The sequence below is a fragment of the Amia ocellicauda genome, chromosome 11 (assembly GCF_036373705.1).
Source record: "Amia ocellicauda isolate fAmiCal2 chromosome 11, fAmiCal2.hap1, whole genome shotgun sequence".
In the NCBI taxonomy this organism is placed as follows: Eukaryota; Metazoa; Chordata; class Actinopteri; order Amiiformes; family Amiidae; genus Amia; species Amia ocellicauda.
The window spans coordinates 35,749,812-35,821,900 of NC_089860.1; the positions used below are offsets into that span (position 1 = coordinate 35,749,812).

The 72,089-nt window shown below is 46.7% G+C and overlaps 2 protein-coding genes across 14 annotated transcripts; both read right to left on the minus strand.

Annotated features, from left to right (window-relative positions):
• Positions 1 to 1,416: 1,416 nt before the first annotated feature.
• Positions 1,417 to 6,512, minus strand: rcc1 (regulator of chromosome condensation 1). 4 transcript variants are annotated; one of them, XM_066717686.1, is made up of 10 exons: positions 6,431 to 6,512; positions 5,022 to 5,106; positions 4,367 to 4,554; positions 3,925 to 4,104; positions 3,717 to 3,813; positions 3,393 to 3,515; positions 2,962 to 3,108; positions 2,733 to 2,852; positions 2,233 to 2,385; positions 1,417 to 2,137 (listed from the first exon to the last, which is right to left on the minus strand). In XM_066717686.1, the coding sequence occupies exons 2-10, from the start codon at positions 5,089 to 5,091 to the stop codon at positions 1,962 to 1,964; spliced, it is 1,254 nt and encodes a 417-aa protein (XP_066573783.1). In that variant the 5' UTR covers positions 5,092 to 5,106; positions 6,431 to 6,512; the 3' UTR covers positions 1,417 to 1,961. The 4 variants fall into 4 exon arrangements, with proteins under 4 accessions (XP_066573783.1, XP_066573785.1, XP_066573784.1 ...); XM_066717688.1 differs by having other exon boundaries at positions 5,022 to 5,103; positions 6,431 to 6,489; XM_066717687.1 differs by lacking the exon at positions 6,431 to 6,512 and adding an exon at positions 5,470 to 6,371 and having other exon boundaries at positions 5,022 to 5,103.
• A 3,755-nt stretch (positions 6,513 to 10,267) lies between these two features.
• On the minus strand, positions 10,268 to 51,009 carry phactr4b (phosphatase and actin regulator 4b). Of its 10 annotated transcripts, none has more exons than XM_066717695.1 (17): positions 50,873 to 51,009; positions 38,720 to 38,831; positions 35,438 to 35,482; positions 27,818 to 27,898; positions 23,028 to 23,198; positions 22,546 to 22,626; positions 21,934 to 22,377; positions 19,686 to 20,039; positions 17,416 to 17,547; positions 15,919 to 16,429; positions 15,553 to 15,824; positions 15,079 to 15,235; positions 14,287 to 14,342; positions 13,555 to 13,616; positions 13,037 to 13,174; positions 12,037 to 12,113; positions 10,268 to 11,670 (listed from the first exon to the last, which is right to left on the minus strand). In XM_066717695.1, the coding sequence occupies exons 3-17, from the start codon at positions 35,448 to 35,450 to the stop codon at positions 11,655 to 11,657; spliced, it is 2,565 nt and encodes an 854-aa protein (XP_066573792.1). In that variant the 5' UTR covers positions 35,451 to 35,482; positions 38,720 to 38,831; positions 50,873 to 51,009; the 3' UTR covers positions 10,268 to 11,654. The 10 variants fall into 10 exon arrangements, with proteins under 10 accessions (XP_066573792.1, XP_066573786.1, XP_066573789.1 ...); XM_066717689.1 differs by having other exon boundaries at positions 27,818 to 27,907; XM_066717692.1 differs by having other exon boundaries at positions 27,818 to 27,907; positions 38,720 to 38,828; positions 50,873 to 50,981.
• Positions 51,010 to 72,089: the final 21,080 nt, after the last annotated feature.

The following is a 72,089-nucleotide window of genomic DNA, read 5'->3' on the forward strand; positions in this document are numbered from 1 at the left end:
GGACTGGATCTCTTCCACAGCTGTGATCCACCGGCCACAGCAGACTATTTGATAAAATGTGTCTCCAGCCATTTAGATTTTGCTGAATGACGGCAGCAGGAGGCACCTGTGACGCTCAAAACCAGAGCAGTAATGAAACGGCAGCCTTAACCGCTGGGAGTCTGGAAAAGAAAGTGAATGAACAATATAAACTGTACATACAAACACAAATGATTCCCTTCCACTGTGAGGCGAAATGAACTGCACACTTAATCTTCCAACCCCATGATTTGCTAAAACACTCCAGTGCAGCGGTAGGATGATTGTGAGGCACTCCATACCTTCGATCGTGAGGATCTCACTGTGCAGGGGGTGGGGGGGGAAAAGTCTCAAACAACACAACAGCCCCTCTAACAGATCAGAATGACTCCTTCAGGAAAAGACACACTTTCAAACCCAGAGCTTGATCACACAAACCCCAAGCCCCTCCATCTCCTCCCCTGGCTCGGCCACCAGAGGCGAACAGGGAACAGGCCGGGACTGAGAAACCAAGCGCGTCCGCCGTTCTGAGTGGAGCGGAGCTGGTCTTCACCCGAGGGGCAGCCAAGCCTGCGCCTTCCTCTCGAGCGGTCACATCCTTAAGAGAAGGAACATGTGAACTCGGGAGGGGGCGACTGGAAGCAAGGGTTGGACTGGAGTGACCAATTCTGTAACCTCCACTCACCCATTATCATCACTCACTATTATCCGCTGAGGTTTTTAAACATGCCTTCAACAGGACAGCGCCGATTTCGTGGAGCAGGAGAACGACAGCAATCTCGTCCCACAGGAGGACGACGGGGACGCGTCCCAGCGAGGCGACGCTGTAGCCGTTAGGCGTCGTGCTGAGGGCTTCCATAAGGTGACACTTATCAGACACTAAACACTGGTGAAGTGCGACACCGATAGTGACTTGGATGTTGAATTTATTATCAGATACAGCGTCCTTCAGCTCAGACCGAGTTACACAGTGCAGTCAGCCTGGGGGGGGGGGGGGGGTTAAACATCTCCCCAAGGTAAACAATTCAAAAAAACACACAGACAACCGAATCCCAGCAGTGAGCAGTGCCGGAGCGGCAGCGATAACCTGAACACGAACACGGTTTCAGATCTACTACTAGTCGAACCCACAGGGGGAAACCCTATGGCTGCAGGTTCCTAGTCAACACACACAGTGAAACTGAGGCATCCTGCCAACCAGAGGACTCCTGATGAAGTGACTGGGTATTGGCATCAGCGAGACCACCCCTGAGACGGGCAGTAGGCTTCACACAGGACACCGGGGGGAAATGGACAGACTCACACAAACGCAGCATCTGTCAGAAAGCAGGCCGGTCCAGGAGAACAGAGGACAGGCACGGCTCGACTGACGAGAACGGAGGGGACCCTCTCAAGCCATACTGTAAAACTGGAGCACTTTATTATTTTACAAATCACAGACCAGGGATCAGGGAAAAGCAAATCAATTCGGAACCGGTTCAAACGATCGGCCAATGGGAGACCCTCGGGCACACAGGGGGCCTTGCGACCGACATACACGGGGTTCCACAGCGTCCACGAACAGTCAGATAGGTCTCGTACAGAGAGGAGACAGACACAGGCCTCTGCATCACGCAGGCTTGGCCTCGGACAACAAAGTGGGCCACCGGGACCAGGCTTCCCTCGCCAGGCTTGGTTTTTATTGCTGCTTCTCAAAGTGTCGTTTAAAATGTTTAGAACAGGGTTTTAAAAGGTTTGTCGTTTTCTTTACAAGGATGTGGGGCTGCGTTCCTGAAGAGCTAGAGAATTTAAAAGTTAAAAGAAAAGAAATAAGCTAAAATGTATCTGGGATCACGATCGAGCCGATCCGGCGCCGGTCCATTCCGGCTCCAGTAAGACCCGGTGGGGGGGGACGGTGAGGGCGGCTCTGTGCGGATCAGTCTCTGCGTTCCGGGGGGGACCGATCAGCTCTCCTGCTTCTCTGTCACCAGCAGGACGGTGTGCTGCCCCCCGCTGGACACCGACAGCACGGCACACTTCTCCAGCTGCTTGCCCTTCATCTCCACGGGGCTCCACTCGTCCTCCTCCTCTCCAGTGCCCAGCTGCAGGTTGGTGCCCATCCCCCAGGCAAACACGGCCCCTACCAATGACACACAGGCGTCACATCTTAAGCACAACACACCCTGACCGATCGAGAGGAACTCCCCCGGCCCACGCGGCAGGCAGCAACCTCACCTTGCTTGGTGACTGCGAAGCTGACCGACGCCCCACAGGCCACCACCTGGACGTCCACCAAGCCCGGCACCAGCGTGGGCTCGCTCTTCTCCTCGGCGCCCTGGCCCAGGCCCAGCCGCCCATACTCCGCCCGGCCCAGACCGAACACCTTCCCTGGGGAGAGAAGCAGTCGTTACACACCAGGGCAGAGAGAGGGAGAAGCCCAGAACCCCAGTTGATGATGCAGGCTCCCCAGCGCGTTCACAGCCTGTCTTTAATCCACCGCGGCTTTGAGTCAATCTAGTGATTAAGATTCAAATGCAATACTAAGCCGACTCAGATTGAGCACTTTATCATCGTTTAAGAAACTAAAGGCTGCAAGAGCTCAGTCTGATTAAAAAAAATTCCTGGACAACGTTCACAACACCACCGCCTCGGCTCTGGCTACACATTAGAAGTGCATTGCTGTAGAGGCCATCGTTACAGGAGCCTCGTCTGTGCAAGACCGGCGGCCCCCTTACCCTCCGAGTCCAGGCAGATGGTGTGGTGCTGGCCCCCCGAGAAGCCCACCCAGGACGTGGTGGAGTTCTTGAAGGCGGTCAGCTTGACTGGAGCGAAACAGGAGTTGGTGCCAGATGTCCCTACAACACAAACGCACACAATTAGAAAGACGTACGGATCCTGTGCGACAGGACAGTCACCCCCGTGGGGCCACAGATTGAAGGCAGCAATGCGTCGGCAGGCACTCACCCAGCTGGTGGTAATTGGAGAGGCCAAAGCCGTAGACGTGCCCATCTTTGGACACGGCGAAGGTGAAGTATGCCCCACAGAAAACATCCTTGAAGTGGACACGGCCTCTGGACCGAACCTGGACAATCTGGGGCTCGAGGAGTCGCTCTGACAAGAGACGAGACGGGGGGGGGGGGGGGGGGACAAATCGTCGTTAGAAAGGCTCGTCAAGAGGGGAATGCATAAAAATACGGCTTTTCCACCAACACAGTGAGAGGCACGTTACTCAGATCAATCAATGCAGTGAAGACCGGGGTTCTGAAATTAAACCGCAGCGTTTCATATCCAGCTGCTCTCCGCACCGGCGAGGGACGTTTCCGTTTCTGCAGAGAGAAGGCTGGCGAGGGGATAGCATAGGGAACAATGCCGGATGACAAGAACTGCGCACTCACTTAACCCCTTCCTGCCGCCTCTGTTGGTGAAGCGCTCGGGCACCCGGCCCAGCTGGCCCTGCTCCCCGCAGCCAGAGCTGAACAGGTCTCCATTCAGGGTCAGCATCACCAGGTGGTCGTTACCTGGGGGGTAAAGATAGCATTAGCACGGTCCTTTACACCGATCACAACGGCCTGGACAGACACTGCCTTCCGACCTTCCCCGTTGTTTTCACAGGGCGACATAATAGGCTTTCAATCTCACAAAGACATAGATATTAAACACGCGTTTGCGTGTTTACACACCATTATACCTTAAACATGCTGCTAGTGAAGATAACTCACCCGAAGCGATTTTTATCACCGTCTCCTCCACAGGCACCTGGACGGGCAGCGTGCATTTCTTCATCGGCTCCAGCAGCCCAATCACCCCGTTATTGTCCTGTTTCAGGGGAGAAGACGCAGAACCAATGAACGGCGCCGTACGAGAAACCCGTCCCCTGCTTAGCTGCAGCGGACGTCCCCCTCCCGCCGGCCGGTCTGGTCTCCTCACCCTGAACGAGCCCCAGATGTAGACTCGTCCGTCCTCGGTCAGTGCGGCCGTGTGACTGTCCCCCGCCGACACCTGCACCACCTTCTCTGGCAGCTCCACCTTGGCCGGGGTGGTCTCCGAGCCCTCCTCCGCCGTGTCGCGACCCAAAGCGCCCTCGTCGTTGCAGCCGAATGTGTAGATCTGTGGGTTAAGGGGACAACAAGCGAGCTCCAAATTAGCCGAATCCAGGGTGGGACGGTCTCCTTGCTTGTGGTGCTTGTCGTGACTCATCACCGAGGTGGTCGGAAGTTTATTTGGGAAAATAAATCACACTGTGAACGTTTTGTCAACAATCTTCAACAAAAACAAAAAAGCTGAAGGGGAAACTACCCACTGAAGTCGAGCAACGCTACACAAGACTACAGACAAGAGAAAGAACATTCAAACATCGAGAGGAACTCACGGTGCCGGAGGCGCTGAGGCAGACCGTGTGCATCCCCCCTGCCTCGGCCTGCACGATGGGCTCGGGCAGGGGCACCAACGCGGGTTTCTTCCTCTCCATGACGTCCTCCCCCAGGCCCAGCTGCCCGACGTCCCCCTGGCCCAGCACCAGGACCTGCCCCGCCTGCTTCCTGTGGGAGCTGTGAGACACTGCAGGGACAGAGACACAGCCATCCACTGAGACATGTCGTGCTGCCGACAAACACCTAATATCAGATGGGCTTCCATTGTCAGAAACCAACAGACTTGTGTTGCGGATACAAGAACAAAGACTAATACTGGATACTGATTAACAGGTGGTGCATTAGATAAACAATTGAAAAGAGTAAGATTTTATAAATCCACAATGTAAGAGTACACCTTGCAATGTCATTTATTTTCTTGTGTAAAACTGGAAATGCACACTAACAAGAGAGACCAAGGCCCAGACCACATCATTAACCCACCTCCTGAATCCCAGACCAGGAACCCATTGGGCTTCAATTTAAGGCACAAGAAATTTGAAAGTTTGACAGTAAATGCAGCCAGGATGGGGTCCAGGTTTATACTTCCCAGGCAGAACACATTCATGATCTGGTCTAACTAAGCACAGAAGAGAAACGTGTCCAGTGACTTACCTCTCACTTTCTTGGAGGACTTGATTTCCTCCGGTGGGCTGGGCCTCTTGGCAGCCTTTTTCCCAGGCATGGTTGCTGTCTACTGCTGCACAAATGAAAACACGGTCAGTTCAACGGACGTGCGTTAAAGGCAATGGCTGTTCGGGCAGTGAAGGCAGGGTGGGCTGCAGCCCCAGGGAGGCCCTTTGCCCGTCGCTCAGCTTGTTATTGGACATGACATTGTAGTCCAAAAAAAGTTGGAAAGACTCCAAGTGTTGCGGTGGCCCTGAAACACCGCCACCCGCACAGATCAGGCTCTGGCACTAATCAAGGCAAACAAACTGCATTTCTGCACAGTAAACCGCTCCAGCGCCGACTTAAACCAAAGGGCACCGCAGCCAGATCCAAACCGCAACCGAAAGCAAAGTTAACAGCGTCAGACCCAGGAGGGGACGACTCCCAAACTCACCAACCAGAAGTGCTGAGAAACTCGTTGAAGTCCCGGGTGCAACGATCCCGTCAATGTGCGTCTGTGACTCCTCTTTATATTTAGTCTAATGACAGTCTTGTCTCGATGGAAAGAGCAGCAACATCGAGCATATTAATCCCAGCAGCTCTACAAGCGACGCGCACAGCTGCTACCGAGAGCGGCTTTATTGCCACATGCAGCCAAGGCGTCGCCCGAAGATGACGTCACTCGCGACAGCTGGCGTCCCAGAGCGAATCCCCAGAAAGACCCAAACAAAGGCGCTTTCACTCGCCCCGCCGCTGTCCCGGACAGACGGAGCAGACCGTGAGTGACGGGAGCCGATGCGACAGTTACAACGACACCAACACGCAGACAAAGCGCGTCTGTGCGCCGGCCCGGCTCTCTCTCCGGGCTGCATTTTGAAGCATCGCAGTCGTCGCTGACGTCGCCTTCCGCTTCCGGGTTCAGGGGTCTCCGTTCCCCGCGTAATTTGTATTTAAAGGCCACGCTGGATCCACTCCTGCCAATAGCGTCCACTGAGCCACATATAGATTTAAAATCAACTGGTTACGGATCACAATAGCGATCAAACAGGCAACCGCCGCCCACGCAAAGCGCACACGTGTGGGACTCACTTCCCAGATGGACTCTGGCCCCTCGGCAAACAGGGCGAAATCAAAAGCACGGCGAGAGAAACGCAACACGGGTCTGGGCCTGAAGCCGTGCACTCCCACACAGCTGTGCTGAAATGCTGTCCGTAAACACCACGACTCAGACTCTCACACCCGACCATCACAATGAACCCCACGGGCTCAGGTCACCCGAGTTAACGTGCCCCGCAGAGCTGCCCTCTTTGGGAAAGAACCGGTCAAACTTCCCCACCTCCCCGCTAATAATGCAGACCTCCGACACCTTGAGTGCAGATGACTGCGAGGATAATGGAGTGATTTATCGACCCTACCTCTGCTCTGCGGTCGGGCTGCTGCTGCTGATCAGTCCGGCTCTCTCTCCCCGTGTGGCGCAATGGCTGCCTTCTTAAAGAGACAGTACCGCACAGTCCCTGCACACACAGCGCGTCCGGCTGATGATGCGTCACATACTCACACACACACATACACATATACACATACTCACACACATACTCACACACATACACATATACACATACTCACACACACACACATACACATATACACATACTCACACACATACACATATACACATACTCACACACACACATACACATATACACATACTCACACACATACACATATACACATACTCACACACACACACATACACACACATACACATATACACATACTCACACACATACTCACACACACACACACATACACATACTCACACACATACACATATACACATACTCACACACACACACACACATACACACATATACACACATACACATATACACATACTCTCTCACACACACATATACACATACTCACACACACATATACACATATACACATACTCTCTCACACACACACATATACACATACTCACACACACACATACACACACACACACACACATACTCACACACACACATATACTCACACACACATACTCACACACATACACATATACACACACACACATACACATATACACATACTCACACACATACACATATACACATACTCACACACACATATACACATACTCTCTCACACACACACATATACACATACTCACACACACATACTCACACACACACACATACTCACACACACACATATACTCACACACACATACTCACACACACACATATACTCACACACATACTCACACACACATACACATATACTCACACACACATACTCACACACACACACATACTCACACACACACATATACACACACACACATACACATATACTCACACACACACACATACTCACACACACACATATACTCACACACACACATACTCACACACACACATATACACACATACATACTCACACACACACTCTCACATACACTCACACTCACACACACAACCCAAATCAGAGAGCTTTAAAAAGTCCTGGAGAGATAACTGATTAAAAAAAAAAACATATGAATCCAAATTAACATGTATTTATACTGAAGCAATACAAAAATGACATGTTTTTTTTTTTTTACTTTATTTGAATGAAAAGACACAAATTCGCCCGTTTTCTCATTGGAAATAATTACATTTCAAAATATCACTGTCCTGGTCACAAAAGCAAAGTTTGTGGGGAATAATAGCCACTTTCTATACTTTTGAGGCATAAGCAATTAGGAAATAACACTTACTACCCAGGAACAAAAATTGTGTTACATAGTGTTATTTCCACCTCTTTGTATTGTTTTTTTCTTATACTAATCTTTAGATGGCCTTGCATAGAGACACCAGCCAAATCGTTTTCATTACATTAAGCATAAAAAGGTGAGTATCTGCCAAGATGCTACAAACAGACCTCGATATTATTGATGAACGGCAGCATGCCCCCTCAATACTTCACAACAGCTTTCATGTTCAATGGATTCTGAATAATCCAGGTTTAACAGCATATCACAGCTCTTATTTACATATTTACCGTTTCAGACTCTGGTTATTCCAGTAGCCTTCCTTCCATCATTACAAAAGATGATATTCCAAAAACTTAGCTGGACAGTCAGTATAATCAGGAACACAAACAGCAGAATCTCTTTTTACCACCTTGTGCAGAGAATTTTATATTAACATTGAAATCTCCTTCATGACCCCATACATCTACTAGATGTGGGTCAATGACATGTTTGATGACTTTTTACACCTTTAGTTGCTGCTTTCAGCTGCTTTTATTTTCAGCAAACTTAAAGTGTAAATATTTGTAAGAACATAAAAAGATTCAACAACTAAAACATGAACTGAACAAGTTTAACAGACACGTGACTGACAGAAATGGAATAATGTGTCCCTGAACAAAGGGGGGTCAAAATCAAGTCACAGTCAGTATCTGTGTGGCCCCCAGCTGCGTTAAGTCCTGCAGTGCATCTCCTCCTCATGGACTGACCCAGATTTGCCAGTTCTTCTGTGAGATGTTATCCCACTCTTCCACTGGCACTTGCAAGTTCCTGGACATTTCTGGGGGGAACGGCCCTAGCCCTCCCCCTCCGATCCAACAGGTCCCAGACGTGCTCAATGGGGTTGAGATCCGGCTCTTCGCTGGCCATGGCAGACACTGACATTCCTGTCCTGCAGGAAATCACGTCCAGCGCAGGTATGTTTATGCCCATAGGCGACGCTGTTGCTGGTGATGTCTGTAAGGACCTGCCGTACAACAGGCCTACAAGCCCTCAGTCCAGCCTCTCTCAGCCGATTGCGGACAGTCTGAGCACTGATGGAGGGACTGTGCGTTCCTGGTGTGACTCAGGCAGTTGTTGTTGCCGTCCTGTACCTGTCCCGCAGGTGTGATATTCAGATGTACCGATCCTGTGCAGGTGTTGTGACACATGGTCTGCCACTGCGAGGACGATCAGCTGTCCTTCCTTTCTCCCTGTAGCGCTGTCTTAGGCGTCTCACAGTACGGACATTGCGATTTATTGCCCTGGCCACATCTGCAGTCCTCATGCCTCCTTGCAGCATGTCTAAGGCACGTTCACGCAGATGAGCAGGGACCCTGGGCATCTTTCTTTTTCTTTCAGTAGAAAGGTCTCTTTAGTGTCCTAAGTTTTTATAACTGTGACCTTAATTGCCTGTCATCTGTAAGCTGTTAGTGTCTTAACGACTGTTCCACAGGTGCATGTTCATTAATTGTTTATGGTTCATTATGGTTGAACAAGCATGGAAAACATTGTTTAAACCCTTTACAATAAAGATCTGTAAAGCTATTTGGATTTTTACAAAATTATCTTTATAATACAGTGTCCTGAAAAAGGGGATTATTTTTCTGCTGAGTATATTGATTCCCCCCACAGCAATGAAACAAGATTATCGATGCACGGTTTGCCACCAGGTGTCAGCAAAGGCACGTGAATGAGACGCAGCAACCCCAACACTTCAGTGCGTCGCTCTCGGCTCAGACCAGTGAACTATTTTAACAGCAGATCGATACCCAGTACCCGGTGCTGTGAAAAGAGCAACGATGCATTTTGAGATTCGCAAACAATTCAAATTAAGATGTAAATAACTCTTAAATAATCCACACAATCCTTCATTCTTCATTTATTTAGCTTCCATGACTTGCACAAGTGTTTTTACTCCAGAGATTTGAAGGCACCGTATCGCAGTTCTTACATCTAGAAAACCTCAAAGCCATCAAAACCTTTTATTCTGAAATTAGAAACAAATATGTAGTCCTGTATTTGTAAGGGGGTGTATTTTAAAAGATTCTGCGACTCTTGTTGTCCAGCCAGAATAAACTCCCACAAGAACATCTCTAGATACACACACACTTACAAACAATAAGCAAATTGAATTACTTCAGCTACTTCCTTTGGCCCAGGAGCCGCTGTCCTGTCAGTCTGAAGAACTCGAATCTGCTTTAATAGATTCGGTGACGGGAACCGAAGGCGTCGGGTTACAAATCTTCCGATCACGGCCTCCTTCACGGACGGCCCACGTTCCCAATGCAGGAATGGTACCAAGCAGGAACGTCAGCATACACATCGAGGCGGGGAGATGTAAAGTACACACCCCGAGGTCAGAGACACTGCCCCACACTTTCACACAGCAGTGCGTAGAGAGATCAGACCCACACAAAACAAACAAGTGATTCAAAACCCACACACAGTAACAGAGCACCCGGGAGAACGCGAGTGTTTTGTAAGCTTTTAATTCGGTTCTGTAGTCGCTGTTAAATCGCTAAATAGAGATGTTGCCGTCAGTCGCTAAAATTCCATAATATCTTCTTAAAAAAACAAAATTACACATCCGTCGGGTAAAACCGAACCAGCAAACGTCTCCACCAGCTGTAGTGTCGCGGAATCATCACATCATGTGCTCAAAAAACAAAACAACCTATAATACTTTTATTATATTTCATTATTTCTTCTGTGTAGGAAGGAAGACAAGATATACAACGCATTCAGTTTAATCTACAGAATAAATCTATACAGCAGAGGAGGAATTCACTTCCTACTGCCCCCCCAAACAAAATACAATAAAACATTTTAAGTAAAAATAAAGACATTTTCCTGCTGAAATGTTATTCCCTGTCAACCAAAGAGATGGATATTTCTCCTGTGAGACTGAGATGTCACCCTGAATGTTATTTATTTATTCATTCCATATTTACGTTAAGATTAAGGTGCCGTGTTTCTCCACTGATGAGACGAGTTCGTCAATCCGCACATTTCAACATTTGAAGGGGTAAAGATTAAAAAGTACAACGAGAAGAAATAAACGGTTAAAAAAGCACTTATTGGACGATTTGTCATTTCTTGCGTTCATCCCCGTCCCAGTCGTACCCCCAGCCCCCCCCACTGGGGTGCACGGGCTACGCTCTACATTAAGACTGGAAGTTTATGTCAGTAAAACAAAACTAGAACAAAAACATCCTGAAACGAACGGGCATTAACCTCCCCCCCGCGTGAGATGAGGGAACCCCACTACACCTCCACAATAAAACAAAATCAGTAGTGATTTAAAAACAAAGAAAACTTGTGCATTAGGATCTGAATTATTACGACTCTGCTGCGTCCGACGCCGTGGAACATTACAATCTATACAGGCGTCCAAGCGAGTCCCGGCGCGGCCGTCCTGGCGTCCACGTCGTCCTCCCGTCTTCACCCCTTTTTAAATTATTTTTTATTATTTTCTCGCCTGATCCGAGAATAAAAGACAATCGACAGTTATGTACAAAATAAAAAGGCAACCTAGACCTCGAGCGGACAGGGCTGTGGAGAGCTCGGCGCCCGCCCCCCCGGCCCGCCCGTCCCCCGGTCTCGTCGTCTTGGCACTCGGTCCCCCCGGCGTCTGGCCGAAATACTGCATTCTCTCGTCTCGTGCTGCGGTTATAAATCGTGATTATCTATAGTAGTCGTCGTTCCCGGGATCGCCGCACTCATCGGTCCAGGATTCCCGACGGGTGGCGGTGGTTCTGTACATTCATGAAGGCAAGTCCGTGAAGGGAGGCAGCAGGACCCGGGCACCCCTCGCAGGACACGCGTCATAAGTGCTCCGTGCTGCTGCGGCGGCGGAGGGGCTAAGGCCGGTGAAATCTGCGGCAAACGTAGGGAGAGAGAGTTAGTGACCTCACACAACAATCTCACGCTCTCACTCTACGGGTTCCCGGTGTGAACTGCCCTCTAGATCTCAGGACGACACCCCCACCATCGTCACCTCTCTGGGAGCGCTGGGCGGACTAGCAAACCTACAGCAGGCCGGTCTGACATGCCAGAACTGGGTCAGAGCTATTTCTGTCACTGAAAAGCTAAAAGTGCTCAGAGTACGTCTGGGGAGATTAAACGCCACGCGCTCATTTGCATGCAGTTTAAAGAAACGGCGGATTAGGGTTTTTCAGGAAAAGACAAAGACAGACCCACATGGAGGGAGTTGTGACAAAGCGAAGTGACAGATGCACATACCTCGTGTAGATCCTACTGTCCTCGTGAACCTCCATCTCTGAGCTCTTGAACTCGTTGAGTTCCTTTCGGATCGCAGCCTGACAGGGGAGAGGATGGACAGCATTAGAGACCGTGTGCCTTGAAACACGATCAGAGACTCGGCCTCACAGTTGTGTATTTGGGGAACAGTGAGTAAGTCAACATAAGAAAATGTCCAGTATAAGGACACTGTGGGAGGTACAGAACTAGATGAAGTAACGCATGAGAAAGACCTAGGAGTCTATGTGGACTCCTCACTTTCTCCAACCAAACAACGTGGGGAAGCAATAAAAAAGACAAACACAATGTTAGGGTATATTGTCAAAAGTGTAGAGTTGAGAACAAGGGCAGTGATGTTCAGACTGTACAATGCACTAGTTAGAGCTCATCTGGATACTGTGGACAGTTCTGGGCTCCACACTTCAAGAAAGATATCGCTGCTCTAGAGGCAGTTCAGAGGAGAGCAACCAGACTTATTCCAGGTCTGAAGGGAAAGTCCTACTGAGAGACTGAGGAACTGAACCTTTTCACCCTGGAACAGAGGAGACTACGTGGGGACTTGATCCAAGTCTTCAAAATCATGAAAGGCATCGACCACATCAAACCAGAGGAGCTTTTCCAGATCAGCAGGGACACACGCACCCGGGGACACAAATGGAAATTGGGCTTCAAGGCATTCAAGACAGAAAACAGGAGACACTTCTTCACACAGAGAGGCGTCACAATCTGAACAAACTCCCCAGCGATGCGGCTGAAGAGACAATTTGGGAACATTCAAAAACAGACTGGATAGGATCCTTGATCACTTAGTTATTAAATGGATACCAAACGAGCACCATGGGGCGGATGGGCTCCTCTTGACTGGACACTCATGTTCTAACATTGTCTTTTGTCAGAACAATAAGTAGAACGGATATTTCCATGCTCCTCAGGCGCAGGGTGAAGAGACAGGAGCCCTCGTCCTCAGTTCGGGGGAACTCACCTTATCCGCTGGCGTGAGCTTGGTCCAGGGTTTGTCGGCCCGGCGGTCGTAGTCGTGTGCGTTGGTCACCTCCACGTACTCGTGGAAGCGCAGGATCTTCCTCTCCTGCAGCTCCGCCACGGTGGGTCTCTGGCTCAGCTGCACGAGACGGGGAGAGATGTCAACGCCTGTCCTCCACACCTCTGCACTTATCTGTGCATCTACATCCGAGCACCTGTGCGTATCTGGGCTGCTAAAACTAAGACTAAGGCTGGATTCTCCAGCCCCTGCTGTTTTATGATTAACCCTCGTATGAATGTCGATCTCTGCTTGATCTATCACACATCTCTTGGCATTCATCCCAAAGCACAGGAGCCAGTTTCACGTTTAAAAAACCTGTAATTCTAGAGCCAGATGACACGTCTTCCCAGTCACATGACACAAGTCACCACGTGGCAAAACTGCAACCGTTAGATCGAGCCCACCCTGTTATAGAGTCACAGCACCCCCGTCACCCTGGACCAAGCACGGCTTCCTACCTTCCTGGTGAGCCGCCGCTTGATCTCGCGCTTCTCTGCCTGCCGATCTGCCTCGTTCTTCGCTAAAGACAGAGGGGGGGGCGAGAGACAGTCGTAAAGAGGGAGCAGAAAAGCTCGGCTGTGCCGGGACTGAAACACATGGACAACCCTGAGGCTCCCGTCGACAGTCAACCGGTTTCTCCTGCCGGTTGGGTCCATCAGTAAATAAACCCCATCAATCCCCGCAGGCCGGAGATGGGTCAGTCAGGAGCAGAAACCAGGAAAGTGCTGGATTCTGAGAGGGGCATTACTGTACAGCAATGGAGGCAGGTGTGGGCGCTTACAGGGGACAATAGTGACCACTGGCGCGTTGCTAGTGGATAGGCAGGCGTGGCAGGGGCAGATAGGGTGAGGAGGGGTGGGTGTGTGCCCCTTAATGACCTGCAATCAGCACCACACACATCTAGTCCAACACTGAAGCCACTTAGACACAGACAAGAGAGCCCAAGAGTCTGAGCTGCCTTCCAGTTGGGGCGCCTTCAGAGTCGCAGGCACTGATCAGTTTATTGGCATCAGTGGGACCAGTAATGGTGCGGGGGGGGGGGCGTTGGCTGTAAAATGTGATCACAATGAGAAGAGCATGGTATAGGATCAGATGCACAGAGATAATATCCTGAAAGCACAACTGGTGAGCCATTTCTGTGGTGGGGGGTTAATATAAGTAGATCAGGGATTTGAGGTCTTGTGACTCACGCTGGAGAATGTTCCTCTGCTCCAGCTCCTCGAGGGTGGGCCTCTGGCTCAGCCGCCTGCGGGGAGACGGGGGGGACAGGAGCGTCACTAACCACACACACACACACCTGACCAGTGGCGTCTGAGCTTTCCGTCACAGGTTTATCTCAGTGAAACAACACGCAAATGTAGGCAAACAACACACCAAAGCATCTCATTGTGCAGCCTGTGAGATCAGTGAGTAAGAAATAATGAGAATAGGTTGTTTAATATTATTTCTTAGCAGACGCCCTTGTCCAGGGCAACACGAGTCTGCGGGAGAGAACCGATAACTCCTGCTGGCATAACTGTGAACCGTTTCATTCGAGTCTCATGTCCCGAGACACAGAATACACCCCGACCGCAGCTGCCCCAGTTCTCTGTAGTCTTCTTCCTGGCCAGCGACGAAGAGGAGGACAGGAGAGTCTGAACACTGTTTCGCTCCTCCTCCTCTCACCTTCACGGACCCCCTGCGCCTCCCTCCGCCAGGCAGAAAGAACCCGGGCAGAATGTCAGCTATTTTAAAGGCGTGACGAGGCGCGACTGTAACCAGATCACTCCGCCCACGCAGGGCAGCGAGCCCACGGGCCGGGAATGCAGCTCTCTCTCTTCACTCTCTCCCACTCCCTCTCTCCCACTCTCTTGCTGTAGCTCAGAACGGTCACAGGCCAACGTTAAGAGTATCGCAAGTGAATAAATCAATACAAACGACTAGCAGTCATCGCCGTCCGAATCAACACATTTCAGTCGCGTAAAAAAGACACCGCGCCGTACCGTATGAGCGCGGTGCCGATCTGGGCGCGGACGGCCTCCCACTGCTCCCGGCTCTGCCACGGCACGGCGCTCTGGTCCTCGTTCTCCGGCGCCGAGGGCCGGCTGTTGAGCTTCATGGCCAGCGTGTCCTTGCGCTTCACCCGGCTGGCCAGGGCGCCTGCGGGACACAAAGCATGGGGGACGTGAGGACACATCCCGGGGCAGGAGGACGCCACGCAGCTTGGCATCTTGTGTGTGTTTGACTAGATTGTGAGAGTGAGTGAGAGTGTGAGAGAGAGAGAGAGAGAGAGAGAGAGAGAGTGTGTGACTGGATTGTGAGAGTGAGTGAGAGTGTGAGAGAGAGAGAGAGAGAGAGAGAGTGTGTGACTGGATTGTAAGAGTGAGAGTGTCATCAGTGTATCTCTGTACATGTTGTTGTTGTCCAACTGAAACACACGGTGATGAGAAGACATTGAGGAGCTGAAAGCCACTTACTGGTTGGGACGTCATCTTCGTCATCCTCCTCCTCCTCCTCCTCGTCTTTGTAGAGCACAGGCCCATCCGAGTCCGTCTCCTCCTCCTCCTCCTCCTCCTCCTCCTCTTCTTCCTCCTCCTCCTCCTCCTCACTGCTCCCGGGCGCTTCTGGGATGATGCTGACGGTCAGCCTGTCGCCCACGAACCCCCGGCGACTGCGCGGCTCCAGCTCTCGCTCCGGGGGGGGCTCCGGTAGCTCCTCCTCCTCCTCCTCCTCCTCCTCATCCTCGGGACTGACAGGAAACAGAGGAGAGAGAAATGATCCACCCAGCTCTGTGGACAGCGTGGTCGTCGTGACAGGGACAGAGACGGCCCGACAGGACTCACAGCTTGAGCGGCTCGATGGTGACGGGCAGGGACCGGGCGCGGCCTCCCGGGTCCGACTGGTAGTCGGGGGGCGTCTCGAAGAGCAGGGAGTGGGCTCGCTGGGAGCCGTCGGGGTTGGGCACAGCCGGGCCGGGGCTGGCAAGTGCCCGCTGGATCATGATGTGCAGGGGGACGGCAGGCTGGCGCTGGGGCTCCGGGGTGGCGCTTGGGGGGTCGGAAGGGGGCTGGGGGGCTGCAGAGGGGGGCTGGGCGTGGGGGTGCGGGTGCGGGTGGGGGAGGGGGAGGGGGAGGGTGCGAGTGCGGGGCGGGGAGGGTGGGATGTGCGAGGGCAGTTGGGGCGAGCCCGGAGCCGGGGGCAGCTGATCGTCAGGCTCCTCGGGGGGCGCGGCCGGGGCAGGGGACGGCTCCTCCACGGTGCGCTTGGTGACGGGAGTGGTCCTCTTCGGCGGCAGGGGAGGAGAGGGCTTGACTGGCATCAGATTCACGCCGCCCGTCGCCTGGGAGAGCTCAGCTGTGCAGCAGGAACAGAGAGGACAACACACACGTTATCAGCCACGGCTCCCCAGCAGAGCCACACACAGCGGCACGCGCGGGCCACGAGACACAGGCGCGACAGGGAGTTCACGTGCCAGCCTGCGCGACGAGTCGAGGGAGAGGGAACGAACACATGCTCCTCTCGAAGGGCAACATAGACAGAAGCAACTTAACCTCTTGAACGGTTGTGTGCAACTACAACGGATATCTTGAAACACTTCCAAGAGGTTGCGGTGCGATTGCTGTCAAACTAGAAGCAGACATTCTGGCGGTAATGATGGTGTTTTAAGAGTATGGTCTCACATGCTTCACCAAGTGCCGGGACAAAGTCAACCACGTGGGCATCTCATAGGAACTCACTCCAAAGTAGATCTATGACATAAATAAGTTACAGTTTAGGACAAATCTATATATTACTGTCCTATTCCCAGCATGAAAGGGACATTTAATCTTATGCCTTTTTCTATTCTGATTTGAATAAACATCTCCTTTTAAACAAAAGAGTAAAACAATCCAAACACGGACTTTGCCGGCTCCTGATGGTCTATTTAAAGACGGACAGCGTGTCAATTTAAATGCCTTGTCCAAATCACTAATGAAGGAGTTGGCCTCCTGTGAAGCCACTGGGAAGAGAGGCTATTCCTGCTGTGGTCCGAACACTTGGGAAGGATGTGTGCAGCTGCGGTTGGTTTGACGTTAATAGCATGCCATGAGGTTACAGCTGTGGGGTGGACATGCCTTATCCTGGGACAGTCTCTGCATGCCGTGTGACACGTTCCTCATGGTGGGGGGGCGCCCATGCAAGCTCCTAACTGGACAGCGTTCATGGCGTCCTCTCTGGTTCAAGTCATTAGTACGAGTCCATTCGGCGAATGAGACATGCTACGGCGCACGGGTGAGTCCCTGATGGGTTAGCGGGGGGGTAGAGGATACTGCTGGACGGCTCACACGCCTGCCCTTTACCTGAGCGGGGGGCTCCGGCCCGCCGGCAGAGATACACAGGCAGCGACAGGTACACGTCGTACTCACTCTCCCGCTTCCAGCATGACCAGTACAGGGGGAAGGGGACGCGCTCGCCCCCGTGCAGCGTGGAGGCTGGGGAGAACGAGGCAGAGTCCGCAGCGTTAGGGTGGGCTGGGAGAAACTAGTACCGTTTCTGGAATGTTCCTTTAAGAAAATGACCCATGCCGATTTTTAGGAGAGTCAGCCAAGAGTAAATCCCTCCAAACAAGCTATGCCTGGGGGACACTAAGGTCTCCTGGGAGGCGCTGCTCTGAGTTTTTCTTGAGTAACTAAAGGTGGCTCTGCATTTTACTGCTGGTACCTTCCTGGGGAGTTTCACAGGAGCATGGGGGGGTGGTCAGAACAATAGGAGACCGGCCACTCAGGTGAGGACAACCTCGCCACCCCAACAAACAGGTTCATTATATTAGTAAAGGGTTGAATATCTTAAGTGGCTGAATTAAAGCTACAGGCCAAGTTCTAGGAGAGGGAAATTATTCCTCAAAAACCCTGTTTGTGTGTCTTCAGAGGAACACGTAGTCAACAGCTTTGACTGGAAATGAAAGTCAAGGTCTGCTATTCGATCGCAGCTCGCCAAAGAGTAACCAAAACAACCCTGACATCCTGTCTGTGACCGTGAAGGGGCCGAGCGCCTCGTGAGGGCATGGCTCAACGAGAGGAGCAGGTCGTTGTATACGGCCAACCTGAGGCGGCCAACTCCGAGACCTTGACAAAACGCTACACCTCAAAAGGACAGACTGCTGCTTTTCCGATATTTTCTCAATATTGTAGCCCAATTTGTAAAAATGAAAACGTGTGTGTGAGTGTGTGTGTGTAGATATGAAAACCTTTAAACAGTGTTCGATTTTAAAATGTAGGTGAAAGATAAAATAAACAAAAGCATGTATCAGGTGTCAATAAGGAGAGCGTCGGCCTGGCGTGTTCTGCAGCAGACAACAGCATCTGGCCAACCCCATCCCCCGAGAGCGCATGTGATGGAAAACGAAGTCCTCTCGTGATTAAGTACCCTAGTTAACAGCTGCTGTAGCGGCAGGCGGATCCAAGCAGGGCGGCACCCCGGGCTCACATGGGACCGCGTCTAATTCTGGCTGCGCGAGTGTGTGGGTGTGTGGGAACTCGTTTTCCTGAGCGAGCGAGAACCAGACTGATCAGCAGCTTTCGAGCACAACCCGTTGCCCACAGTCTAGGACGGGCCAAAGCAAAACATGGGACACACCGGACAATGTGTGTCTATTGCATTGATGGGTTACTCAATCTCTGAGTTTATTCATACACATAATTGTAAGACTACCTCTTTAAGTTTGGAGTATTCCCCTTTAACAGGCAGTTAACATTTGATCGTGTCAGCTGTAAGTGGTGTTTAGAGAAATCATTCTGGTGTTTCGGTGGTTGTTTAAAACTATTTTTAGAAAATTATCACTGTTGAGACCCGTGTCCTGTCTGTAAGGCACTATTAGGGCCGCCGTGTTTAAAACCCACACGCTAACCTCTGTGTTCAACAGGTGCACGTTTATGCAGATCGAAAGTCAACCGCTCCGCACTGCAGGTAGTTGACATTTTAAACAAGGAACCTAGATCATCAGAAACCACAGATATCATTAAACAAAAACAAACCATGAGCCCGGCACGAACACTGAGTTCAAACGAGGGTCTACAAAAGCAGGCGTTGCTTTAAAGATCAGAGGGAGCGAGGAACACACAATGACACGCAACTCCGCAAATTTAAGTCATTTTCTCCTGCACTGGCCTTCCCTCCCCCTCTGTCCCCAGTCTTGTCACGGTTCCTCTTCTCTTCCTCCAAATCTGCTCATCTCTTTGTTCTCCTTCTCTGGCCAAACGAAAGCATTTCCTTTTTTTTTTTTTTTTTTTTGGTTTTCAAACCAAAACAAACTGAAAATATGCTCACCAGATCCGGTGTGTTCTGCTGCATGGTGGGGGTGAAGACTATTCTGACACCAGGATAGTTCTCAAATTCTAACTATAAATATTTATGAGGGCAGAGTAGGGGAGACGCTGTCAATCGTTAGTAAAGCAGAGGAAGTCCATCCTAATTATTTCCCCATTTCTCAGGGTGACGGGGAATGTGAGGATCTGAAGAGGAGCCCCTGGCATCGGGAAGCTTTGATGAAGAGTCACCATCCTGAGGCACCTGTGGGAGGAAGAGGCGTGTAGGCAGGCAGCGCTGCGGGGGTTAAAAGTATCACACTCACCTAGTAAAGCAGGGTTGCTATTCCGGTTAACAGGCTTTGGCGGCGGGACGGGGGGCTGCTTGGCGGGAAGGGAGCCGGGGGCGGGGGGCGCTTGCGTGCCGGTGGGGGTGGGGGGGTTAGTGCTAGCAGAGGAGACAGTCCTGCCGGGTTTGGCGGCCGAGCTAGCGGAGGAGGACGAGGGGGCAGTGTTCTTGGCCGCCGGGTGGTCTTTCCCCGCCGCGTCACCCCCAGCCTCCTGGTAGGGGGGACACACCAGCCACTTGGGGGGCAGCATGGGCTGCTTGGGGGGCAGCGGCTCCCGCAGGGTGTCCCGAGGGGCCTCGCTCTCGGAGGGTGGGCGGCTCCCATTCGACTCTGTGGGCGGGCGGGCGGGCAGCAGCGAGACAAGGAGACACACGGACAAGGTGGTTAGACCGAGCAGAGACACACGGACACGGACACACACACACACACACACAAGGCGGTTAGACCGAGCAGAGACGCACGGACACACAAACAGCTCTCAAAAAGGTGGCCCCCAATCCCAACCTCTCATCTGCACAAAGTGGAATGAGTTTGTTTCTCAGGTTTTGTTGTTGTGCACAAAGAAACCGAAACCACCAGAACCTTTTCATTGTACTTGTTTTTTTAATGCCAGGGCTTATTGATCCTCATTGAAAGTAATTTGCCTATAGTTTAGATTGTGTTTACACCCACTGCACAATAGAATGGCCTCTGTAATAGAGAAGAGATGCACAAAAGAAACGCTTTTACTTCGAGGGCACCTGTCAGACCTGCTGGCAGAAACAAATTGTGTTACTGCACATCACAATACACCCGGCAGTCTGCAGAGTAGGCAGCCTGCCCCCCCACACCCTGTCGGACACGTTTTGTTCCTCTTCCCCGCTCTGTCCTTCCTACATTTCTCTTGACTCTTCTTTCCGTTTACGTATATTGTTTAACTTTAATACAGAGAGCAGAGAATGCAAGAGCTTTATCCTCTTGACGGGACCCATATACAGAATTAGGTCAATGCGGGGGGGGAGGTTGGGGGGAAGTTGCTGGTGGACGCAAAGAATTGAGGCGTCTGCCATCATCTGTTTGCGAGCAGATTCATTTCACAATCCAGTGCGGACGTGGGGTCGAGTACAGTGATGTTATTTCAATTGCAATATAAAAATTTGTTAAAATTCAATTACAGTTTAAGATTTCAAAATAGGACAAACACTTTCCCAGATATTTTCTGCTTTATAATATGTACATTAAACCAGTTTATACTGCTTTGGACATCACTGTTGGCGTCCGTGTAATTCCACAGCAGTGTAATTGAACAAACGATCACACAAACGAGTAATTGTAATTTGAATTAGACATCGTTGGTCAGTGGTCAAGCGCAGAGCTTTGCTTTTTATTCATAAAACCAACCAGTCTCTTAATTTCGAATACTAATGACACCCTGAACTGAGTGGATCTGAATACTTAGTACATTTCCCTAAATCCACAATGACTCCGAGACACAAAGCAACACAAGAGGCAGGTCAATAAGCCAAGCGGTTAGAGAGTCGCAGGACGTCAGCAGAGATATCGAATGCCAGGCACAGGCTTTGCCATTAGTGCTGGCCACACACCCAGCGCCATCTTTGTCCAGGAACATCAATGCCGGTGTGACAGAACCGATGTGCGCCACGGAGACATGCCGGTTATTAACCTCCGAGGCAGTTAATAATAAAAAGATTTGTGAGAAGTATAGATTTAATCTTGAGGGAGCTCTCTTCCACAGACCTGGATGCCGAGTACAAACTCATTTCAAGTTGTCATATTAAAATCATAGCTATCGATGTTACAGAACACATCCACTAAGCCAGACCGATTATTTCCCAGCAGCGAAGATTCAACACCCGCTCCGGGGTACTTTTTAGTCACCCACCACCAATACATAGTAAAGGAAAACCTTTGATGACAAAACCAAAGCTAATCTGCACAGGTAGACAAAACCTGAAAGCAGATTATTAGACATTGAAGTTGATTGGCTCCTATAAAATTGAGCAAATAAACCGAAGATACTTTTATGAGCAGAAAAATGTGGAGAATAATATTTACAGTATATATAGAGCTTATGCATGCAAATAAAATGTCTAAGCCGAGTTAATCCACAAATTAAGTAAGGCTGAGGCCGTTTCTCCAGTTTCATAATAAGCCGCTGTGCAAGGCTCAGCTCAGAGCAGATCTCCAGGGAATTCCTCACATATTCGACACTGTGGATTCTTACCTCGCCGGGTCCTGCCTTCCTCTGCGGACACGTGTCTCGGGAGGGAGCCCCTCTTGTCGCCCTCGGAGGGCAGCCGGTGGGCCCTCCTGCCTTCCTCCGAGGGCACCTTGGTCAGAGTGGACCTCTTGTCGGCCTCCGAGTTGGGCCGCGAGCGCCTGCCCTCGTCCGACTTCTGCAGGCTGGGCATCTTGTCCAGGTCGGCGTGTGGCCGGCCGCGTCTGCCCTCCTCTGTTCCTACGGGCTTGGCGTGGGACAACCGCTTCTCCGCGTCCGACGGGATGCGGCTCCTCCTGGCCTCGTCCCCCTGGGGCAGCCAGCTGGGGTTGCCCTTAAACTCTAACTCCGAAGCGGGGCGGCCCGGCTCGGGGTGGCGGCCCCCTCCCACAGGCACCGTGTGGCCATTCTTCACGGCGGGCTGCTTGGAACTGTTCTGGTTGTCTGCCTCTGTAGACGAAAGGGACAAAAACACTGAGCGGCCCGATCTGACCAAAGCAGACACACCGGACTTAATCGGTTCTGTCACAGGACAACACACAGAGCGGACTTGTCTGGAGTGATCAATGAGTTTCAGGTCACACAATAATAGATACCAGGTTTGATATAACGTCTCACCGTTCTCTGGGATCTCCTTCAGCACCCCCTTCTCGATCAGCTCCTGTCTGGGTCGTCTCATCGAAATCTTTCTTTCCATAACTGCACGGAGCAAAACACGGCATTGGTTACCGTTACGGTTAAAACAAATACAATGGTTTTGCGCAGCTGACATGGGAAATTGTTTAAATGAATCAAAAGCTACAAGTGAAGACTGTGATTGCTGTTCTGGGTCAGATTTCTGTTCTTGCTCTCAGGGCTTGATTTTAAACGCTTTTAAAGGCAGCATGAATTGGTTTCTGCTCGCAGACTCTTAAAAATCAACCCTCTAGTGCAGATTGAACAACAGAGCCGCACGGTGCACTTCACTTCTCTTAGCAACGCAGGATGTTACACAGAAGTCTACAAATAACCGGAGCGGTGAAGGAACAGAAGCAGCCACCACATTCAAACATATAGATCTGAACTCTAGATTGAAAAAAGGAGGGAGGAGGAAGCGTCACCTTCTTGCGTTTCCTTAAACTTTTCACTGCTCTTCTTTTTCCTCCACTTCCAGGGTCTGAAGATCTTGCCGAAGCCGGAGAACTTGCCCTTGCGCCTGGTGGGGGGGGTGCTCTCCCCGGAGTTGCCCCCCTCGCTGCCCGTTGTATTGTGCTGGTGGTCGACCTCATCATCTGCGAGAGGGAAACAGAGAGGTGTCAGACAAGGAGACGCTCCCCACCTCCACCGGCACTGCAGCCCTCCGCCCACACAACTCCTGTGCGCTGCTCGGCGGGGGAAACCGACCGGCACCGACGCGCCACACGTTATTTTTAGACGTACGGTGTTAAATTGTGTGTTCACTTCACATGAGAGCCGATGACACACTCCAGTCTATATTTATAAAGACGGATCAATCCGAAGACGCTGGCTTGCAATGCAGCATTTCTAGTGCCTGTGCAAAAGGAATCGCACAGAAGATTCGAGTCTGAAACTTTAAAAAATATTAACGATGACTGAGAACAAGTCTTGGAAGACACTTAGCGTCAGGTTTAAAATTTATTTCCCTATTACAGTACTACACATTTCAAGCAGGCTAGACTTTAAAAAGGCTCATGTTTTATTTTGATCACAAATTATCCAAAGGTCATGTTTTATCCTCATAGTCTGGATAATTAGTGGAATACCGCCATATTGTTATACATCACTGACTTCACAACTGCATCTCAAGACACATTAAGACATTAATTTATATCCTATGTGTCTGTGTCACGAAGGAGGGACGAGTCTTCAGCAGCCATGGGGTAAGAGTCAGATTAACGAATCGCAGCATCAGGGGGTAAGTTTCTGCTTTTAGTCACACTGTGAGATACATTAACTGTAAATTGTCAACTGTTACAATAACACTATGTCTTCTGGACTTTAAAGCTTGAAACTAAATTCCAGTCATTGAGTCGTGGTACATCAGTCATTTACAGCCTTCCAGGAACTGCCTGTGGTTCATGTCATGCGATTCAGTGTACAGTACAGAAAACAAAACCACCAGGCGACTCTCACACCTCTTTAATAGCAAAGTTCTTTAAAGGTTCTTATTTTCACTGACCGATTAACCAACACAAATACAACTGTGTCAAGATGCGGTCTTAATCTCTAAGCAATCGCAAGTAACACTCCTTCCTAAGTCAACCCACGAGCATACAGGCCGATAACCCGTAGATGTTTGAACAGCAAGAACGTTTGTTGTTTCTTAGGGAAGCCGCTTTGTTAGGGCAGTCAAAATATTTACCAGTTCCAACCTAGCCAAAACACCGACCCACCCTCGCTACAGGATGTCCTGGAGACACGAAGTCCAATAAACTCCCACAAAAACAGAAATATGAACATGTACATCGTGGTACAAAAGAAACCCAAAGCAACCCTTTCTTCACTGCATTCCCCTCTATATAAATTAGTTCCACAGGATTGATGCAAATTGGATTGTCTTGGAAAAACTGGCTTCACTGAAGGTAAATTAGTGCAAATTAAATAAAATCACATCTGTATAGGCATTTACATTAAATAGATGTGTCTTATATGCTACAAAGACTGAGTTCTGGCACTGGCAGTGTAAAACCACATTCCTTTCTCGTGAACTTCCCTGTGTACCTGTCCTTCTCTCAGCCAATATCAAATGAAGAAAAACAAACAAGGAATGAAAAAAAAAAGTCCTGTACACTGAAACCAGGAGGCAGGATCTCATCCACAAACCAAACCACCCAAAACAGGCTGCACTGTGCGAAAGCAACCACCACCCTGGGCTGGGTAAACAAATCCTGGAATTTCACAATGTAGGTCGCTACCTGGATTACGAGAGCAGCTCTGAAGCCGAAGGCACCACGCCATGCGAGGGTGTTCCCAGCATGCACTGCCACACCGCAGACACAGAATGTGCTCCTGCTGGGTGGCAGCAGAGACTCGGGTGGGGGGGGGGGGGGGCACTGGACCGGCACTGGACCACGAGTACTGGGAATGAGGAAGCACCCCGCCTATGAGCCAGCCATGGGGATAGGGATGTCACACTCTACAGGAGACACTGGACTTACACAGCGCACGCTCTTATGGGATTGTGTATTTGGTCGGTTTTTGTGTACAGTATATGCTCTTCCCACTGCACAGAAAGGAGCACAACCTTTCTGAGTGACCTTTCCGACTCGTGCCTGCAGAAGCCGTTCCCGGGAACAGGTCACGAAATATTCTTTAAATCCAAACCGTCTTTTGTGGACAAAACTAGAACAAAAAGTCTGACGGACAACACCCCCCTCCCCCCCACACACACAAATCAACCTCTCTGTCATCACCACAGGAAGTGAATTGGCTGGGAGTACCGCTGAACAATATAAATCAGACCACAGCATCCATCACTGAAAACCGCTTACTCTGGAGAAAACATCTCTCAGACTCACACTGGTATCAAATCCTTCACCGGGATTAGCAGTAAAATTGAAGTAAAATTGAATCTACAGTGTTTATCGCAGGGTTTCTTGAGGAACAGATTCCCTGTTTTAGCATCAACTGTTTCATAAGTGTTCGCACCCCCCAGGGGAAACACCACTAAGAACGTGCACAGAAATACACTGTCAAAACTTCCACACAGCAGCTATTTGCTTGCCAACAGCTTTGCATTGGATAGTTGCAATAAAAGGCAGAGTTTCAAACCTGAGGCTGGCAGATTTGGCAGATAGTTTTGGTTTACTAGGCCATGGTCTAGTAACCAGAGGATTAAAGTTCCTGCACTATTTTCTGTACACATCAATCTCAGACAGTAATAATGAAGACAAAGATATGAAGACTTTTAAATATGGTTTTCCAGAATAAAAAACTCACTTCCAAGTCAAGACCCAACACAACATGCTTAAAGAGACCATGGTTAAACGATGGAATGCGCTGGTGTAGTTTCTCTCAGATACAAGTGTCTGGAGTGGCAGGTATGAAGATAAACAATCCTGATAGACAAGATGAGGCACGTCAGGTGAAATATGACTCACAGGCATGTGAAGGTGGAAGTTGTTGCCGAAGTGCACAGATAAATCACGCTGCCACACATGTGGGTGAATGATGACCTAGGTTGAGAATAATCACAGGGGCTGTGACAAAAAACAAAACAAAAACAATGAAATACAGAAATACTATCACGCAAACCACAACACAAGGATTCATTCAGACACTGCGGTCAGAGAGATACCCATGACAAACACAGAAGCCAGGGTCTAGAGTCACTTTGTAAGCCATCGATAACCTGCGATCATTCGGTTGACAAGACAGCTGCTAGATTAGTATCCAGGAAGCAGGAGGCGGCAGAGCGAGAGCACGGTGCCCCGGGGGATCCTTCGCTCCCCATCCCAGCACCCACACCGTCAGGGAGGCCGATGCCGAGAGAGCATTGCATTGATTGAAGGGCTTCAATGCAGCGCTTTATCACCAGATGAATAAAAGAAAAGCATGACTGGGAAGTATACAGACTGCTGTGAAACACCAATTTCACCAATCAACTAAGCACACACAATCGGGTTTACTCATGTGACCCTCATTCGGTACTTCCAATAAACACACACACACCAGTCGCGCAGGTCCCCTCTTAGTGCTCATTGGTCATGAAGAAAAAAGGCGTCTTTTGACAGACACTTCAGGCCCAGCTTTAGGATGTGAGATAGGACCAGCTTCATGCCCGCTCAGTCAAGTCATTTCGGGGTTAAATCGCTCTTAATGTCCATTTAATTTGTTTGTAGATCACTCCAGACTACTGCACAGGTAGGACAGGTAAGGACAGCAGAGTCAGGTACAAGGCTGTATCCAGGAACCACTATTTTAAGAGTTGTTTAAGGTGTGGTGTATAGCTCCAGTACCCGACCTCACCACAGTTTACAAACATTTCAGTAATACACAAACGCTGGGTTTTGAGAACGCTTGGCTGAGCACCAGGTTAATGAAACTGTGCCACACACTGAAGGCCTCTGGATCGGCCTATGAAGATGTGACACACACCTCTGGATCAGACTAAAGTCAGGACAAAAGAGTGCAGCCACTGAAAAGCACATCGACATGAAAATGGCCAAGGGGCGCAACGTGCTTCCTGGACACAATACACAAACACTGAAACCAGCAATGAAACAGGGTTGGGCAGCACTAGAAGACACACAGGTAGGACGCAGCCACCGCAGCACACCTCCAACCCCCCGGCGTGCGATGTGACGCAGAGCCACAGGTAATTAAATACTGAAACCGAACACCAGGCAGCAACCACCTCAAGCAACCCCTCCATTATTGCCAGAAGGTAGTTTTACAGCCTGCGACGAGCACCCAGAACGCAAGGTCAGCAGGCAGAGCAGGGGACTGTACCTACAAAACGCTTACAGAGGCAAGTCTCTGGCGGCGCAGCCTGTCATTCTGAGTGACGCCCATTCGGCAGCGGGCAACAGTAAGCAATCACAACTCGCACCCTCGCCGGGGGAAATCTCAAAACCAGTGACTGAAAACCAATTGAACGGCAAATCCTATTTCCAGCACTAATCCCCACAAAAATGCAATTACATATCTCAGCGTTAGTGTGAAAAGACAGAGGCAATTTCCACGGACTCCGAGAGGAAGATGTCTCAGAGACTCCCTCAGGAATGCCTTGCTGTCCGCGCCCCTACGCACACACAGGCGTCTGTGTCCCAGCGCACCAGGAGACCAGCGGGGAGGATTTCACAACCTGCACATTCCAGCCGCCGCACAGTGCCCACACCTGCGCCGCCTCCTCCGCGGCCCGCTGCCCCCCGAACTACAACCGACTCACCAGAGTGCGGGGCTGGATCTTCGGCTACTGTCTCCGCATCGATCGCTTGTCCCATGCTCTGTCTCCCTTCCCCACTGCCTTCTTTTGAATCTCTCAGAAGGGAGGGAGGGAGAGAGGGAATAGGGGAGGAGAGAGAAAAAAAAAAAAAAAAAAAACACTGCTTTCAGTTCGGCACTCCTGTAACTTAAGACGGCCTCTCTCTCGCTCTCTCCCTCCCTTCCCTGCTCGTGTGTTTTTCCCTGTCCTACCCTCCCTCCCTCTCTACCTCCCTCCCTTCCTGGATCTGTGACTTCATAAATAAGGTAGCATGCCAGCAATGTTAACAGATGGATGCCTATCATTCCCGTGTGCAGATTGTCCGAGGGCAAAGGTCTCCAGAGGGGAGGGGGCGAACACAGGAAGCTGTGACTGAGCCAGCGAGCCGCTGATGAGCCGCAGAGGCAGGCCAGTCACTCCGGCGTCTCCGATGGTTGCTGCTGCGCTCCAGTGCTGTCAGCGCGGACAGCTGAGGTGTAACAACAACAACCAGCAGCACGGCCGGCTTCTCTGAGGGAGTGGCCGCCGGGAATGAAAACGTGAGCTGGGCCGAGGGGGAGTCCAGCTCTCAGAAAGAGGAAGTGACATCACAGAGGTGTCTAACACACTGCTGCCCTGTGCCTGCGTTAGGCAATGGTGTTGTGGCTTATTATTAGTGAACTCTTATTTAAAGTTTGAGTTTAACTGGAGAAACAGATATATACAAGTGTGTACTTGTGAAGAAGCACATAAAAGCAAAACACGTCTATCTCCTTCAGATCGGCCTTCGAAGTATCATTTCTATTTATTTATTTTTAAGTTTCCTTGTTGAGAGAACAACGTATCTCTTAGAGTTAATCTAACCGCGGTGTATCAGAGCCACTACTGGGGAGATGCGTGATTTAGTATCCGAACGCTGGCAAATGGATAAGCTTCAGAAAATAAAACGAACAATGTTACTATAAGGTGCATTTCATTTTCTGTACCAGAACAAAGAACTGGTTGCAGCCAAATAAAATAAAGAGAGAGAAAAGAGAGAAACAGAGCTGGGGAGGCACAAAGTGTGCGCTTCCATCTGGTCTTACTAAGGACATGGGGAAGTGGAGCAAGCCGGTACCTACTGGTATATAAGTGCATAACAAACCCTTCATATGACGGGGGGGCTCATACACTGACGGTGTCTGATAACAGTGTAACCAGGAATACATTGTGACAAAGCTGGGGTGGAGATGTGTGTGCAGCAGATACCCTTATATAAACAGTTAAGAGGAAATATTCAAGGCTCTTCTCCTGTCAGTAAAGCAGCTCTCTTTGTGACTGACAGTTAAAGGAGCAGAGACGGGCCAAGGTGAAACATCACACAAACACCTTCAGCAGAATGGCTTTTAAATGATAAGCCTGGAGTTTTTAAACATGCAAATCTTGCCAGGTGGCCATCAGTCGAAGTGCAGTACAAGTAGGAATTGTAAATCACTTCCACTACGGCTGTATTCCATTTTGATTGAAAGACTCTTTTAAAGCAATGTTTTATTGAGGGATTGTGGAAGTGGCTGCTAAAATCAAGGAGATTTGACAACAGCCTGCCAAGATTTGAATATATATATTTTTTATTATTATTATTATTATTATTTTTATTTTTTTTAAGTACAGCACTTGCAGGGAGAACTGTGCAGAGAACTAGTAAAACTCCACATCACACACAACTCCACATTACGAGTGAAAAAAACAACCCGGGGGAAGAACAGAACAGAAGAGAAAGCCTAATAGTTTTGATTTACCTTTTAACCCACAAAGCCACCAACGTAAAACCCAGAATGAATCAAACAAGGTCACAAGATGCACAGGGAGCTGCGCAGAAACCATGCAATGAAATATCCTCTTATTGATTTGATTAAAGGCCAACTTTAAAACACCTGGACTTGGTGTTCTGCAAACACTGGCACCATAAATTCCTTGGTAAGGAATGCAGCCATTATCTTGATGGATAACCCTGTCTGCTCAGCTAGCTGCGCTGCTGCTCCCGAGCTCCTGAACCAGCGATCAGCACCGCTCCCGTCGGATCACAACACTGGTGTCATTTGAGGTTTCAGAGCTTCACAATCAGAGGCCAAGGAGTACAAGTCCTGCTGGTCGCTGAAGCCCCCTACAGCAGGGGCACAAGGGAAGCACCGGCCTCTCTGAACACAACACTGCTGTGTGTGTGACCTATGGCCCACCCTCGGACTCCTCTTATCTCCACAACAAAAACAAGATAGCATTCACTAACCGAGGCCTCGGCTCTGGTGCTTTCGCGGTACGTCAGCGCATGAATGAGAATCAATTTGTCATTTTGGTCAACAGTCCAGAAAGGCCTTAAAAGAGATTGTAAAAGTCATACACACAGACTACAACTGCCAAAGATTTTAAAAGATCCCCTTGATACTATGAAATGAGAATGTACTTTGTTTTTTGCTTCCAGCGTTTTTTCTTTTCCATAGAAAGAAAGCAAATGTTCAGGAGGACGAGTGGATGAAAGCTTTTAAACTTGACTAGTTAATATCTGTGTGGGTTTATATACAACAGAAACCTAGACTCCTGTACCAAGAAAGCTGATACATTCCCAAGAACAAGCTCATAACACACACAGTGTACAGACAGGAAGCACGACAAAGCACGAGACTGCAGGGCATGGCAACACTACGCCCTCTAGGGGCCTAGCCTGTTAGGGCATCTCTACCCCTTTGCTGATCTGGAATGCGTGTTATGTAGGGTCTGACACCGCATGTCAAACACACACTTCTAAGCACGGCCATAGGGCAACATCAGGGCCAGGCCTGTGACACTCACTGTGGCACCTGCGATAACTGCCGATTGCAAACTCAATGACTGAACTAAGAACACAACAGATTCCCACAGGAACGGACCTGCCTTAAAGAACGCAGCGTCTCCAGTCTGCAGCCGACTCTAATGCAGTACAGCAAGGAATTCATATTTCAGCACAACAAGCACATGGGCTCAACGCTGACCAAAATCCTCAGGAGCCCCTTATCTGCCAAATGTGGTAGCCAATTAAAATTTTAACCATTTACTAGTAAGAACACAATTTGTCGACAAAAGGTTAAAAGAAAACCGCACTGCTTTACAACACTATTTAAAATACTGGATTTACACAATCAATGTTAAATTACAAACATAATAAAACTACTACTAATTATAACAAGGATTTTTTCAAGCAGCACATTCAGTGTCACTTAGTGTAAAGAAGGAAAATGTCTTGTGCATCAAGTTGTGTGATTGAAGCATCGTCAGCTGGTGAACCTGCCTTCTAATGTTCCTTCTTTCGCCAGAAGGAACATTACTTTCAGCATTTACACAACTGTCAAGTATCTTCTAGACGTCTGCACAGCCTGGGTCTTTCAGTCCTAGTGGTTTTCTGCTTGGGCGATGCGTAGATATTTTTTAACGGTTGAAACCAGCTTGGCTGCTCTCAGAAAATGATTTGCTCATATTACTGGCAAGGTACACCGTCAGACAGCTTTACCAGTTGTACAATTTGTCTTTGGGTAGATATTCCCTTTTCAGTTGATCTTGCATTTCTTACACATTTTTAATATCATAATCTGATCAAATGGAAAGCTAGCAGAATCTTTTTTTAGATTCATATTAAGATTTAACTGATGTAATAAGTGAATAATAAGGCACTGCTAATTAACGCTTGTTGACTAAAGGGAAGCTGTGGTCAGGATAGGAGAAGAGCTGCTGAACACAACGGACATTTATTGAAAGTTGACAAAAAACCTGCTGCCAGTAAAAACCAAACCAAAATTAATAAAACCACATTTTAAAAACGCAGAAGAAAAACTACACACGACTACACGCTTTCTGATACTGTCAGGTCAAGCCTGTTGGGCACAGGCCTACATGAGACATCCAATTTGCTTGTGTTACAGCTTGCAGACGGATACATTTGTTTGAAGCTTGCAAAATCACGCACAGCAAGACCTTTACCAGTACAGATTTGCAACTTGCATTCAAAACAATCTTTAGTGTGCAGTTCTTTCTGAATTCAGGGGACTTGTTGACTTAATTTCACAACCTCCATGACGTTACATTGTCCACAATATTTACATCTCACGCCTGAAAGATGATATTTACTCATGGGAGTTGCGGCTACCATAGCGAGAAATTAATATATGCTCGCAGAAACTTAATTCGGTTGGCCCTGGCGATCCACAGCTCTCAAAGCTAAGCCCTGCCCCAGGTTTCCTCAATAGGTTGACTACGTCCCCTTGTAGGTCATTACTACAACTGGCTTTTGAATAATTGATGCCGCGTAATTAACAATTAATTTAGGATCTGCTTGTCAAGAGGAAATCTTCTGCAGCAAAAAGCACTACAGCGCCGAGTCCGAGCCTTTTCTGCCTCAGAGGTGTCCCTTCACACCCAGCTTAAGGTTAAATGCTAAATCGGTCATCCGGCTCCGGCTTAGCCCGAAAGGCACCGTGCGATTCGACCGTGAGGACTGGCACAGGCCCAGCTGGGGGCAGGTGAGCTTCCAGAGAGAGAGAGCTCTCCTGAGGACGGGGGAAAACATGGCTCTTGTTTGTGATTTTTACCAGCTCGCTTTCCCTCAGGAGGAGGAAACTAATCCCAGATCATGGAGCTTCAGATTGAGAAGGGGAAGTAAAAGCACAGACTGCATTAGCTGATGTGGAGCCCTAATGGAAAGATGCCCCAAGGACATCCCTATTGGACAGCACACACTAATGCAGAATAACACGAGTCCAACTGGCTGCGCACTGGAAAGCAACGTAGGAAAGAGCTTTTAAGGAACTTTCTTTCAATCCTCTCTCATCAGCTGCAGAGAACATTAAAAAAAAAAACGTGGCATCGACACTAAGTGATCAGGCAGTCGCCGCGTCGCACGTCTCTGGTTTCCTCTCCTGGGACATCGCTCGCTTCGGCGCAGGCAGCTGCTCAATCGGTCTCTGAAGTTTCTGCGGCTCTCTGCCACCCTGAGAGTGAACGATGGAGCGCTCGGCCACAATGAACGATGCGGCGCTCAACCCATGCTCCCGTCACATCCAAGCAATTGCCCTTCCTCTCCTACATCTCCATAGTGGCACTGCATTTTAAAAAGGGGAATATAGCTGCACTTTCAGATATAGTGCAATACAACCCTCCTGGTATGACTGTACCGTATATATCATGTGTTTTTGGACCTAAGATGGGCACAATCTCTGCATTTTGAGTTTGAGGTCTCATGCTGCTATAATAACCCCCCACCCTTACCACACAGACCTGGAGAGCATGAGGCCTGGAGATCAGGAAGATTTTTGTGAGACAGGGGTCCATTACATTTCTCAGTAACCCAAGTTGATCCCCTGGTTTGATTAATGAGACATACTTGCTGGGCTTGCTAGCATTGGGTGTGTTAAAATAAATAAAAAATAAATAAAGCTCTTCAGTGTGAATGCACAAACTAGATTAAAAAAAAATCTACAGAATAAAAAAGGGAAAATGCTGGGACACGGCCTATTTCATCACAGAGGAAACGAGCGAGAGGAACTGAAACAATGGCATTTTTAAATAGAGGAAGCACACACGTTTTGAAGGAATTGTTTTTCATTGTAAAGAGGACTTCATACTCCAAATGTAACTCCAAAAACAGCACAATTTAGATCGAGCTTATTTAGATGTCAGCAGGTTTTCAACTGAAATGGAGCAGTCTATTCATTTAGAAACGTCGGTGTCCTTTTACCCCTAATTGCTGGTAAATCCAACATGCGGTTTATATTGGCAGAAAAAATTTAAAACAAAATCCACGTATAATAGTCGGAAACGTATGTCTTCGGTATCGGGACTGTGTTCGGCGAGACGGGGAGCACAATACAACAATCAAATGGCCTAACGAAGCTGTGACCGCGTTCCCAGTGCCAGCGCTGTATCAAGGAATAGAGGGAGGAGAAAAAAAAAAGAAACCGAGTCAAGGTTATTTTTACTGAGCTACAGCAGAGACGAATGCAGAGATCTAGTTATGTAATGTGGGTTAGCCTTGTTCCTTGCGATTTATCAGCAAGGAAAGGCAGAGTCCCCTGATAACCCGGCCCCAGCAGCGGCAGTAGCAGGCCGGACTCTCAGCGTTGAGTGGCAGCACCATCCGTAATTAAGCGAAATCAAATCATCTCACTTCAGGAGACACTGCAGAACAGCACAGGGGGGCTCAGCGATCGCCGCCCTCAAACTGTAGCTTTCAAAATGGGGCATAACACCACACTACACGTTACAGATTTGCCCTTTAAAATGTGGCGCTCTAATAAGACCATTCAAAGCTCTGCCACCCATCTAAAACATTTTCAAATGGCGCGTCCCAGGCCCCAGCGACCCTCCACTGCACCTGGAGGGACGTCTGCGCTGGCGGGGGTGAGAAGGTAGTACGTTCTCTGGAGCAGAACAATCCTTTGTCTCTAATCTGCGCTTGATCAAAGGATGCGGAGCAATCACAGATGGCATTGTTGTCTCTGGTGATGCAGACCGAAGTCCAGGGCGAATCTAAACCGTTTGAACCAGTTTTCCAGTGCGAGAGACTCTGACAATGATAAATCACTGGCCTGGCACAAAGCAGACCACAAATTAACAAAGGTAGTGTGCAGTAATTCAATTATTGTCCTGCCTACCCAGTAAACACATCTAAAACAGCATTTATTACAGATTGGTTACTCCACAAGTGTAGTCTACAGTTTACAGATTGACTGTCAGATCATGCAGTTTTACTCAGAGTATAGTTGGGCACAAACTGTAGATCCTGCAATCACTGCTTGACTGCTGTTAAAAGGCTTGATACACGGAGCTAATTTTAGTCTTGTGAAAGCTACACTGTGTTCACACACCCACACAGAAGACAGGTTGTCAGTAAAAAGGCATTTCGATACAGTTTCACGCAGATACAAGAAGACTGAGCCAACTTCCTGTTGTCTGCCAGGTCGACTGTGCAGTTTCACGAAGTTTAGCACAAGCATGCAAACAGAGGAAACTGAGGCCTGGCCTTTCTATATCTCTTAGAAGCATCTAGAACGGTAATTACCTTATAACAGTCACATAATTGTGTCATTAGCACAGAGTTCAATACTAATCAGAACCCAGAGCAACTACAAATCTTATCAGCATCCATCTGAAATAAAGGGAGGTTTTAGCTTGGCTATCCACGTTGACAGTCTCCTCTGAAGACCCTTGTTTCACACAGAGAGGCGTCACAATCTGATCAAACTCCCCAGCGATGTGGCTGAAGAGACAATTTGGGAACATTCAAAAACAGACTGGATAGGATCCTTGATCACTTAGTTATTAATGGACACCAAACGAGCGCGATGGGGCGAATGGGCTCCTCTCGATTGGACACTGTCTTATGTTGTCAATATCTTTGCCTCGAACAGCTTCCCCCTTACTGCTCTTGAAACACCGCTGAGAAGGGTCTGCAAGAGACAACCCCAAGCAAAAGCACACACGATCTGAAGAACTTGGGTTCTCACGTTGGATTCGGAAATGGGATTGTTCTCAATTATAGAAAAAAAGGAGCTGAAGACATTGAAGAGCAGACACTTGAGTTGAGACTGAAGATTCACTCACCACGGTTTTCCATTACAGTGACAGGAACTTAGCAGTAGGCGATTCCTGGGTGGGGGGGAAGAGAGAAGAAAAACAAATAAACAAGAGCTTTACTTCAGCACAGATCCTAAGCCAAGTGCATCAACAGGAAAGTATATTAAGTGACAAATCTGGGATTTATAAGAATTCACTTGGCAATATGTTGAGCTGTACGGGTATGATAGAGTGACCTCTGCTCTTCCACTCCAACCACACAGCCTTCACTTCACACTAATCCCATGGAATAAGCATTTTAATAAACATACTACATTTATTTTTACCTGTCAGGATGTGCCTCGTATCCGACAGATTCAAGATCTCTTCCCTCGATCGAGGATGGCCTGTTTTCCCTTCATTTCAAACACCGGTCCCTTTAAAGCCCCATCACCACAGCAAACTTGCACTAATCTCTATCTGAACATATTAATCTTAATTTTTGGTTGGTCGGGTGGCTCCGGCCCACGATGTCAGAGAGGGCTGGCCATGATTGGATTAGCCGAGCGGGTGGTAGGTTTAATCCTGCGCCTTGGCCGCGGGCCAGCTCTGAGCTTTCTCTCCCGCAGCTGGGGGACCTTGCTCTCAGACACGTAAGCGACCGAGCAGGAGATAGCGCTGCCTGCACCGATATCTGAACCAGAGGAGAGATATGAGGGGGAAGCGCGCTGTGCTGCTCTGCTGAAATCATCCCATTTAGAAAAGCACCGTCACAGCAGAAACGGACAGGGACAGCAGATAAACAGGGGCCTGCGTTTCCTTTTTTCACAGCTACACACTGTACCGGTGACGAACACAGTGCATGGGAATAAAACCCATATCGTCTTTAAATGGGCACCGATGCTAAATACCTTGATATGCCAGTGGAATCTTAATCTACTGATCAATTATTATGTATTATTATTATTAGGCTTAGTAGACATTTTATTCCCCAGGTAATGCAGACACAAACAGAATGCAAAACTGCTTATTTATCTGATGCTGTAGGGCTGCCATACATTGGCAAACAACGAGAAACAAGTTTTTATTGCCCAGTCAGGAGGTGCTCATGTAGAAGAGGATGCTCTCACGGGTGGTTTAATAATTCCCATCGTAATGGATCAGTCAAGGGTTTCATCTGCTATGACTTATACTTCAAGTATTTACAACACAAATAATCGGTGAAAGCATTAGATTAACCTGCCGCTTGTTTCCACTTCTACACTGAGCACAACAGAGCAGTCACAGTGGAAAAGACAACACCACACACACAGTATTATGATCACAAATAACAGCAACTAAGTAATAATTTTTCATACAAAAACGAAAACACAAAAGGCCTGTGTCAAAATAATCCAGTAAAACAACTTCAAATGTAACGTCATGCAAGCAGTATAAACAAAAAGCTGGACTGAAGTTCATTTCAGAAGAGCTTTGTCCCAGAGAGAAACTAAAACAGTTATGAAAAGTGGCTGAAACCGAGCCCAGAGCAAGAACCAAAACATGTGGATTTGTGGTAGAAGTATAGCCTGGCTACTACGGGGTTAATCTCACTCCCACGAGCGCTTTGTTTCCGCCAGCCTTGTCTGTGCTTGTTCCAATTTGGCAAATCAGAGGCCATGTGACTCACAGGGAGGGTGCAGCGGTTTCGGTGTGGCCTTATCTAGCCGGTCTGTCAACACTGCGACTCGCCGCGCCGCTCCTGTCCTGTGTCTGTGCGTGGCGGAGGCCTGCGGTGGGGTTTCCAGGAGGTCATGCAGGGAAAAGCCCTGCGGCGGTTTGAGACGGGACAGGTTTCTATGGCTTGGCCTCTGCGCTCATTCAAGGAGCTCAGACGATTGCAGATGCATGAATGCAGAGGGCAACATGCCTGGCACCGCGATCAGCCATCCACTTTTTCTGCCAAGGATCAGACCGAGTTGCCAGCTGATATTTCTGATTTGACCGCAATCTAGTCTCTTTAAAAAAAAATCACTTAAAAGTTTGTGGCTACAGATAATACATTTCTTATTACCATTTCCATTCCTTTTTTCAATGTACATACAGGACTAGTGACTCACAGAACTGATATGCAAATCAGCAGAGCCATAGGAGAGGAAGCTTGTGTGCACATAGCGTCTCACAGCAGGATCAGGGCTGCAGACGGCAGGTCCACACGGCCGCATTTTATTTTTTCACAGCTACACACAGTACCAGTGATTAACAGACACATTCAAGGGTGCGACTGTGAATAAAACACACACCGTCTTCAGATGTGCACTGATTGCCAAGTACCTTGATGTTCCAGTGGCATCGTGATCTATTGAAACAACGCTGACGAAAACTTGGCTTGAAACCTTGAAGGAAAAAGCTAGAGCCGAGCACACACTGTGAAGCAGGACACTGACGGACTCGTCGGGCAATCGGGCACAGGATGACCGGGGCCTCTTTACGGTAGTGTGGCAGCCAGCCAGCCGGCCAAGCGGACACTACTGGAAGCGACAGGCTAGTGAAGGAGAGATCAAACGTGCTCAGAAAGAAAGTCTGCAGAAGTAGATAAGAAAATGAAAGGATGATATGGGAACAAGACTCTTCAGAGTGTAGGATTTCTGACACCTTTTCCCAGCTGGTCTGGCAGCGCATAACGTCCGTGCCTTGACCGCTGACACTTTACTGCAGGTTTCACTTCCATGCGACTGGCTCCTAGACCCCAGTTTGCTCTCCGACAGATACGCGGTTGACCACAAGGCATCTGTTTGGGTCCTGGAGAGTCTGCATATTGAAATCCTCACCGCCCCGTGAAGGGACAGATGGACCCATCTGCGGTCAATGCGCCACTCTTTTCTCCTCCTCTGCATTTCGCACCCAAACTATACACCTAATGTCTCCCCAGCAGCAGCCTGTATGTGAAGAGTAAACGAGACCGAGCTTCCAGGATTTACATGTGCGAGTTATGCAATAAGGGCGCTGTGCGTGGGAAACGGTTCTCTTACAAAACTTAACCTGTTCCACAATGCTTCTGAAATCCTTGACAGCAAAAGATCATACTGACTACCTACAGCCACGCACAACACTACAGATTACTTAGCAGAACTGCAGAAACGATGAGGGCGATTTCATTTTATGTGGGGGTTTATGTTTGTAGAAACCAGGTGGACCCGTTTCATTCTATCAATAGGTCAAAGGTTAACATTCAAATATTCAAATCCAAAGACAAACACAGGAAACGCAACATTTGTTTTACCGAAGGTCATTTTAGAGACTTCCCAACAAAAATTAATAAATTAAATTCACCAATTGAATTCAACCTACATTCACTGGAGACGGGCATTTGTCTGGCGTGGTCGAGCGGCCCGCGATGACAGTCAGCGTTGAAGGCCCAGCTCCTCTGAGCACCGATTCACAGCAAGTTGGGAGATTCCTTCTAGAAGAGCAAAGCGAGAATTAAAACAATATTTGGAGCTAATCTATAATTTGAAAAAAAAAAAAAAAAAAAAATTATATATATATATATATATATATATATATATATAAAAATATATAAAATGTCTGGCTTGTTAAGCTCAAGATCAATGTCATCACACACTGAAGGAGAATGAATCTGAACCAAAACCGACACACCTGGAGGGAAGCCCGGACAATACGTTAGTGACGAAGCCATCACGTGAGAGGAAACCAAATTAAGCCTTTGCCCCATTCAACTTTAAAGATCGCTCTCAACAGAGACTCATACAACAAAGCCTGTCCCGTACTCCACACTTACGCAACACTTAGGTTCGGCACAGCAGCTCCTATAATTGCACCGCAGCCAGCGAATGCGATATCAAATCTCCACGGTCACCTGACACCAGGCGCTGCTTGTTCGAGCCCGTCGAGGGATTGCGATCGCCGCATTATTTTTAGTGCGTTAATTTGACAAGATCGCAGACTACAGTGCAGCGTCCTTTGCTCAGACTATGAAAGACAGACGGAAGACTCATACCTCGTTCGGAGGCATCTTGGAGAACAACATTTCGGCGAGCTGCGAGGTTGACACTGCCCTTCCACTTTCTACAGTACACGACAGCGGTGTGTTCGGGGGGGTGGGGATTGAGACTGGCTTTGACAAACAGGTTGGACGACTAGATGACAGACAGGCCTAAACAGCTTACGAGCAAGAGCACAGCAGAACAAAAGCCCATCTACAGCACGGCACTGAACTCCTACAGCTGTTCAGGACACATCCGAAGTCTGCGTCCCAGATGCCTTCACAGCTGCCAAGACATCAGCTTTTCAACCACAACAGCAGCAACCTACACTTGATCATTACAACATCATTACAAGAAGCACAAATACACTACATGTGCCAAGGGGCAGTTTTATCAAGGTCTCTGTAGCTCCATATCTTTCCACATGACGCACTAAAGGTAAAATCAGATCTCAAAAACCAAACAAACACCTCCGACATCCTTTCAGAGAACGGCTACTCTTTCAAGTTCAGTTGAAGTGAAAATAACCTTTGGAAACAGTGTGAAAGTAAAGTACTGCACAGAGGAGAAGTAAGTAAGTATTTTTCTCATCTCTGTGGATCATAAAGCAGCCCTAGTTTAGCCCAGGGCAGCGTTTCCCAACCCTTTAAAGCTCCAGGCACACCTGCTTCACTTTACATGCGTCACGTGATACACCAACCCCCTCCCACACACTCTCCAGTTATAAACTCAAAAATAAAAGGTAACTTCCAGAGAGCAAACCTGCGCTTGTCTTCAGGCACAAACTATGGATTCTGGTAGAAACACGTTTCTATTGGAGACGCGAGGAATGTTCATTTCTGTGTTTGAGTTCGGCCGAGGTGCGACTCTACCGTGTGGCCACAGCCTCCACTGCACGCTGGTGGAAAAACACCGGCCTCGTGCCAACGCCGCGATCCTGGCGCCCTACCCTCGGGCAACCAGCCGTCACTGAACAACAGGCTTCAACAGCGCAGCATCACGACAGACCTGGGCTGCAGGGCCACCTGAGCAACAGGACACCAAGAGCATCGTCCGGGGAATAGACGAAACACTCAGTCATTAACACGGTAACAGTTACTGGGCTGACTGGAAAACCGGCTTAAAAAGAACAGCCACAACAACAGTGATGTCATTTAATCAGCTGGAATGTGTGGATTGTTTTTAAACTTAGTGATTCCGTTACCCTCGTATTGCTGTGCGAATGTAGAACATTGTGCGTTCGTGTTGCCTTGGAGAAACTACACTATTACTGACCTACAAACTTCACTAACTGTCACTAACACTGGCCTGAATACTACTGTAAGGACATTACATATAATATCACATCAATAACGTGGCAAAAAGTTCTGTCACACGCAGACAAAGTGTGTCAATTCTCGTTTTTATTAATATACTACTTCAGTGTCAATAAAGTTGCTTGTCCCATTTAAAAACAAAACGCTGACAGGTAGGAGTATAAAAAGATGTGGATTGATCTCTCCATCAATACCGCAGCCCCATCGATGGGCAGAGCAATGGACTGGACAGACCAGAGGAGATCACAACACCTCCCCCCCCACCTAGGTCTAAAGAAGGGTATTCAAACACGCAGCATTCGGGAAAACCGTGGATCAGGGCACCTGGCCCCAGAGAGTCTTGCAGTTTTTGCTTTAACCCAGTGGTTAATTTCAGCGTGTGCCTCACTTAGACAAATTGTGTCCAAGGTATCCAGTGAGGGGTGATTTAGAGACTCCTATATAACCTAACGGACGGTGGCCCTGCAGGGACAGGGTGGCCATAGATAATCCAAGAAAAGAAAACCACAATTCACTATGAAACAGAACTCCACGATAATAACGTTCAACACCTCAGAAACCATGGCTCTTTTCACGTGGCACAAACACACTGCTCAACACTGATCTGCAGGTCAGGAGAACTGCACAACAAATACACACAAACAAACGACAACCATTATCGTCAGTTCAAACTGAAGGGACTGCTAAATTTCACACCACAAATCAAAAAGTAAGATGCCTGCTTTCTGGCCCTGCCTCCTCATATAACTGTCAGCCCCTTCAGACACACTGCAGTGAGAGAGAGAGAGACACTCCTGGGGAACCTTTGCAAACTTGTGAAATTAGAAAGGAAGAAAATAAATAAATAACTGAAAAGCAGTGAACTGGCAGAATAAAAATAGCTCGGTGAAATCGAGAGAGCAGGCGGTCTACTTCGGCAGTATCGAACCTGCAGAACACACCTGACCTGTTCTTTACGGCCATTTTGTCTCATGATACGAGAGGCAGGTCAATACGCAACTACCTATTGATTATTATTTGAATCAATAAGTGCACCTGATCGCTTTAATGGCACAGAAGTCAAGGGCTTATACAGATTCCTGGTGGAAATATATACCGTGACCTGCTTATAGGAATCGCCTCTTTAAATATGCCTTGACACGTTTGTAAAGGGCATCATGGAACTCGGGTTATAATCACAAGGGAATAGGACTATCAAAAATCAAATAAAAGTCTCTGGTTGCACCGCCTTCGTCTCGTTACACTACGGGCTCGACCAAATAAAAACTCTGACCTACACCAGCTTCGCAAACTAGCAGTCTGTACCCTGTCACGGTTTAATTTATTGTTAGACGCGGTTTTCTACTGTTTATAAATCAAAATGCGATAGGTTTGTCATCTGCGATTCGCGGCTGGGTCAAGGTGTGGCTGTGGTTTAGCCCATGTCTTCATTATCTACAAAATATGCTCCAGAAAGCCATGTTATGAAACTCTGAAGAATACTAAAACAAGCAGTGAATCCAAACACTTTGAGATTTGTTCAGTCTCCACCAGAGGCCTGTATCAGCCCTTTGACTGTAGATTTCACTCAGTCACGACTACATAACCGGGAAGGTCTGGGTATTACTGTAAAGCATGTGACTTCTCGCTACACCTTAGAGATAAAGAATGAGGAGGACCGGACCGCGCCGGGTGTTGGATCGCTCAGAACCTCGTACTTCAGACACGGCGCATCCCGATTCCCCACAACTTCACAAAAATCCAACACGCCCGTTTCTGGCTTTCACAGCAGACGAGCGACTTCGTGGACGTGAGATTTCACCCTGCGCTATATTCGTCGGTGTCGTAGTGAAAGCAGGATCGAAGTGCACGGCTTCCTGCTCGGAACGATTAACCCCTTCACTCCTGCTATGCTGGCTGACTCAAGTTATTTCCTTAGCCACCTTTAACAGCTGAAATGCACACAATTGCATACAGCACAGGCACAATTGTACAACAAGGGTGTAATATTTGTAGCAACACAAAAAAGCAACATCAAAATAAGGTGTTAGATACAAGCAAACTTTCAACTGACATTTTGGATGATGCATCAAATTTAGTTCCAAGACTAAACACACCATTAAGGAAGGTTACTTTGCCAGTGGAGTGAAAATCGGTCTCACACAACAGCGCTTTTTTTCAGTAGAAGTTTACTGTGTGATTTATTCCTTCATACCCAGCGATACTATTGGACGGTTAAAGGGCTTCAGCACTCAGCTCATTAAGCCCAGCTCAGGTACAGAACAAGGAATCATAGGCACAATTTCGCAAATATTGTTCCGCACATTTGTTCTCCAGCCTGAGGCTCATCCTCAGGTAAACGCTGCCTTCCCCAGTGAAAACCAGAGAACTGCCCACGTGGTGCAGTCAAGACTGTTACAGCACATTAGCAGACAACCAATACATAACACGGCGATCAAATCATCCCATATGTGTGCTGTGTGAAAGTAGCGGGGATCTGTTCTAATATAATGGCAGCAAAACAAGCCAATTTAATTTTCTCCTTGCAGCATTAGAGGGAAGAAATACAGGCTGCCATCTGTTACACTAAGTATTGGAAAGAAGTATCTTCCAATCCAGCCCTGACGGCATCACTCCGGCTGCAGATGTGCGACAGGTTTGAAGCAATAAAACATTTCCCATTGGGATAAAAAGAACTACAGTTTTAAAACCCTGATCTCGCACACCTTCACACCCAACAGATGAACAAATATTCTACCTGCTACACAATATACACACTACATTTTTCCTACATCTAACAACAACAAAAAAGAGAGCCAGTCCGAATCAAGCGCACCTGACTCAGCCATCCCGGATAGTTCACTCCTCTGACATTGTCGACTCAGTGCCAAACGTCTCCATATTTCAGCTCAGGGGGACTCAAAGTCCTCGTTGCACAACAGAGTTAAAGCACCACATTTGCCTGGCTATGTACACAGCTCTCCCTCTAGCTCTTTCAGACCGCAGCGCTGCCAAGAATCGAGCTACGCGGCCAGCTTGTGCGTACTCACTCTAGCAGATGGAAGGACCCTGGGTAGGTACCACAAAGCATGGCCGTACTGCAGAGCTCCCATCACCCCCTTTCCCAAACATAGGTCCCACTGTCTGTCCTCGAGCCACGTCATCCAGCCTGCCCTAGAAAACGCGCCTCACCGTGGGGACGGGCGGCCCAGTTCCTCCAGAATCTGGCTTCTTTACATGTGACTCGAGTTTTAATTTAGCTCGGTCCTTCATCTTCATCACAGACTTGCAGAGAACAAAGACGTGGCATCGAGGCCTCGTGACATTTTAACCCCGACCTGAGAGACGCCGTTATCACTGTATAGTATTGCGGTTGCCTCTGGGTCGGCCCAGATATAAACATCTCCAGGGTGTCTGTGAACGGACTCCCCTCATCAGAAGCGTATGGTCAACAGAGCATCGGCTAACATGAAGCGTGTGACCCAGTGAGACCCTAGTTAGGGGGTCTAGACCAACAACAGTCTCATGGTAGTCCGTTAAGGAAGACCATTTTTTAAAAGAGGTTGTTGAGCACCAAACGCAATTATAAAATCTCCTGGCTCTACACTACATGACCCAAAAGCCATAAAGGACATTCAAAGTCATGAAAATGGCAACGATGTTGAGTTTTCAGTTTGTGTGTCATTTTACTTTGCACAGCTTTGCTCAGCTTTGCTCAGCAGAGTAGGCAGCCACATGACCAAAAAAGAAAAAAACCCTCTCAATGGAAAGAGCACAAATTACTTCAGCTGTAATGCACTCATTTAAAAGCCCTGCAAATCATGCGTTTGGCAGTGCCGAACTAAACAATTGTCTGTCACTTTAGGCCACATTAGCGGGACGCTGCTAATGGGGACGCCACCCCCACCCCCGGCTCTCACCTGCACGGCATACATGGAGCTGGTGCCGAGACTGCGGCCCCCTTTCTAACACTGATACAGAAATCCCATGTTTAAAGCAGCTGGGTCACATACCCCCTCTTCTGTCGCATTCACATCGAGCTCCACTACTTCACACGCACATTGCAGTGAAAAAGAGCTGCATTATTCACTATATTTACAGAGAGCGCAGCTTCATTCGCGTGAGATTACACTCAAAGTGGTTTAACATGCGCCATAAACTTTCATATGATCAGACGCCTTCAGGGAAAGAAAGTAAAAACAAACTCTGCAATTCACATTAGCAAACTGTGCCACCTAATTCACTCACAATTCACTGCTGAATCTTTGTTCCCAAAATAGTTAAACATCTGTCTGGTCTCAGGTTCTGCTTTTCAAGTATTCATCTATGATTCAAGTGAAGAAAGTCAGGGGATAGGAGAAAAAACTTGTATAAGATTCTGGCAAACATTTTCACTTATTTTAACTGCTTCACGTCACAGAAAACGCATAAATACCTTTCAAAGGTGTCTTTAGCCAGTTAAACGCTTGTCAGTCTAAATTAAACAAGATCATATTTGCAATCTCGTGCCAATTAAAACACAGTAAATAAAACTGGGTTCCTACACTCTCAAAATCAAATTCCATAGAATTCCCAGACTTGATCTCGTTTTGTCCAGACTTGTGCGTTTTATATTGTGGTGCAAGTTTTTCGATCACTATCTCCACAGGCAGCAGCCGTGCGCAGACGTTGCACCTGGTTTATAGTCTGTATGTAGAAAACAGAAGTAAAAGTATTGTTACACTTAAAGACTTGTTTTTGTGTTTTAGTTTAGCTTTATTGTGAGGGAGAAAGGCGGTCATTAAGACTATATTACTTAAAATAAAAATTAAAACAATAGACTGTCTGAAGCCACTGTTGCTTATACATATACATACATACATACATACATACATACATACATTATATATATATATATATATATATATATATATATATAGGGGATTTTACTACAGCATCTCTTTTTTTAATAAATAACTAGCCTAAATGTACTAGCAGCATTTTACCCTCCCACCTGTTTCATGGTATTAATATCATGGCCAAACCACAATTTAATTTGGTTTCATTTGCACAGCTGGAAGCCATAAATGGTTGTGACAAGATAAAATCATCTCCGATCTTAAGAGACCAACACAGTAGTCAGGTCAGATGATGTCCCAAAAGTCTAGCATCAACAACATCAACCCCCCATGGATTCAGAGAGCTGGAATGAACGATACAATTGTGCCATCTGCTTTAATAAAGAAGACACGTCATCATATGTTCTGCACACGTTCTAAAAAAACAAACAAAAAAAAACAAGACAAAAGACAGAATATGACCAACTGTAACAGGGTCCTAAATTAGTTTTTGTCTGGTTTCATTAAACGGGTAAGGCCAGCTCTAGGTTCAGAGCGTTAAGTGTTACGTGACAACTGCTCTATAACGCCCACAGTAACGACACCACCCAGAACCACGACCACCACCTGAGAACGAACGTGCCGCGTGTTCGTGGTGAACAACCCGACGTGCTAGACCAGAGCAGACAGCGCCGGCACTGTACCTCTCTCCTTCACGGGGTTTCAAAAAGCATCGGTGAGGTGCTCAGTACGGGCGTCTCTCGTCGTGGCTGAGAGAGACCTTGAACTGAAGCGAACGTCACCACCAGGCTGCCTGTCTGGGCACGCCGGCACTGCGCCGGAGAGACACGCGCCAGCTACAGGTATGCGATGGGGCGGAGAACGGCCTGCCTATAGAGGACGACTCTTTGAAGTCACAGCATACCATTGTTCCAAAAGTAAAATAGGCCAAGGCATCTCTCAAACCAAATATCACTGGATATCTATTATATAGGCCAGTGCAACCCAAAATACATCTCCATTTTCCGTGTTGTAGAATCACAAACTCAGCCTTCATTTATTAAGAGGGCTCTGGCACTGATCGTTCCCCATTGTGTGGGATGAGGAGCACATCTCATATCTCCAGACATCACTCTTATCGGAGAGTTACCGTGTTCAACTCGTGGTGAAAAAAACACACCTACGCCTTCCACATTTCTTTTCTCTCGCCGCTCCGAGACAGGCAAACCCGAACGGCAAAACAGAAACGGACAACACGGCTGGGTGCGTGGAGCCACAATCTCGATGGCAGCAGTCAGACCTGGTGAGCGAGAGACAGGTACCCGAGCAGCACACACGTCCCACGAGTCCCTGCCGCTCGACACATTTCCACACACAGGGTCAACCGTGACACCTGCAGAACCGAGTCTCCACATTTCACAGAGAACTGCAGTTCCACATCAGTTTAAGATCTCTGTTGCTTGACTCACCGCAGACACAATGCAGTGGCACTAACCTGCACCCGAGTCATTTATAATACTTCAGTTCAGTTAACGCAATAGTCAGGTTTGCATGTTCTAGACATTTGTATTGTTAATAACCTGTCCTTTATCCTCACAGTTTTGGGGTGAACTTTTATAACGTGGCGCTGGGCACTCGTGTTCAGATCAGGCTGTATGTGTGGCTCTGTGATCGCTGTGCTGACATTGGTCACAGAAATTCCCTATAAGACCATTCCCAGTGTCTAGTGCAAACCTGTTCCTCTTTCGGGAGTTGATCTTTTTATACTAACAAGCTTCTATAAAAAAGAAAGGATGAATTACTTACAATAAGAGCTTTTTACCAGCAGCTTTGTAAATGTCAAATTATGCGCATTTGATCTTTAATAACAGCCTCCGTTTACGTCTCCCCCCGGAGCCTCGACCCGCCCACTGAAGACCCCTAATCTCGTCAATACTGTAGGATGTGCAGTGCCGTGTGATAGGAATGATGTCGTCGCGATCATCATCATCATCATCATCATCCCTCCTGCTACTTCTGTTTGCATCGGCCCGGCCGGCTCAACATCTGTGTGGACACGCGTCCACAGCCCAGACTCGGAGCACAATTCAGAAACGCGCTCCCGCCTGCTGACACGTTAGTGACGCTGCTCGTCCTGACATGCAGTCACTGCATGAAACACACAACACAGGCTCTGCATGAAACACACAACACAGGCTCTGCATGAAACACACAACACAGGCTCTGCATGAAACACACAACACAGTCACTGCATGAAACACACAACACAGGCTCTGCATGAAACACACAACACAGTCACTGCATGAAACACACAACACAGGCTCTGCATGAAACACACAACACAGTCACTGCATGAAACACACAACACAGGCTCTGCATGAAACACACAACACAGGCTCTGCATGAAACACACAACACAGGCTCTGCATGAAACACACAACACAGTCACTGCATGAAACACACAACACAGTCACTGCATGAAACACACAACACAGTCACTGCATGAAACACACAACACAGGCTCTGCATGAAACACACAACACAGGCTCTGCATGAAACACACAACACAGGCTCTGCATGAAACACACAACACAGTCACTGCATGAAACACACAACACAGTCACTGCATGAAACACAACACAGGCTCTGCATGAAACACACAACACAGGCTCTGCATGAAACACACAACACAGGCTCTGCATGAAACACACAACACAGTCACTGCATGAAACACACAACACAGGCTCTGCATGAAACACACAACACAGGCTCTGCATGAAACACACAACACAGGCTCTGCATGAAACACACAACACAGGCTCTGCATGAAACACACAACACAGGCTCTGCATGAAACACACAACACAGGCTCTGCATGAAACACACAACACAGTCACTGCATGAAACACACAACACAGTCACTGCATGAAACACACAACACAGTCACTGCATGAAACACACAACACAGGCTCTGCATGAAACACACAACACAGTCACTGCATGAAACACACAACACAGGCTCTGCATGAAACACACAACACAGGCTCTGCATGAAACACACAACACAGTCACTGCATGAAACACACAACACAGGCTCTGCATGAAACACAACACAGGCTCTGCATGAAACACACAACACAGGCTCTGCATGAAACACACAACACAGGCTCTGCATGAAACACACAACACAGTCACTGCATGAAACACACAACACAGTCACTGCATGAAACACACAACACAGTCACTGCATGAAACACACAACACAGTCACTGCATGAAACACACAACACAGGCTCTGCATGAAACACACAACACAGGCTCTGCATGAAACACACAACACAGTCACTGCATGAAACACACAACACAGGCTCTGCATGAAACACACAACACAGGCTCTGCATGAAACACACAACACAGTCACTGCATGAAACACACAACACAGTCACTGCATGAAACACAACACAGGCTCTGCATGAAACACACAACACAGGCTCTGCATGAAACACACAACACAGTCACTGCATGAAACACACAACAGTCACTGCATGAAACACACAACACAGGCTCTGCATGAAACACACAACACAGGCTCTGCATGAAACACACAACACAGGCTCTGCATGAAACACACAACACAGGCTCTGCATGAAACACACAACACAGGCTCTGCATGAAACACAACACAGGCTCTGCATGAAACACACAACACAGTCACTGCATGAAACACACAACACAGTCACTGCATGAAACACACAACACAGTCACTGCATGAAACACACAACACAGGCTCTGCATGAAACACACAACACAGGCTCTGCATGAAACACACAACACAGGCTCTGCATGAAACACACAACACAGGCTCTGCATGAAACACACAACAGTCACTGCATGAAACACACAACAGTCACTGCATGAAACACACAACAGTCACTGCATGAAACACACAACACAGGCTCTGCATGAAACACACAACACAGGCTCTGCATGAAACACACAACACAGGCTCTGCATGAAACACACAACACAGGCTCTGCATGAAACACAACACAGGCTCTGCATGAAACACACAACAGGCTCTGCATGAAACACACAACACAGTCACTGCATGAAACACACAACACAGTCACTGCATGAAACACACAACACAGTCACTGCATGAAACACACAACACAGGCTCTGCATGAAACACACAACACAGTCACTGCATGAAACACACAACACAGTCACTGCATGAAACACACAACACAGTCACTGCATGAAACACACAACACAGGCTCTGCATGAAACACACAACACAGGCTCTGCATGAAACACACAACACAGTCACTGCATGAAACACACAACAGTCACTGCATGAAACACACAACAGTCACTGCATGAAACACACAACAGTCACTGCATGAAACACACAACACAGGCTCTGCATGAAACACACAACACAGTCACTGCATGAAACACACAACACAGGCTCTGCATGAAACACACAACACAGGCTCTGCATGAAACACACAACACAGGCTCTGCATGAAACACACAACACAGTCACTGCATGAAACACACAACACAGGCTCTGCATGAAACACACAACACAGGCTCTGCATGAAACACACAACACAGGCTCTGCATGTGCTACGGTCGGTGCCGGGAGTTTTGTGTAAGAGTCCAGCCGGCAGCCCGCCCTGAAGCTATACTACACCTGTGTATCTATCTGGGTTATAAATTCGACACGAATCGCATGGCAATTATTTTTATGGGGGGACACTGTTTGGACGCATCTTCACAATTCAACTGCACAATACATACACAATTTAGCTGCACTATTAATGCACAATGAAGGCACACTTTAGCTACACAATGAATGCACTTTAGCTGTACTATTAATGCACTTTAGTTGCACTATTAATGCACAATTTAGTTGCACTATTAATGCACTTTAGTTACACAATGAATGCACAATGTAGCTGCTCGTCCATTCCAAACGCACACGGGCGCACACTGCGGTCCCGATGCCCTGTGCCCCCGGTCCCGGTCCTGGTCCTGGTCCTGGTCCTGGTCCTGGTCCCGGTCCGGTCCCGGTGCTACACGTCACTGCCGGGTCGCGACACAGCGCGTGAGCTCGGACGCGCGAGGGAAAGTTTGTGACAGTCGTGTCGCGACACCAGAGTCGCCCCACGCCGAGCCGAGCCGAGCCGAGCCGAGCCGAGCCGAGCCGAGCCGGGCCGAGCCGAGCGCCCCGCCGGCCAAACACCAGCGAACTTCGCCGCACAATGGAGGCGGCAGGTGCGAGTCGCGACTCCCGACTCGGCAAGTTTGTGTTCGCGCTGAAACTCGCCGCCCTGCCGCTGCGGACGGTGGGAGTCCGATCCCCCGGGACTGGTCTTACCTCGCCGGGTCCGGGTCTCCCGCCGCGGTGTCGCTCGCAGGGTCGCTCGTCCGCTCGTCCTCCCTCTCTCTCTCTCTCTCTATCTATCCCTCCCTCCCTCTCTCTCTCTCCAGCTCTGCGCTCACAGCGGCTTTGCGTTTCACCGGAACCCAGTCGGGGGGCATTGTGGGCGCCGTAGTCTGGGTTCCTCCTCTCGACTCGCCCGGATGGGCGGGCTCATTTCCCAGAAAACTACAGCACCCAGAAGGCAATGCGAGAGGGGAAAGGGCGCCTGCGCACAACTCTGCACTTACCGTATGCTGGTGAGAATAGGGTGCGCCGACCTATTTCTTAGTCAAAAGTTATTAAAAAAAATTGCAGTAAGTGTTTTGCTAATTTGAAGACTCGAGATTAGCAGTCTTTTCCCCCAATTATCTGACCTGAACCAATTATTGAAACACCGCGTCTGATTGAGCGCTTGTTTCCCTGCCTTTAGACCCTGCAGATCTGATGATGCTGTAACACCCACAGTGTCCTGGAGTGCTGTGGGTATCAGAGCTGTGGCCCCGGGGGCCAGTCCTGCTCCTGGAGGGTCACACACAGCACAGTAATAATGCCTGCTCTGACCCCACTGTGCACAGTATCACCACACCCCCACCCCTGACAGAGTCCTGCACCGTGTTTGTACTCTTGTACTTTGTATTTTGACTAATTGTGCATCAAGTTTTGATGTTTGTGATCTGGGTGTATTTTCTGACCACTGTACATTGTCCCGGGAATGGCCGTCTGCTAAATAAACACCCCCCTCCCACCCACTACTACTAACAACAACAAAGCTGAGGGTCCACCAGTTGGTGTCCATTCTTGTGTCTCTATGAACTCCAACCACTGTCGACCCACCGGTGCGTCTGGGTCTGTGTGTGTGTCAGGGGGGGGGGGATGTGGCTAAATCCAAATTTCAGCAAATTGGGAAAACTGTTTATTCATATCAGTCCCAGAGACCCCAGTGTATCAGCACACACATGTTTGAGATGCAGGACAATGTCTGTCGCTCTGTGGGTGCAAACACTACAGGCAGGAATGAGCTGGATAATGACCATCAACATCTACTTCTTCTCACCACATTGATGATATGATCTGTACAGCCGTGTCTGGTGATTCTGCGTGCTTTACAAGTGTGCCGAGTATTCTGGCTTTGCCATGTGGCTGTTATTCCTGCAACCAGGTTTTTCTTGAGAAAAATCTACCACCACCCAACTGAAGGAAAACTGTGAGGGAATGGGCCTGTAAACAAAACAAAAAACAACTTGAAAAATATGTTTTACTGACAAAACTAAAGTATATACTTTATTATTATTCAAGTTTGTTGAATTGGTCCTATACAGTGAGGGAAAAAAGTATTTGATCCCCTGCTGATTTTGTACGTTTGCCCACTGACAAAGAAATGATCAGTCTATAATTTTAATGGTAGGTGTATTTTAACAGTGAGAGACAGAATAACAACAACAAAATCCAGAAAAACGCATTTCAAAAAAGTTATAAATTGATTTGCATGTTAATGAGGGAAATAAGTATTTGACCCCTTTGACTTAGTACTTGGTGGCAAAACCCTTGTTGGCAATCACAGAGGTCAGACGTTTCTTGTAGTTGGCCACCAGGTTTGCACACATCTCAGGAGGGATTTTGTCCCACTCCTCTTTGCAGATCCTCTCCAAGTCATTAAGGTTTCGAGGCTGACGTTTGGCAACTCGAACCTTCCGCTCCCTCCACAGATTTTCTATGGGATTAAGGTCTGGAGACTGGCTAGGCCACTCCAGGACCTTAATGTGCTTCTTCTTGAGCCACTCCTTTGTTGCCTTGGCTGTGTGTTTTGGGTCATTGTCATGCTGGAATACCCGTCCACGACCCATTTTCAATGCCCTGGCTGAGGGAAGGAGGTTCTCACCCAAGATTTGATGGTACATGGCCCCGTCCATCGTCCCTTTGATGCAGTGCAGTTGTACTGTCCCCTTTGCAGAAAAACACCCCCAAAGCATAATGTTTCCACCACCATGTTTGACGGTGGGGATGGTGTTCTTGGGGTCATTCCTCCTCCTCCAAACACGGCGAGTTGAGTTGATGCCAAAGAGCTCGATTTTGGTCTCATCTGACCACAACACTTTCACCCAGTTCTCCTCTGAATCATTCAGATGTTGGCAAACTTCAGACGGGCCTGTACATGTGCTTTCTTGAGCAGGGGGACCTTGCGGGCGCTGCAGGATTTCAGTCCTTCACGGCGTAGTGTGTTACCAATTGTTTTCTTGGTGACTATGGTCCCAGCTGCCTTGAGATCATTAACAAGATCCTCCCGTGTAGTTCTGGGCTGATTCCTCACCGTTCTCATGATCATTGAAACTCCACGAGGCGAGATCTTGCATGGAGCCCCAAACCGAGGGAGACTGACAGTTATTTTGTGTTTCTTCCATCTGCGAATAATCGCACCAACTATTGCCACCTTCTCACCAAGCTGCTTGACGATGGTCTTGTAGCCCATTCCAGCCTTGTGTAGGTCTACAATCTTGTCCCTGACATCCTTGGACAGCTCTTTGGTCTTGGCCATGGTGGAGAGTTTGGAATCTGATTGATTGATTGCTTCTGTGGACACGTGTCTTTTATACAGGTAACGAGCTGAGATTAGGAGCACTCCCTTTAAGAGAGTCTCAGCTCGTTACCTGTATAATAGACACCTGGGAGCCAGAAATCTTGCTGATTGATAGGGGATCAAATACTTATTTCCCTCATTAACATGCAAATCAATTCATAACTTTTTGAAATGAGTTTTTCTGGATTATTTTGTTGTTATTCTGTCTCTCACTGTTAAAATACACCTACCATTAAAATTATAGACTGATCATTTCTTTGTCAGTGGGCAAACATACAAAATCAGCAGGGGATCAAATACTTTTTTCTCTCACTGTATGTCACTATATATTATTTAAAGTATATTTCAAACAGCAAACCCCCCCTCTGATAATTGAGACAAAAACAAGGAGAATAATATCAAAGAGAAGTGGCTTATGAAAAACAATAATTAACACATTTACTTAGTAGTAAGTGTAAAAAAATGTGTAAATATAAGCTATTTTATGAATTTAAATACTTTTTTATATTATACAGTATGACTAACATGATAATACAGCAATTCCAGAACTACCCAAACAAACCCTACCTGCACAAACATAGAAAATACAGGGATGGATGCAGTAATATTATAATTTTATTAAGTTCAGTTTTATCAACAACCGAAGTCTCAGACGTCAATTCCAATTACGGTCAGACATCGCCCCCTGGCGGTTAACAGCAATTACAGCACCTGGGTGAAGAGGGATGGAAATCATTTTCACGGGTTTTCTGTTCATTGAAAAGTCTGTATATTGATTAACCCTGTTTAGTTTTAAATTATATTGATAATTTTGTTTTATGATACAGTTCTCTCTAATTGAAAATTTCTGGCAGTTTGGTGAACAAAACTAATTTGGCCCTGATCTCAATGTACAGAGTATCTCCGCGTTGAAACACTGCCGCCCTGTGGAAGTCTTGTAGAATAGCATTTGGTCATTAAACATTAATATTGTACGACTTAGATTTTTTAACCTGTATTTCAGTCCTTCATCCCCAAGAGACCGATATAAGCCTCCACAATAAGTTAATTAGATACTCATGGCGAACATTAAAGCAATCATGTTATCTTTGTTAGTATTGGTTGTAATCAATATTTCATAGAGTGTAAATACATTATTTAAATACTTCCAAGAATGTTTTGAAATTGCATGAATGTATAAATAGACCACCATCCTACACAACTAAAAACACCATCACATATGTTTTATATTCCTTCCCTGTGGGAGGAACAGGATTTAGACATTTAAAAGATCAATTTGATAGAGCTAAACTTATGCTTATAAAAATAAATATATATCCAGGCTTTATTCCAGTTTCCTTCTGGAGTGGAAGTAAATCTTGACCACTCAGAATTCATTTTCCCCAGTTGAATAGGATAGGATTCAAATGTTTGCCTGTTGTTACCAATTAAGCAGATGTAACGGTTTCAAAATGCAGCTGTAAAGTCTGCATCCAATATTATCAAATGAATTTGGTCATTTTGGGAGCTGTCATCTGTCAATCAGTCGCTTATGTCACAGAAACCCTTCCTAGGGTTGAGCGCCAGTGAAAAGGTCATTATAAGGATTGATGTAACAAAGCATACAAAACGTACAGGAGAGTAACTTGTTATATAAGGTGTACAAACCACAGACAAACACCTCAATTTCCAGCAGGTGCATGAAGCTTATAACAGTGTATCGCAATCTTATAATCGGGTTCACAACAGGGCAACGGACAAACGAACCAGAAAAGAAACAAAAACACAATGGCTAACGAGGTCAGAAGCAGGCAGTTACTGTAAATCAGCAGCAATACAAGAAGAGCTATAACAGCAGCAGTGTGATAGTGAAAATGCCAGCGCTTGATATGCCACCGTATCTCTGAACGCGGTCCTGGCCCTCTCTGTTTATCGCTCCAGAGATGACACTTGTGCTTTTCCCTTTCCATTTCATTGCAAGCACTTTGATACTGTGGAAGATAAGTATGCAAAATGTGAAAGGCTAGGTCTTATTTTCATATTCAATTAAAACGACAACAATATAACAATAAAACAATACAGCCTATTGTATATAATAAAACAAAAATGCACATTAGAAAAACACCGTTTGCACAGACACAGAACAATGTGTTAGTGCGTCTTTTATAACAGCTTTCGCAACGTTGGCTTCTTGGCATCTCTGTGCTTTACGGATTGTGCCAAATCCAACCACGGCTGCCAGTCTAGATCAATACAGATACCGTACCACAAATAATGAATCTTCCGGCTTCCACCAAAGGACCGGGTCTCTCAGGTCTCTTGCACCCGGTTGCCCACCTTTCTCATACATCGATCATCTCAGCGACCTGCGTGTGGCCCCCGGTGCCGCTTCTTTGAGTGTTGAACTTTGTATCAAACGCTCAGTCCTCATTATAAAAGAACAAACCCATTGTTCTCCAATGGCTCTTGTCTCACAGATAAGCCCCAGCCCTGTTGAGGCACTATCTAGGAGACCATTAACGGGCTAATTAAGGATCTACAAAGCCAAGGACTTGGTATACAGTGTGACCATTGTGTGTTTATGCAAGCACAACCCCCTCATGTAATCATATCTTATATAAGTATACATTTTATATACACCTGTTTGTTCCAGATCAGCACACAAATCATACTTTTTATTCGTTTCGTAGTTATATATTAGTTATACAGTATATTTAGTTTCTTTATTGGTTATGTTGTTTTGGATAAATCAGATCAATAAAATTTGAGTGCACACTGAATGACCCTTGTGTGTTTCCATATCAGTTTAGTGCAATTAAGGATAGCTTCATTGCTTTTGGAAGCACGTGGAGTTATCGCCCTGAATATGATTGCATTTAATCAGACTTTAAAAAGCACCCATAAAGTGTTAAAAAGAAACTAAATCAATCGAGATCCATTACTAGCAAACCCGTCTCATTCTGCAGCTGCTGCCCGTACAGTTACAGATACAGGTAGAAATCCCCAGCTGCAAAATCTCTGGCTGTGAAATATACGTTTATCCGGTTGTGTTTATGGCCACTTTTATCGGATCGTTGAATTTTTCGAATAAGTGAGGAGGGTGGAGGCACAACAGTTTAGGTGAGTGTAAAGAAAACAACAAACTAGCTTATCGGTTACTAAGGAAATTCTCTTTCACTCAAGTCCAATCACAAGACGAGTCGGGCCCAGCCTTCAGCCTGTTACTCAGAGGACGCCCCCGGGCCGGGCCTGGGCTTCAGCACCGGGGCGGCACAGTATTTTTACGCCCGTCCATTGTCTGTGCATCCAGCCGAAACACACCCTCGTGGCTGGGTGGTCGCCGTGTCTCTGACATGGAGAGCGTGTGGCTGATGATGTCATGTGGTCCCAACTGGACTTCCATAGTCCTCATTCACTCCATGTGCTTTCAGACGCACGCGTTGTCTTTGTTACTGGAAAAGGTGCTGCTTTAATTCCAGGCCAAATCTGCATTCAGAGATCCTGAGTCCAGATCAGCAGGGACACACGCACCCGGGGACACAAATTGGGCTTCAAGGCATTCAAGACAGAAAACAGGAGACACTTCTTCACACAGAGAGGCGTCACAATCTGAACAAACTGCCCAGCGATGTGGCTGAAGAGACAATTTGGGAACATTCAAAAACAGACTGGATAGGATCCTTGATCACTTAGTTATTAATGGACACCAAACGAGCGCGATGGGGCGAATGGGCTCCTCTCGACTGGACACTGTCTCATGTTCTGATGTTTCTTAACCGTGTTATAATCACACATACTCCAGCCATCATAGAAAAAGTGGAACAGATCGTTTAGTTCTGCTCACCTGCATCACTAACCCCATTCTTTATTCATTTCAATTAAATAATTACTCATGACTGTGGATTGTATTTATGGATTGGTGTATAAGAGTCTTTCCCTGTGTCAGTAGCTTCACACACACAGTAGGTTGTCTGAGCTACTGAAACACTTCTGCTGGTTCCGTCTGGACAACAGGGTCCCGTATAAAAAAACCTTCATTTGTTTCTTTTGCACGTTGAGGACTGGGCTCAGCTGTTGCACATGAGAACCGGTCTAGAGGCACAGAGAATGAAAAAGGAGACACTTTGTAAAGTCACCAGGTTGTTCTCTACAGTGTGTGACTAGATGTGATGTGGTGTGTAGTACAGAGTCAGACCAAATCAAAACTTTAGTCCACCCCCTCAGCCCTGAATGGCAAATTACAAACTTCTACCCTGCAGCAGACCTACAGGTAGGTCAAGGTCTTGATGTGGTCACAGACTGACATGAACACTCAAACTCTGACAGAGGCGACTGCCAAATGACTTAAACAAAGGGCTCGATTTGCAAACTGAAATGCTGACTCTAACCACTCAATTTCTGTCCTTTGTATTCTTTAAAAAGCTACAATGAAGTGAGCAAACGTCTCAGGATCTTAATACTAACAAGCAAAGCAACAAGAGAGGTGAATATCAAGACCTCAGCTGGGAGGTCAGGGTCGGAGTTAATTACCTTAATATCTCAGGAGGCACGATCATCAGAAAAGCGCTTTCACTTTCATTGTTTCAAAACAGAAGCTTATCGCACCCACAACCAGCGACTGCAATCACACTTGATCTTTGTTCCCCCGCTGGACTATAAAACCAGCCCTGGAAGTAGCCGAGCTGCCTGTGGGACTGTCGCTGTCAGGTTTAATACTGAACTGACACGCAGATTAGAACATGACAGGCTTGTCAGAGTGGAGTGTGTAAGTTTGTACACTTGAACGTCTTTCATTTGCGAGGGCTTGGTGTTGTTGTGCTTGTAGAGCTGAAGATTGAACTGACTGAAAAATGTCCACTGTAATGACACTGTGGGAGGAATAGAACTAGATGAAGCATCGCATAAGAAAGACCTAGGAGTCTATGTGGACGCCTCACTTTCTCCATCCAAACAATGTGAGGAAGCAATAAAAAAGGCAAACAGAGTGTTAGGGTATATTGTCAAAAGTGTAGAATTGGGCACAAGGGCAGTGATGTTCAGACTGTACAATGCACTAGTTAGAGCTCATCTGGATACTGTGGACAGTTCTGGGCTCCACACTTCAAGAAAGATATCGCTGCTCTAGAGGCAGTTCAGAGGAGAGCAACCAGACTTATTCCAGGTCTGAAGGGAAAGTCCTACTGAGAGACTGAGGACCTGAACCTTTTCACCCTGGAACAGAGGAGACTACGTGGGGACTTGATCCAAGTCTTCAAAATCATGAAGGGCATCGACCACATCAAACCAGAGGAGCTTTTCCAGATCAGCAGGGACACACGCACCCGGGACACAAATGGAAATTGGGCTTCAAGGCATTCAAGACAGAAAACAGGAGACACTTCTTCACACAGAGAGGCGTCACAATCTGAACAAACTCCCCAGCGATGTGGCTGTTGTTCTTGTTGTTATGTGGTTGTGGTCTCCCTGTATGTTTTTTTCTTGCTGGGACCTGAAATAAAAAATGTACAAGGTGCCCTAGTTTCTGCACTCTTTCCCTTCCCTCTCTCTCTCACCGCCCTCCGGCCTTATCAGCCACAGAGCGTAGTTAAAGTTTAGAAGAATCGGGCGCCGAGATTACACACAATAAGTGTTTTCCAGAACCAGCGTTCGCACGGTTTATTTTTTATAGCGAGTGATAATTAATCAATAACAGGCATGGATTTATACCTGTTCACAATGATTAACATGAACCGCTCCGGGAAAGCATTCGAAATGAAGTTTTAAAAGCAGCGAAAATCGTGTTTAGCTTCATACGTTACTTTAACCAGAAGAACCCTGTGTCGTTGTCAGAGGCCCACCGTGTGTGTTTTCTCATCCGTAGGTTTTCGTAAAACAATTTAATTTGCTATCTAGACATTTTTATTTTATGTATCCATCAAAAATAAGAAAGACAGAACTGTGATTTCTATGTTAATCTTCTACGTCAGACAATGACGGCCTTGTTAATCATTGGTTAATCCGATTAGTTGACAATACAGTATTGTTTTACACGATTCGTTTTACATGATCTGCTCCTGGTTTTACTCTGATTCATGCTACGGCTCAGCGTGGACAGGGGGACGGGGGATTTCCCTGTCCTCCACAAGGCCTCGGGTTCATGAAGACCTTCCTCAGGGTCTGTATTTGAGTTCAGTGGGATCTGCAGACAAAGATGAAAAAAGCAAACAATACAGATTATTAACTATATTAACAAGCATGTCGAGTAATGACGATGTGCAGAGAAACCCAAGGATATGAACGTCCTTAATATCTGGAAAACAATACTCAGCTTTTCAGTGGTCAGCTCTCAGGCAACACCAGGTCTTCTTATGTCAGGACAATCAGTTATGTGGTCGACTTTAAAACACTGAGCCCTCAGAGGCAAGACAAAGGTGCAGACCTCAATGTAGTCGTACATTACAGTCAATATGTCACACTGTCTTAGATTATCAATATTTGTTTATTGGCTTTGTGCCTCATTGCCTGTGTGTGCATTTCAGAATCAGCCCCTTGTTGACGTGAGCAAAACAGCACTGAGGGGAACCTCTAGTCCCGAACTCATTGGCAGTTCCTGAGAGGACGACTGTGTGGCTCATCTGAGGCAGAAACTGCCAAGCATGACCAACTTTTGTGCTCCATTACCTTCACGATGCCAAGAAGAAATGAAATGCACATTTTGCGACAGGGCAGCCGAGCTGAACATGTTTTTATGTCATATGTAAATAATTACAGCTCATGCATCTTTTTAATCAGCCCTCCGTCTCAGAGAGGAAGTGTATCGGGGAGTTGATGGAATTAGCATTTTCATCTCTGGTCAGGGTTGGGGGTCAATTCCAGTTTTTCCATTTCCAATTCCGTGTGAAATTCCTCTTTCAGTTCAATTCCAATTCTGGTGGAGCCTATTCATTATGTCAATGGCCAGATCAATTGCAATTGGGGTTTGGAATGGGCCAGAAAAAGGGAATTGGATCTGAACGTGGAATTGACCCATGGCTCCTCACGTCTCAATTTGAAGCTGATGAGGGTATCTGGAAAGGCTTTTTTCACCGCCTCTCTTTGACAGACCTCTCTGTGCCATTACAAAGATCCGAGTCGGGTATTTTAGTCAGTTATGTGCACAGGGATGCCAGGATGGAAGACAGAGAAGCATTCAGACAACATTAGTTTATGCCAACATCCCATGAAGCTCAAAACCAAATCCACACAAGTAGTCAATACTAAACAGGACAAACAGAAAATGTTATGAAACTCAGAGCTATGAATGGAGCACTGTTTTTGATTATAATTATCAAGCCGAGCAGGTTTACATAAGAGGGAAATCATTCAGGGTCGCTCACGTTTATGACTCCCTGTAAAGTGTATAAGCGGGCGCTGGTCCTAAGGTCGGTTCTGCTAGTGCTGCTTGGATCAACACACCCATAATTCGCACACAACTTTTCATTCTCCTACCCTCATTTTATTTCCCATACTGTGCGTTTCTTATGCATGTGGACAGCAGACTGGACACACACATACAAACCATCCCAAACGAAAGCCATACTCCCTCCGTTTCCTGGATAATTCACTTTCCGGTGCAGGTTTAGCGAACATGAAGATCTGTCGTTAATGTCTAATAGACAATAACATGTAAATCATTGATGTTGAAATTACAAGAAACCTGTTTTGTCTGCACACATTACCGCCGTTAAAACCTGCCACTCGAGGACAAATACACAAGACAAGCAAGTCTGCAGCTTCCAGTGATCTCTGTGCGATTGAACCTGGTTGTGTAGGTAGAAATGTGTCCCTGGGTTTGTTTAAAAAGGACTGACATTAAAGGGAAGCAGCTGCTAGATCTTTTGAGCCCAGTGACATTTTGAACATCTTATTAGCATTTGTTTCAATGTCCAGTTGGTTATGAACGTTTGATTGATCTGGGACACAGCAGGAACATGGCTGGTTGGCACACCTTTCACATTTACTTCTCCTGGGTCTTTAGACCGTGCAGACAGATGGGAGAAATGGATGTGAACTTTTTAATTCTGTTGTTTAAAAGCAATCCTGGTTAAAGGTATGAGTCAACCTTGTAAGACCTTTGCTTAGCTTGCAGTATTCAATCAACACTTCAAATCCCAGGTTGTGTTCTCTGGTATTGTAGCCAAAAGTGAAATCTGGAACAGATAATCTCCCTCACAGTTCAGTCCTTCAAGAGCAGGGAGGGGTTAAAGGGACATCCACAGAGACGTGTTTAAAAAGTCTTAAAATGTCTGCCGATGATGTTCGTTAAGCCTAATTGGTGTTGACAGCTCGGCTCATTCTGGACACAAGCCAGAAAGGAAAGCAGTTCACTACTAAAAACACAACATTAAAAGGGTATTTGTCTCACATTTGCACACACTGAGGGCCGGCAGGGCTAATGGAGCTGGACAGGAAGAACAGAGAGAGACAGGGGGAATAAAGATGGAAGAAGGAGGATCTCGGTGCAGGATGAGGGTCTTGAATTGAATCCACATGGCCAATAGGAAGGGCTGCATCTCTTGTGTCATGTTTGCATTTTCTCCTGTCTGTGTCTCGTGTGTGATGGGCCTCTTGGACTGGGTGATAAGATGGTGCCACAACCCGAAAAACGAGAATTAACACGTCCGCTTTGCACTCATCCCAATACACCGAAACACCCGCACACTGCAGCTCGAACAGAATCTGTATGGCAAGACGTTATGGCCTTGGAAGAAGGACTAAGGGATACAAATGTCACAACATAACCGTGCACGAGTTTGTTGGTTAAACACGAATGTATGTATTTTAAGGTATATTGTGCGGCTGTTCATTGTTTTATGACAGGGCAGGGCTCGAGAGAGGAGCAGTGAATGTCATCTTCAGTGATTAACAGATAAAAGCCTTTGAAGAACAGATATATATTCCTTCTCTGTTCTGCCGTCTGTTGTCTCTTCAACGTTATTCCCATCAGGCGATCAGAACGAAACCCCAACTCCCAAACAGAGATCGTCTGAGAAATCAATACTATTCAGATCTTTCCAGAAACGCAGACGCAGCCTGCTGAAATCAGGGCCACTGGCCAAAATCTGCTCCATTTATTCTGTTTCCGCAACCAAGAACTATTTTTAACTGTCTCTGGGTTATATTTAATCTCCCAGGGCGTTTTTGCTGGGCGCCAGTGGATAACACTTCGGCAGTAACAAGTCACAGAGGCACATTAATAGGGAGCGGTGACGTGGTGGGGTCTATAAATAACCCCGAGGAATGTGTCGGGGTCGCGGCCCGGCGGGGGCGGAGGGTAGGTGGTCCGTCGAGGAATTTCCGTGAGTGGGCAGCCGGCTGTGATAATCTGACTGCTGCACCACAACTGCACCAAACTCCACACAGCACAACTGGGGCAGCTGCTGTTTTTCCACAGGATCCACCAACGGCTTCTGCTGAAAAGCCCCCTGTGGTGTTCCCCAAACTACAGGAAGAGAGCGAAGACAGAGGAGAGAAGGAAACCTTGCTGGACACCCTTGGAAAGAGGGCTCTGGTCTTGATGGGTTTGTTTCCTGGTAAATGAAAAAGAAAGAGGAAAATGAAATGAAATGAAATGAAATAAAATAAAATAATTGTGTTCCTTTTGCAAATTTCACTTCAGAAGAATTTCTGAAGGGATACAAACAATTATTTATATTAAACTGTATTTCAGAATACATTATCACAATTTATCAGGCCTCTGTATGTGTCATATATGCCATGCTAGGTTCCTAATAATTACAAAAGATATGATGACCTACATCTCCACATACGTAAATACACTATCAGTTCACATAGTTTTTCGCTGACTTTCAGTGAAGTGAAAAATAACCAGCAATAAAAAACGGGATAATTATAAAACAATCCCATTGAAATTTCCACCCAAGCGTCTCTTGAAATAAACAGTAGGTGTGGCACTTTGTTTATCGAAACCAGAGGATACTTTCTGTCCATAAAACTGATCATAAAATGTTACGCCAAAACTAAACAAAAATCATTCCGGATTTACAGAGCAAAGCCACATCTGCAGATGATTAGTTGGAGATATGAGCAGCTTTTTCTATCAAATCAAAATAGGCGTGGACAAATATCAGAGCAGGAGGGGGATTTTAGCCAGGAGGATTTGTCTGTAAAGCTTTACCCTCTTCTTCTACAGCTCTATAACCAGGTTAGAAGACCGGGGTAAAGCTATGCCTACAGGCACAGATCTGCGTTTCCTTCATGATTCAATACAGACCATCCGGCACTGAATTAACGGAGGTGGGGGGGATACATGTACACATAACACAACATGGCACTGGGAGGGAAGGGGAATGAGCATGAGATGTGTGGATGAACCCTTTCCTACCATTTCCAACTTCATAATTTCGCTTAATTCTTCCTTCTCGGAATATTTTACCCAGATAAAATAAGTAATATTTTTGCAATTTGTTTTTAATGGGAATATCTCTTCCTCACCAGTAGAAATAACTGACTAGGCTGGCCTTGCTTGGGCATCACGTGCTGCATGTATGTTTCGTCAAAACCAATAAACATGGCACCGAAAGCCCATCTAGAAAACGTGTTGACTACGGCTCGCAGGCCGAAGTTTTCTCACTCCAAACTCACAAGCTTTCCAACAGCACTTCTTCACAGTAACAACAAAAGTTTTTCCTCTCGCCTGAAGAACACACACACACTCGCACCAAAAATAAAACCTTGTCAAAACACAAATTCTGACCATTAAAAGGCCGAATACTAATCGGGCCGAGCGAGAGTTTTATTTATAGTCATAATGGACAAATAGAGGAAATCCCTCCGAAGCACTCTTACCATAAATAAACGTCAAGAATGCGACGCCGCACAACTGAGCGAGAGCAGTTGAGCCGCGCGGCACCGTGGGCGCGACACGCAGAATGTGGGGCCTGGATTCTGTAAATAACCGGTAGTGACCCGGCTCAGCCATCGCGCTGGTGTTCGGTGATCTGAGAGTGGGGATCGTGAATGATTTCCAGGAATGGGTTGGGATAAGCCTGACTGCTGTTGCTAACTGTAGTGGAAAACAAAAAGCCTGTTATTTGGAGTTATTCTCCCTCCTCTGCAACCTCACAGCCTCCGCCCCCCCACTCCAGCCAGCTGCGGCTCTCGGCACCTGTACTATCTTATCACCAGCGCCTTCACACTTGTGTCCTGGATGAAACCTGCTCCGCCTAAAAGTGACAGTGCCCTCCGTATTGAGCCTTCCTGAGTTTACAACTTCCTCCTCACTACATCGCAGTAAAGGTCAGCTGCACAGAGCTCCTCTCGTGGGCACAGGCACCGCATTGCAGTGCAGAGAGATTATGCATGATTAGCAACAGTAGAACATGAATGTATGATTATTTAGCCCAAAAAAATAATTCCAATAGATTTCTTGCAGGAAGATTCAATCGGGGATCAGAATGTGTCTCTGCCTGCATTTGGAAATTGGCAACCGGCCTATAAATGGTGCGAGTTTCCTTAATTAAAATATTTCCCAGCTATAAATTCCAGCGCCAGCTGTACTTTCCCTGTGTGAAGCTGCTACTGCTGCACCTTGAACCAGCAAACGCTCCTGCAACGGAAACACAATCACCTTGCACGAGCATTAGTCAGGAGTAGAAGATACACCTGCACAATCCCTTAAGCATTATTTCACCAGGCAATATATATATATATCTGAGAGAGAGAGACTCAAACCTTTTTAAATGATGCATTGCTACATGGTCTGTGGACTGGCAGGTGACCGTGACCGCGATGTGCAAAGAAATGGGTGGATCTGATTCAGTGGTTTGAAAGCTGTGAAGTGAGAGTCCATCAAACATAATGAAGTCGCGGAGTGAACAAACACACATTTGCACAGTTGCAGCACAGAGGTGGCTCTTCTAATCTCTGACAGATGTCAGGTTCACCAGCTGGCGATGCTTACATTTAACAGCTTCTTTAATGCACAAAACATTTTCTTTCAATAAACTAAGCAACACTTAATGTGCTGCTTGCAAACAACCTTGCACTTTTATTATTATTATGTTATCTTTGTTGAGAAACAATGTGTTCCTACTAGTGAACTGAATAATTTAAATTATCGACACTTTATAAGAAATTATATTGAATTAGAGGCATTAGTAATACATAAATGTGTGCAGCTGTTGCTGCCTAATCAACGTCCCGCTGCGCCTTAATCGAATGACTAATTGAAATGAGTCGGGGGAGATTGTGAATCTGAGGTTCAATTAAGCAGACTACAGGGCCACAGGAATCGCAGCCTAAGAATGCAGGTCACGTGAAAGACAGGGCCCAGCGAAACGCATCAAACAGCCACAGTGCTGATGAGTCGGCCACAATTGTCTACCTTGGCTACGGTACGTCGCCCTGCGTTGGTGAGGAGTCAGGGAGGGGACAAGCTTTGGGAAAACAAGCAGAAGGACAAAAAGTGAGCAGGGCATGACATCACCTGGACTAAACTGGAGAGAAGATAACAGCCCGCTTGCAGTAAACATGAGATCGATATGGCTCGGGATCAGGCACCGGGACATTTGTGTTTAAATGTCTCGCACTGCTTGGTTGGGTTTCACCCGCTTGTTAAGACACCCTGCACCGCTCGATCCACAGACTGATTCCTCTTCTGTCTCCATGCCCGGCACTGACCCACACCGTCTCATCCTGACCCCACAGTGAACCCTCGACCTCGTCCATTTCAAAACAACAACAACAACAACAGTGTCCCCTCCGCCCCCCCACGCAAGGGAGACACCTGCGAAAACCACACTCAGGTGTATCTCCAGTTACCGAATAGCCACCTGACCACAACAGCATAGCGATCTTATCCGGGAAGGCAGCGAAATACAAACTCGGCATTCCTGCATGTCACCGGGAGCAATCGGCGATCACATCAGCTGGCACTGCGTCTGGCTCAGTCAAAACAGCCGCAGCGGGTCGGGCTGTGTGTTTTCTTTGCGCCTGAACTTGAGATTGCGATCGGGAATTTGTTTTGAGAAACATCTGTAGGGAAGAGGAGAGAGATCTTTCAATACCGTTCCCATCCCCGAGATGTTCGCACACGCTCGGGCTTGCGGCGTCCTGGTCGTGTCTCTGAGCTCCTGGAGTTCAAACGGGAAAAATCCAGTTCCAGTCAGGCAGCGAGAGTCAAAAGTTACAGACACATTTTTAGAAACAAGTGGGGGGTCAGAGCAGGGGATTGGTTTTCATGGTAGACACACAAACAAGGCCTTGTGTAGCTGGGCCCTTTTGTCATGTGATAAACCCTAGAAGACAGAAATGATTAACCTCCTGACATGAGGAGTTTGTGTGTTTGTTTAAGCGTCGTAATAATAAGGGCCCAATCCCAAATACAGAGTAAAGCCCTCGATGGAAGGCGTTTTGTTTTTGATTTTTGATCTATTAGAGGCAGGTGGTGTACAGACTAAATGAATCGTGAAGCTGCGAGTTACATTCCCCAGACTCGACGTGAATACAAGCATTGAAGAATTATAAGAATAACAAAATCGTCACGCCAGCTTCTTCGGATCGCACCACATACTTGTCTTTCCAACCCAGTACAACAATCTTTTTACTCTGAGCTCATCTAGTAGAGCACATGTCAGTTGAAAAAGAAATCGACCCCTCGGTTATGCAATCAAGCGCCATCGGAGTCAGAGAAACGGGTATCTGTAGCGTGAAAACTGTTGCCATATTGACCCCCTGTCAATGGGATCTCATGGTCACTTTAAAGGTGTTACATCAATTAAAGCAATCAATTTTCACAAACAATGTCTAAAGGTTAAATGGGTGTTTGCAGGTTGTGATTATGTTGCTTTTGCCAAAAGGTACTGAAAATATTGGGGTGTCCAACATTCCTCACAGCGAATGCCAGGCTGTACATATACGTATTTTAGTCAATAAAGGGGCAAAAATCAATCTTACAATAAAAAACATATTTAAAAACAAATCACAGAATATGATACTGCCTGGGCAGATTCTGTGGGGGGGTTAATGAGAATTATATCCCATAAGAGACAACAATCTCAATTAAAAGTGAACTTGGAAATGATATACTGCTTGTGGTTTAGCTAGTATGGATAATTGAATATCAAGAGCAAAACATATTTTGAGGATGATGCCACGGAAGAAACCGAAAGCAGCTTTTCACCAACTTAAGGAAACAAAGAAACAATCACTCATTCATATGTGATAAAAGTGATAGTCTTTGATGGAACAACTCAATTTCATTTTAAGAGCAGACATAGACTTTGCCTTTGTTCCTCATCAAAGATGGGACATTTTTAAGCACATCCAATATGGAAAATAATGTTGAAGCCCATTGTACCTGAACTCAGATCGTATCGCTTGTACCCATCTTTCTGACTCATAGGCCAAGAATAATTTTATAATATTTCCCCGTGTTCAATTACAGAGCGTTTGGCACAGGCACCTATAAACACATGAAGCATAAAAATGTCAATTATCACTCAGAGTTCTTTGTAATGGGATATCAGTATTGAACATCTAACTTAACAAACAATATCCAAGCTCTGATCAGCCCTGGTGTATTTCCTGATATTAAATGCAGCCACAGCAAGCATTGAAATTACTCCAGCAAGACCAGATGCTTTTACTGTGACCTTCGACAGAGACAGGCAGGTAAAATAACAGATACAATTACACGTATAAAGTTTATAATTTAAAAATGGACTCATTCATTTCATACAGCCTGTGTGATTATTGTTTGTAGTTAACTGTGTGCCCTAACCTAAAGGTTTAGTGGGTGAAGGAATTTGTTTAAAATGAAAATGAAAAAGTACTGTTTTATAAAAGGAACCAAGCCGCGGCTGTCAGAAATACCCGTCTCACGATTTGTGTTTGTTTTAGGGGCCCTACATTGTGCGTGGGTTATGTGTGTATAAAGGTTGTGTGTTGTATATTAGGGCAGACATATTCAACATTTCTTAAAGGATTAAAACAATGCCACGATGCGTAGGAACTCTGTATTGACGCATTGGATGCTTGATAAAATCATTTTAAAACAATGTGTGGAGCCCAACATGCTGTGAATGTGAATTGGCACTGAGAGAAGGTCAACTTTCTGTTATTTTGGATATGTCTCCCCCCCAAACATAGCGTTGAATGCATTTGCGTGAGGCCCGTTCATTCTGCTAGGGATGCTTTATTGGGACATAATTATAAGTTCCCAACGGTTTAGCAATGTCACATTTTTATACAGTATCTATGAAGAACGGTGATATAAACAGTCTGGATGAGGTGACGTGTTTGAATTTGCCCTTAGATTGAGAGCAACTAGATAATAATAGAACCTTATTATTGAATTTATAGATTACTGAAATGCCACAGAAGATGATTAAGATAGAACGAAAAACAGTGTTTGACTAATAGTGACCTTTTCCAGCTGCGTCTGTTATTACAGTTGCATTCAGCGGGTCTCAAAATGATCAGCTTGATAAAACTGTGTGGAGCCGGTTTGAACAGAGGGAGGAGTCATTGCTGTCTTTATTAACGAACGATCGATGTGATCATATGAAAAACAGGTTTTCCACATTTTAATATAGATTATCTGCATATTTAATGTCTTGCAAATATTAGGAGGTTGTTGAACTTGTGGTGAAAAATAAATGACCTTTTTACCCATTATTAACAAGTTTAGATTTGAGATTGTGAGCTTTATCTTTTCTTCTACAGATGACATTAAATCAGTATTACGTTTTACTGACATGCATTTTATATAAATATCCCATCTTTATTAGGGATTGAATTTGATTGTTCAGTCGACACCTTGTCTGTTATTTAAAGTCGTGGTAATCATGTCGTCTTTGGTTGTGGTTATTGTTGCACATTCTCTATTGTAGAGTTTAGAAAAGAGAGAGAGAGAAAGGAAGAGACATTACGAGGCAAAGACAGACGAGGGAGAGACAGGAAGGGAGAGGAGAGAGACGAGCTGAAAGAAGAACACAATTCAGGTCATAAATAGAAGACATACACACAAAGGCCCGTCAGATTAATTACTTTTTCAAAACAAACACCCCAAAATTAGATCCTGGACGGTTGTGCCAGACAAAAACTCCCGCTGAGTCAATCTGTTTATATACCGTACATTTCATTGGAGTGGCACGATTAACAGGTCCAAGTTTCTGACATGATGGCATTTATCTACAACATACAGAAACAGAACCCACCTACTAATCAATGGTCGCATCCCAAAAACAGGAGCGCAAAGATATCAGGCCAGTCCCCGATCATTTCAAATGAAGAGGAGGCTTCTTTACAACAGAAATGCTAAAGCTTACCTTACCTGGCTGAACATTGGCATTTTAAAAGCTGACAAACAGTTACAGATTAAAGCAATTGCAATGAAAGAATGCTTTTTCTTTTCTTTTTTTAAGTTGCTGAAGGTAGGACGTGCCGGAGAGAACGTCTCAGGGATTAAATGCTAGTGCTGTAACTAAACACCTCTGTAGTACCTGTCGACGATTAAGTGTGGTATTCATCGCAGTTAGTGGAGCAATGTTTAAAAAACTGGGGACAAATAGCTTTAATTGTACTGATCTGGTATCAAAGGTACGTTTGTGCAAAGGCATTCGTCCTGTGTCCGGCACAGTGATGCTATGATCTGTGTCTCTCATGCAGCGGAAAAGTTCAAGAGCTACACTGATACCATCAGTGCATCACACCATTAAAAAGGCAGTCGGTATGCAAATCATACAGGATTGACAAAACATGGCATCCGCTGCCTCCACAAATATAATTTTAGATATCAATCACATGTTTGTAGGATCGGGGTAAAGCAGAGGCCAAGAGGAACATGGGTGTGTGTGTGTTTATCAATTTCCAGTCGCTATTACACAGACTGGCTGTAACTGCTCCTTCAGCCCCTGCGCCATCCAGACCATTTTGGATTTCTTTGGGCAAGATTCAGATCACATGCCGAGTCATGATGCATGCCTGGACAACTGGGATGGGTGACATATCTGCAGCATCAAAGCAGGTTCTGAGTAGCTTTGATCTGGCCCGAAAGCACAATCAGACCATGGTTTCAGGAGATGGCACCATCAAAACGAGTAGAGGTCCCTCATGGCCAGGAATGTTGAGGGCAGTGACGTCTCAACGAGGCACCGTGCATTCCTTCCCACCAAATCATACCTTACAGGAAATATTTTGATAATAAAACCACTCTCTGTGTGACAATGGCTGGGATTAAATCAAAACTTTGACCCACCCGCTAATCGGGTAAACTACAAAACTGTACTCAGTTGCGTTTTTATTTTTAGTTAGATGCCACTTTCTTTTTATTGTAAATGTAACCTCATGAACAGGTTTGTAGTTTGTTATTAGTGGGTGGGTCAAAGTTCTTGCCCAATGTCTAACTCATAAACAGCACTCATGTCACCGAAATGTATTTTGGGAAGAAGCTCTGCGTAAATACAGCTCCTTTATTGATATTTTAAAAGAAGCCACTAGAGTCCTTATCTTGTTTATAACCGCCATAAATTAATATAATTATTACGATGTCACAGCGGATGTTTTTGACGGTCTGGATTAACACCAAAGCAAAGGTGAACTAGATCTGAACAAAGTGCATCCTACTAAACAACAGTACAAGAGTTAATTATTGTTATTCTTGAGATTTATATCACAATTTGGCAGACCTCACCCTGATCAATCACACCAGCTCTGAGTCCTACGATCTATTATCATCTGTCAAGAGCGAATTCTGTAGCGAAGACCCGATCAACCAAACCGTCTTCCCTTCTGAACGCTCGCCACTGAAACGTGCTTTACCTATGCTGGCGCTGACAACCAGATGCCATTTTAAAGTATAGATAGAGTGTCAAACCATATTCCTGTCCAATTAGGGGAGCTTTCTCGTGCCAATATACAAAACAGTACATATGTTGAAATAGAAAAAATATCGGCATATTGCTTTACAGGATGTTGTGAATTTGACATGCCATAATGAAATACAATACACACGTTGTTAAGCAATACAAGCTTTTTTTGTGTGTTTTATCTCTACTGAATTGCTTTATAGCATCATAGTATTTTAATGCCACAATTAAATATAATACTAATGCTTTATGTTGCTTAATGGTAGTGACTGAATTAAATATTGCATTGCAGTGCATCAGTGTTTTGTTTTACGTGATGGCTCCGCATGAAGAGAGACAAAATTAAATACAATGTAGGGGCGCCAATCATTTTTCCATTTCAACATATGTATTGTTTTGTATTTTGGCACTAGAAAGCAGTGAGCCCAGGCAGTACAAAACACAAAGACAAGGTCACGATGGTGATTTATCTCATCAGAGCATCACATCCTTCTCAGCTGGTCTTCAAAGTCAGCCCTGGTTAAAACCTTGATGTTGAATAAAGCAAAAAGGTACAAATGCAGTTGAAAATCACTCCCACTGACAAGCCTGAGTGAGGAAGAGTTTCCACAAAGGACTGAAACACACTGGGGTTGGGAAAATTGATAATAAATCTTCTCCTGTGCCCCCCCTCCCTTTAGCACATACCTGGGAATTAACTGTATTATGTTGGCTCTTGTTACCTCATCGCACTAGGATGTGTACTTATTGTATGTATTATCTGTACTAC

Coding starts and splice junctions, on each gene's coding strand:
- phactr4b (XM_066717689.1), bottom strand. Junction 20,040..21,933: donor GGAAGGCAGGACCCGGCGAG/GTAAGAATCCAC, acceptor GCCCGCCCACAG/AGTCGAATGGGAGCCGCCCA. Junction 12,114..13,036: donor AGCTCACGCCAGCGGATAAG/GTGAGTTCCCCC, acceptor CTCCCCTGTCAG/GCTGCGATCCGAAAGGAACT.
- rcc1 (XM_066717686.1), bottom strand. CDS start 5,091: ATGCCTGGGAAAAAGGCTGCCAAGAGGCCCAGCCCACCGGAGGAAATC. Junction 3,516..3,716: donor GGTGATAAAAATCGCTTCGG/GTGAGTTATCTT, acceptor TTTACCCCCCAG/GTAACGACCACCTGGTGATG. Junction 2,386..2,732: donor CATCTGCCTGGACTCGGAGG/GTAAGGGGGCCG, acceptor TTCTCTCCCCAG/GGAAGGTGTTCGGTCTGGGC.